The sequence below is a fragment of the Grampus griseus genome (genome assembly GCF_964374135.1).
Source record: "Grampus griseus genome assembly, chromosome: 15".
In the NCBI taxonomy this organism is placed as follows: domain Eukaryota; kingdom Metazoa; phylum Chordata; class Mammalia; order Artiodactyla; family Delphinidae; genus Grampus; species Grampus griseus.
In genome coordinates, this window is record NC_139009.1 from 20,704,725 (window position 1) to 20,770,055 (window position 65,331).

The window sequence follows — 65,331 nt, forward strand, 5'->3', positions numbered from 1 at the left end:
TCCTTTCTCTTTAACCCTATGGGTTTATGGTTGTTTTACTTCTTTACTGTTATTATAGTGGGGATTTAGGAAGGAAAGGATAAAACATATTCAATCTTTCATGTTTACCCAAGCTCTCCTTTAATCAAGTCGGCAACATATAGTCTAGGAAAATGATATTATTTTTTCACCAAAAAATATATATACATATGAAGTTTATTTCTGGCCAACCTCAGAAAATTTAGGTGTTTATCAGACATGATCCCAGTAAGTATCTTCAGGCAAGCCATTGGATTTTTGTCTCCCAGAAGGGACACTTTAAAAAGGTTGTCACACTGTTTCCAGTCTGACAGCCGGAATTTCTGAGCTGCCTGGGCTGTAGGCCAGAGTTCACAGGGGTCTGACAAACCAATGGTTTTACACAGGGCTGGGGGAGCCGGGCAGCTGCTAACAGTGTTAAGCTGGTGACTTGCAGAGGGGTTGGGGGCCCATGTTTGTCTTTGAGCAGCCTCCCAGTAGTCACTATAATCAGGACCCAGAAATGCCTTTTCATTACTGACATCATAATCATCCCCTTACATAAAAGCATAAAGATAGTGTTGAATGGGCACTGACTCCCATGGGAAACATTCCTGTTCACTCTCATCATTTCTATGGCACCTTGATCTTCAATCCCAAGTGGTCTTTGAAAAAGCAGTGATACTCAAGTCTTCCACACAGAAAACTCCAGGGTCTCAGGAAGCATCTGGGCTGGTGTTTCCTTTTCTTTAGATGCACAGCAAAGCTGGTGGTGGCTTTTCAAACTTTGGCTCACACAAATGTAAATTACATGTGATAACATGCCCTACACGCATATTATTTTTAACAAATCTGTCACTCTTCATCTGACCATGCCAGCTGACCCTGAAATTTTGGATTTTGTTCTGTAATATTATAAAACTATGATCTTGGATCTCCCCCTGCCCAACCCACTCCCCCAACCCTCCAACACACACACACACACGCACACGCACACGCACACACACGAAAACCCTGGGCTGCATAAACCAGGACTTTCTTTTTATTGATGGTACATGACAAGGTAGAGCTCCCTGAGCCCCTCCCCTCCTTCAGGGAGTCTGGGATGGAAACTGTGGCATGAACAGGAGATTCACATTGTGTTGGGGGATAGGACTGGGGCAAGGACTCCCCAGCAGCTGAGACCCTCTCTCTCCCTCTTGTTCTCTCTCCACTGGTGGTCCAGGGGACTTTCACTCCTTGGATGCCATGTGGACCATAAGGTCGACCACCCTGTTGCTATAGGCAAATTCACTGTCATAACCAGGAAATGAACTTGACAAAGCAGTCATTGAGGGCAATGCCAGCCCCAGCATTGAAAGTGGCTGTTGGGAATTCCCTGGCGGTCTAGTGGTTAGGACTCCTCGCTTCCACTACAGGGGGCCCAGGTTCAATCCCTGATTGGGGAACTAAGACCCCACAAACCACAGGGCGTGGCCAAAAAAGAAAAAAAGAAAAAAAAAGTGGGTGTAACTGTTAAAATCCAGGAGAAAACCTGGTCTTCAGCACAACCAATGGGTCACAATGACCCAATACTCCCTTTGTGTGTGCAGATCTGGATTGTGTAAACTGTTTCAAAAACCTATATAGGGGCTTCCCTGGTGGCGCAGTGGTTGAGAGTCCGCCTGCCAATTCAGGGGACACGGGTTAGTGCCCGGGTCCAGGAGGATCCCACATGCCGCGGAGCGGCTGGGCCCGTGAGCCATGGCCGCTGAGCCTGCGTGTCCGGAGCTTGTGCTCCGCAACGGGAGAGGCCACAACAGTGAAAGGCCCGCGTACTGCAAAAAAAAAAAAAAAAAAAAAAAAAAACTTATATAATTGTGCTTAGACCTCTAACAGGTGGAGCAGCCCTTAGAGCTTTCTGAAAGACCATCTCCCAGGTTATAATCCTCACACTGGCTTGAATAAAATTCTTCCATTTCTTTCTTAGATCAACTATTGATTAATTTTTTTGGTTGACATTAGCATGGCATAGTGGGCAGGATATCAGTGATACCCACCAGAGGACACCTAGAATCTACACCGAACTGGCACTCAGTACCAGCACAGGCCCATTGAGCCCCACCAGCCTCTCAGTACTCCTCAGGTGTTCTGGTGAATTCTCCTCATATCTGGATCTCATTGTTTTTAAGTGATCATTCTAAAAATGTTATTCAAGCTGTTTTTACTTAAGACTTGGAGTCTTAAGGGGTACCAGTACATGTCCTAAGTAGGGACCTAGGGGAATCTGGGCCGTAGGCTTAGGAAAAATACAGGTGGCTGGGTTTTTGTTAAATTTGGCTTATGTTGAAAAAAAAGGTCAGTGTATGATCTGAACAAACCATTTGCTAGCGAAATGAGAGACAATTATTCATGTCCTAAGAACAAGGGACATTTGCTTCTCTGGCCACAAGGGGTCCTCAGGTGACTGAGAACCCAGCAGAAGTATCTGAGGATCAATCCTCGTGACTGCGGTGGCCCTTCAGAGGAGCCCCACTACAACCGTTAAGTAAATACTGGTACATCAGTCCTTTGATATCCTTGAGGTGACCACCCAATTCTTTGAGGAATTAAAACCAGCTGTTTTAATTCCTCAGTCAGCTGACAGCCCTGACTATAAGACCTCTCCCTATTCCCCAAGGAGGAGTGCACAGTTCTTGAGGCACTAGCCTGCTATGTTAAGCCACCCTTTCTTTCTCTTCCAAAACCATGTCTCCGTATCTCATTTCAGCATCAGTGTACAGGGAGCCAATATTTTGGCATCAGTATTGTCAAAATTAGTTTGTAAAAGATCTGTATATAATCGACCTAAAGGAAATTAGGTGCTTATATAAATACTCTGAAACATAAATGAAACTAACCCAAATGAATTTCAGGATCACATGATTTAGGATTAATTTTTAATGAATGAAAACAAGTTTAAGTTTGTTGGTTTAATTAATACAGACATGTCTTTAGAGTCATCAACATTAAGTATAATACTTTTATTGTACCTAAGTTTACTAGAAGTCAAATAAGATCTTATTATTCCTGTTACAAAATTTGTCTGCAAGAAAAATAACTTGATATGATGAAATTTTTAAGTTAAATGTAAGTGAGATAAGAGGTTTTTAGGTGAACTCTTTAGGAATAATTATGTTTTATTGTGTTTCTACTCAAAAATAGTTTCCACTGAACTGGGTAAGAAATTAGAGAGTTTTAATGGAAAACCTGATGGCTTCATAAAACTGTCAACAGAAGATTAAGATCAAGAATTAGTCACATAGGACTGAGTGAACTGATGGATATGGTTGTAATTTGGCAAGGGGAGGGGTGCCTGAAATATCTCTGGTTTTTAATCTGTGTTTTCCAGATATAAAGAAACCCTTCCCCTCAAGCTAAGTATGACTTACAGAAATTTAATGAATTATAACTTTGTAAGTAGAATTGAAACATTTATCTTTCCTCTACCTGCTCCTTCCAGAAACTAGAAATTCTTAGGTTCCCAAAAGCCTTATCAGGTGAATATGAAGACCACCTCCTGCTGGTTGCAGGAATTTCAAGATATTTCGGGACCTTGAGAAGAGAGGAATCCACCCACATCTATAGATATCTCTGGCAGAATCTGATGGCAAGCCCTTGATGTGGCTTTCCTAGCCTTGAGAGGCCTTTTTTGTTGTTGTTGTTGTTGTTGTTTGCGGTACACGGGCCTCTCACTGTTGTGGCCTCTCCTGTTGCAGAGCACAGGCTCCGGACGCGCAGGCTCAGCGGCCATGGCTCACGGGCCGGGGCACGAACCCGTGTCCTCTGCATCAGCAGGCGGACTCTCAACCACTGTGCCACCGGGGAAGCCCCATGCTGTTCCCTTTTAAGTATATCTTTTATAATAGCGAAAGCTGGATTTCTTTCCTTATTGCCAAATGTATAAATCTATGACTTTGTTTTCCTTCCATATATTCATAAATATTGAGATGAGTGATACTCTTGGACTTATTTTTACCACGTTATTCAGCATTTTTATTTAGAAAAATCCCCTCCCCCCCTCCACCTATGCTTGGAATAATCAGGGGTTTTTTGTTCCATTTGATTTTTTGCTTTAACGGTATGGGAGTGATATATCATATTTCTTTTATTCTATTAGTTATCTTTAAATGTATAACTCATACCTTAATTTTTCTATTATCCAGTGTTGGTCTACATCCTGTTCTCTAAAAAACAGAAAAGAGAATCTTAGTTCAATTAGCTTAGAGAATCTTAGCTCTTGGATTTTAGTTCCAAATTATATTAATTGTTTGAAAAATAATCCCTGCTTATTTAGATGTAACAATAAATGTTATTGGTTAATTTGGTCATCATTCTCTCTAACAGTTGACGTCTGTTGACTTTATGTTCCCTTGTATATCTGAAAATGTCTTTATTTCATGCTCCATTTGTATTATGTTTTGATTAAGTGTAAAATTCTGGGTTGGTAAACATGTTTCTCGGACAATAAATCCAAAGAGTTTATTGCTCGGGAGCTAGAACCTCTGCCAATGGCTTAGTGAACACACAGGAATGGTTGGAAGGATTATTCTCTAACTGGCAAAAATAGTTAAATGGACCAAAGACCCCACCCACCCACCACCACCAGCCCTGCCATGAAGTCATCTGTTTTCTGCTTTGTCAGATGACGGGGAGCCAAGGCTGGCTGTTGGGACTGGAGGGTGATAGCCCTTTTGCTTCTCACAGGAAGGGGAACAGCCAGAAATGGCTTCTCAGAGGACATGACCGCTTTAGGAAAATAGAAAATGCATGGAGGCCTTGGAATTCTGGGACCATTGGTGGTGGGAAGTGGGAAAGAAACCCATTCCCTGCCTGAAAGCTGGGAAGGAAGCCTAGCACTACAGTGTTTTTAGCGGATTGCAACACATCAGTAGATCATACATGAAGTTGTGTATTTCCTACTAACAAGAACATTATCCTCCATAACCACAACAGAAGCATCAAAGTCAGGAAGTTAATGTTACTTCCATCTAATACTCAGATCCTATTTAATTTTCAGCTATGGTCCCAATAATTACAAGCCAGTTATTTTATAGAATGTCTCTCAATTTTATTTTGTCTGATGTTTTCTTATGATTAGATTCAGGTTATACATTTCTGACAAGAGAATCACAGAAGTAATTACATGTTCTTCCCTTTGCATCTTATCAGGTGATGCATGACTGATTTATCCCATTACAGATGATGTTTATTTTGATCACTTAAGATGGTGTCTGCCAGGCTTCTCCACTACAGTTGTTTTTCCCTTGTAATTAAGTATTTTGTGCAGAGAGAAGTATTTGAAACTATATAAATATACCATACCTTATCTAATTTCCAACTTACTACTTTTATCAGTATGAATTCATGATTTCCTTTTTTCATTCAATAGCTTATACTCCATTACTATTATTTTAATGCTCAGAATGTTCCAGATTTGGCTAGTGAGAGTCCCTTCAAGCTAACTTCTGTGTCCTTTGATATGATCTTATCTTTCCTTGATAAGTTCTTTGCTTTCTGGTACAAGATGTTCCAGGCCTATCTTGTACTTTGGTCCCAGCCCTAGAATCAACTATTTCTCCAAGAAGCCTTGGGTTTTTGTTGTTGTTTTAGTGGAAAGTGGTATTTAGAATCCAAGATCTAGGCACAAAACACTTATTGCTATCACACTTCTGCTCCCAAACCCTCAGTGGACAGAGCTACTTCCCTCCCTGTTTATTTCTATATTTACGTAGATCTGTTGAAAACCATGAACACATGCGAATATCCCTTTCTCCGATCCACCACCAGAGTTCATTCTTGCTTTCTCCCTTTCCATGCATGTAACACCCTTCTCCACTAGTGAGAAACGTGGCTCAGGTTATTCCTAATATACTTATTTGATTAATCTCTCAGCATGCAGTCAAAGCCCCAACACTCTCACATATATGCCCTCCTCATCCTACTCTGGCTCTGAGACTGTAATGGGCTGGCCCCTGTGTGGACGTCTTCATCTCCCCACCACTGGCTGCCTCTATGGCAAGTGACCCCCTCACCCTACTTGGACTGCCACCTGATGACAGATCTTCCTCCTGTATAGATGCCCTCCTCACTGCACTCGCACTCTAACAGCCCAGGGTGAGCTGCTTGCATGTGTTGCTCGCACCTGTAGATGCCTTCTTCATTCTTTTTTTTTTGGCCGCACAGCATGTAGGATCTTAGTTCCCCGACTAGGGATCGAACCCGCATCCCCTGCCTTGGAAGCACGGAATCTAAACCTCTGGACTGCCAGGGAAGTCCCGCCGCCTTCACACACACACACACTGGCTCGGACAAGCCATGCTGAGCCACCTACCTTGTGGATGCACTCCTCATGCTGACACCCCACGTCAAGCTGCCCCCCCTCTTAGGCTCCCACCTCACTCACTCCAGCTGACAACCCGCACGTCTTTTCTCCTGTGAGGGCTCCTTTCTCTTTCTCCAACCCCACACCAGGCTCCCGACCCCCATGGACACTCTCCTCATCCAGCTTGGGCTCTGGCATTCAAGCTGGGCCACTCCTGTGCATGGCCTCCCTCCTTTCACTTGTGCTCTGACACCTAGCCCCCAGCATGAGTGCCTACCTTGCTCTGCTCCACATAATGGCTTAAGGACTGAATTATTCAAGGAGGGAAGGAAAAAGGAGAGCTCCAGAAATATTAGCTATACCCACAGACACTTTTTCATGAAATGTTTTAGTAACACAACGCAATATATCAGTATACTGGGTCATGCTGTGAAATACATTCTTACTGTGGGTCTCAAGAAAGGTTTGAAGGCCACTGACTTAGAAAGATTCTAGAACGATGGTACAGTAGCACCCCATTTAGTACATCGTTGTTCTCTGGACTGCTATCTCAGGAGAGACCCTGTCACCTGTGTGAGCACCCTATCAAAAAGGACACTGCTTCCAGGCAAGAGATGTGACTTTGGTGGGCTAATGGGAGTCACAGACCCGGGTTCTAGCTCTGCTTCAACCCTTCACTAGGCAAGCAATCCAGTTACCTTATACATTAAATATGCAGATGATATGGAACGTACTTCTCTCCCGAAGTATAAAATTAGGTAGCACATGAAAAGTGCTTTGAAAACTACAATAATTATCACAATAACTGGCATTTAAGGAATGCATCAGTCCTTTACACACAATATAATTTTGAATCTTTAACTGTGACATTCACACCTAATAGATGAAGTAACTGAAGTCAGTATTTGAACCCAGGTCTGTCCATTGGACTCCACCCTCAATCATTAAATGGTACTTTTAAAACTCTGCATGAAGATAAAAGTTACTGCGTTAGAGACAAAGGAACATCTATGTTCTGTTACAGAGTTTGAATTATATGGAGAATGAATGTTTTTTACCATTCCCCTTAAATATAATTCTTGTAAGTTCTGAGTCCTGTAGGGTCTCCCCTTTTTCTATGTAAATATAGCCAAAATGCAAGAATTTGAGACAAAAAGGGGCAACTCAAAGGCCAACGGTGGCACCTGGTGCAGAGTCCCTGGGTGGCACAGTCATTTCCTTAGCTCCAAGATGGCAGTCAAGGTAAGGCCCTTGAATGAAGTGGGTGATGGATAAGTATGTTGAAGAATGAATAAATGAGAGCCCGGCTAGGTCTACAACTCTAGCAGCTGGCTGGGGTGGGGATGTGGGCTGAGCAGTGGCCCTCAGCCCCAAGGTGGGGGGCTGTCAAGAGGAGGGCAGACCTCAGGGCAGAGTCAACCTGGCATTTTCTGGGACTGGCCATGGATGTGTGTGGGACTAAGTCTCTGCTGAGGGGCCTGGAGAGCTTTCCCAGAGCTGCTTCTGGGCAGTTGGATGGGGCCAAGCAGAGCTAGAGACCAGGTGTGGGTGGACAGGAGCAAAGTGTTCTTCACAAGACCATTAAAATCCACCTCGAATGTTCTATTTTTAAAAGCCAAACAGCAGCATTCTTCCTCCTGCCCCAAAGGGAACATTCCCAGAGCAGCAGTGACTGTACTGGTCGAGGACATGGTGGGTGGGACAGGGAACAGACTGAGCCACAGGGGAAGAGAAGCAGCAGAGGGAAAGTGTGCATCTTCCACCCCATAAGCACAATGCTACCCCCTGTAGACACATCAGCCACAGAGACCAGAAACCTCACCAAGCCATCACTGGTCCCCTGTGCCTCTCTCCTCAGCAGAGGAAGACCTGTGCATGGGAAGAGGGGCTCTTTATCTTTGCCAGGGATAGCACTAAGGTGGACAAGAGCAGGTGCAGACAGTACAGAAGCCCAAATTCTAGCCCAATAGCAGTTTTTACTCCCTAGGAACAAAGAAATGTGGGGAAGAAACTCCAAAAGGAAACAGCATGAATGACCAAATGCCACTAGGGTGGCGTGGCTCAGGAGTCAGGCGGATGGCACGCTCCACAGTGGACCTGGTCATGCCCTAGTTTCTTAAATTAACACTTTCCCCGTCTCCAAGTACCCAGTACAGAGGTGGGGGGTGGGGCAGCGAGGAAAAGGGAAAGCTTCCCTACTCTACACAAGAGAGATGAATATACCTGTATGCTCCGAGACACCTCTCAGGGACACCAAAACCTCCCTCTCAAGAATGGAGGTAGACAGATAATGAGAGGGGCCTGGGTATCACAGACAACCTGAAAGCAGTGCCACAGGGGCCCTCTGTGGCTGACAGAACGTGTGCTCCAAGGGGACTGCGAGGGAAGCAACAGCTGGCCGACGCAGCTGAGTTTTACGGGGAGATGGTCAATCTTGACAAAGTGGGTCCAGCACTGCTATTTCTATTCACTTCAAAGGAGCCTGATGATGCGGAATTAGAAGCCATTATCCTTTTGTCAGAGGATTCACCTCTATCCCTTTCTCTGGCAAAATCCTACCCTCTGCAAGCCTGGTTCTCTAGAGAACAGACTGGCAAGGAACAAGGAAAAACCCTGTCCTACTCTCACACCTCCCGTGACATGACAGCTTCTACTGCAGCACAAACTCCCAAGAACAAGGCCCTGTGGTGCGGGCGAGGTCATCCAGTCCTTGACCACCCCTGAGGATCACCAAGGAACTCATTCCTGTGTCACAGGGTGGTCTCTGGGGCTGGGTCCCGAGTCCAGATCACAGTGAGGTCTCCTGAACGATGAAGGTGGGGCTGATCCCCTGGTGGGCTGGGCCTTCCTCAGGCACATCCACGGCCTCCTTGTCTCTGCTGCCCCTCAGCATCCCGTTGCTCACCTTCTCCGGAAACACAGCCGTGTCCACAGAGAGATCCTGGGGAACACAGAGCAAAGGGAGTGGGTGGGGTGAACGTGAGGCAAAGGGAGGTGAAGGAACCTCCCCTTTCTCTTGCAGCAAAGGTGACCCTGCTTTGATCCTGGCTAGAAAGGAGGCCAACGAGGAGCAGGCCCGGGGATGAGCACGGGGCTGGGAGGATGGAGACGAAAGGCCAGCAGCTGCGGCCTCTCGGGGCCGAGACCCTTCTGCCCACCAAGCCCCCGCTCCCCTGTGGGAAGGAGCCAGGCAGCTGCTGCGGGACAGTCCAGCTCAGGCCGATCAGCAGAGAAAGGGGGGCTGGGAGGAGAAAGAAAAGGGAGGCACAGGAACCCAGGAGGCCCGGCAGTAGCCTGAGAGGGAAGGGAGGGGCGATCTGACAACAGACGTGCTACCTGGCTGTGGGTTCTGCAGTGAAGTCGCTTCTGACAGGACATGGGCAGGAGGGCAACGAGTTTCGGCAACACTGGGTAAATGGTCCGAGGGTTCAGGGTCCGGCCCCGCATTCCGCCTGAAGACAAAGCGCTCCTGAGGCTCCTACTGTGTAACCAGGTCACTCCCGCAGCCCCCTGCTCACCCCCTTCTCTCAGGACTCTAAACCCCCAGTCCCCGCCCACCTCCTTGAGCTCCACCAAGAAGCGTGACTGTTCCAGGCACCCAGGAGCCCAGGATTCCCTGAGCTCCAGACTCCAGACCCCTGAGTGCCCTCCCTCAGCTGGTCCTTGTTTCCCTGTGCCCCCATGCCACAGCCCCTCACCACTGAGCAGACTGACAGCCAGGCCCACCACAATGACCGTGGTGGAGTTGTGAGCGCTGTACCATAAATACGACAGGGAATAGAGCCGCTGTAGCCCTGTGGGTCTGGGGAGAGCAGAGGGTGAGGACAATTAGCAATTCAGTGACAGGCATTCCACAGGCACCTGGCTCCACCCTCCTACACGGTCCTAGAATCCTGGGACCCAACACCCGACAGCTGGCCCAAGTCCTCTGGTGGCCATCCCTTAGCAAGGCCCCTGGAAAACCCCTCAGAAATGAGCTGTTCTCCGCAAGGAGAAAGAGAGTGAGCTCTGACTCACTTGGAGATAGTAGTCGAGGGCATCAGTGTGGCCATGGTGACAGCAGTCAGATTGCTGGGCAGGGAAAAGCTGGACCCATTAGAGGGAGTGGGCGCTCTGCCAGAGCCCAGGCTGCTCACTGTGCTCCCAATGCCGATCCAGAAGGCCATGATCAGTCCAGCCAACAGGCCCACGATGGCACCCTGCCCAGAGAAACGGCACACTCTCTTGTCTCAATGCCAGCCCCACCAAACCTTCGCGTAAGTTCCCAGCAGTCACGGCGAGAGCCCTGCCAAGTCGTTCCCCAGGTCCACCCCCGCACATGACCGTGGAGCCAGATGGGTCACTCACAGGAGGATTGGCACAAGGAAAGAACATCCCAAGGCAGAAGAGTCCGAGCAGCGGGCCCCCAACCATACCGAAGATGCTGATTGCTGCCTGCGGAGGACAGGGTTGAGACAAAGCAAAGAACACTCAGGCTCAGAGATCCCCAGTCTCACCAGCGTGGCACCGCTACCACCACTGCCTCAGAGCCCTACCTGTCAGATCTGTCCATCTGTTCTACCTGGAATCATCAGAACGCAGGATTCCAGAGGGCAGAAATGGTTAAGGGAATGTGCTCGGGCTTCTCCTGAGGCCGATCCTTAGATATCTCTCAGCCAACAATGACCCTGGGGCTTCTGGCTACTTGAGACTCTGTTCACAGCTAAAGGGAGCTCATCAAAGGGGAATCTCTGACACCTGCCCCTATGTCATTCCTTTCACAATAGCTGTCTTCTTCAATTTCTGGTTTCAATCAGCTCCTTTTCTCCCTTAAAAATTGCTTTCTTCCCTCCATAGTCATTACCTGCAGCACAGGTCCCATCTGGGAGGAAATATAGGCCATTCCCAGACAAAGCAGCCCATAGCCAAAGGCTGGGGAAAAAGAAAGGAGGAAACAAGCAGATGTGAGTTAACACAATAAAACAGGGAAAAGCAGAGCAAAGCTCCTTCCCCAGCCCAACTACTACCTCTGTGTCCCTGGAAACAGGGCACATTACCTCAGGCCCCACCTCCAGGTCTCTCCCACCCCGTCCTCACTCTTATGTGACTCAGAGACCTCCCCAGGAAATTCCCTGACATGTAAACAAGGTTGGTGCTTCATTGGGCAAGTGCTGAGCCCAGGCTAAAACTGGTGCTTCAAAGCAGATGGACAACAGTTCTTAGGGTGTGTCTTAGAAAGAACAAGGCTGAAGAGATGAGGAAGCATAATCCCACCGATGATTCTGGAAAGCATGGTGGCCCGGACTTCAGAGAAATGAGGGAACCAGGGTCGAATCAAGTCTTCCATTGTAACAGTTGCCAGTGAATTGAAAGCAGAGGATATGGTGCTGAAAGAAGAAAGAGAAAGACAAGTCCAGAAGCTGAGAAACGCAAAACAAGGGACCCCACTGAGGGACTAGCACCCTGAAGGCAGGCAAGGACGTGTGCAGCCCAAACACCATCCTGACAGTTGGCAGAAGAGGAAGAGGCCTGGGAGGCAGGGACACCTGGCCTTCTCTGAGTGGGGTACAGGTTTGGTTCAAGTAGATCAATTCCTGGTATCATAAAAGAATCCTTCACCAAAAAGGGGACTCTCCCAGGAGAGGATACACTCTGTCCCACACAGATGAGCTGCCCCTTGTCATTCACACATGAACGAACACAATGAGAGACTCAGAGGGACCCCCGCTCCACCCATCACCTTGTGCCAAGGAGGGAACAGCTGTGTCAAGCCTGATGGAAAAGGTCAGAGTGTACCTTAGGGAGCCACTGAAGAGGCAGGCAACAAAGAGCCCAGGCAGGCCTGGCAGGCCTCTCAGGAGATCCATCACGAAGTACAGGACGAACTGCAGGCGGAGCAGAAACGCACAGCTCCCCTCAGAGAAGCCGCCCCAGGGCACGCCGCCCGCCCCTGCTTGTGTCAGGCAGCGTCTGGAGACTGCGCGCTAGCAAGGGGGCCAGGCACTGAGGGCGAGCCCACAGTAAGTGGAGAGAAAGCAGGCTCTGGAGAGAGAAGGACGCAGCCCACAGCCCAGCTCTGCCCCAGCGAGTGGTGTGGCTTGAGCATGCTGGCCGCCCCGCTGTGCGTCCTTCTCTCCTCTGTAAAATGAGGCTGTCGGGAGGCTCCCCACAGAGCAGGTGGTGCAGAGCGGTGAGTCAGTGAAGGTAGGTCCCCGCCTCAGTAGGGTGGGCACTGTGATTAGCTGGGGGCTGGGATCCTCACATGCTGGATTGCAGATTTCCAGAACAAGAAGGACCTTCCATCCATTTCCCACCCAGGGTGGGAGTCCCTCCTGCAGCCACCCAGACACTCCCCTTGGGGGGGTCCAGGAGGGGCGTCAGGGAGGCCTTCTCACCTGGTCAGGGGCTGCTTGAGTCTGCTGGGTGCTCATGGGATACTCCTGGTAGTAGGCGAACATGACCAGGCCAATGAGGCAGCCCATGCAGAGGACCACCTGCTGGCAAGGGAAGACGGCGTAGCAGGAGCTGCAAAAGAGGCCAGTGCCAAGCAGGGAGACGGTGCTAGCAGGCACGTCCCCAAGCCCCAGAAAGCAACTCCACGTCCTGCCCAATGGGTGCGCATGCGCTCCAGCATCCTGTCCCATCCCACCTGCCTCAGTGGAGCCGGGGCCCACACTTCCCCCAGCCTGTGCTCCCCGGTCTTCCTGGCCCTGCACTCACAGCACTGCAGCCTTCTCCGTGCGGGAACTGAGGTAGCGCTGCACCTGAGCCTGGTTCACTCCATACAAGGAGAGCATCATGAAGACACCCCCGAAGGCCAACGTCCAGAAAGTGTGCCGCACAAAAGGGTCCGGATCCAGCCTGCCAGAGACACCAACATGTCACTGTTGCCCCAGAGACTCAGCCTTCCCCGCCCTCCTACAACAGGGGGCAGGGCAGAGAGATGGCTGCCAGGGCGAAGCTGGACTCAAGACAGGGCAGCAGGTTGGGTGGGGAGGGGGTGGCTCCATCCCTCCAACCATAGCCTCATCCCAGGTGCTAAAAACATCCTGACACTCAACCACCGGCCAGAACGCTGTGCTCACCCATCTCCACAGTGCCAGCCTCCCACTGGCCTCAGTGCTGCACTTCAACTTCCACAGCTTGCCCTCTGCTTACTACAGCCCTAAGCGCAGGCTCTAGATGGGCTCAGCTGTCAGGCACTATAGACCCCAGCCGGGGAAGGGGTGTACTTACTCGATTCCAGAGATAAGGCCATGCTGGGAAGCCACATCCCACACGTGCCCCAAACCGCCCACCTTGGCCGACCCCACAATGATAACCACCAGCTGCCCTAGGAACATCACCAGGGTCTGGAACACATCTGTCCAGATGACTGCCTTCAGTCCACCCTGCAGGGAAAAGACAGCACACCTGCCACAGCTGTCTACGAAGCCACACCACCAGCGAGGGCACCAGACAGCCGCCAGCGGTGTATAGCTGCTGAGATTCTGCCGACGTCACTCCCAGCCCACCCCCACCTTCATCACCCACCCCCCACCATAAGCCCATCCCATCTCCTACATCCCATTTCACAGCACCCTAGAAGGTCATGCCCTCTCCTCACCTATATTCTTATCTCATCTACCACCCACCTATTGATCTTATGCCATCTTTTCCCTTTCCTCCCATCTCCCTCCCAATTTCACCTCTTCTCCCTCCCCTAAGACTAACTGCGCTTACCAGAGCAGTGTAGACGGTACAGACAATGCCTAGGGTCAGCACTGACAGCCAGAGATCAAAGCCAGTCACTGTAAACAGATAAAAGTCACATTCCTGTCTCCCGAGGAGGGTTTCCCAGCAGAGAAGCCAGAGAAGCCTTGGTAAGATATGAAGCATTTAGTCATTAAGGATGCTATAAATCATTTACCACAACGGAAAAAAAAAGTTTGCAAAGCTCCACCAAAAGGTGTTGATTAACCAATTCAGATGGGGCCTGGTAATGTTTGATTAGCTTTCCACCTCTAGTAGAGACCAGCCAAGGGCCCAGGCAGTGAAATAATACCCTGGTCAAGGTTGGATTCTTTTCCGCACACTCTCCTCTACCTGCCCCTCCCAAAGGTTCTTCCCAGCCTGCTGTGGCTGGGAGTCAGGGGCTGTGACTCCTCACCTGCATTGAGGGCCAGTGATGGTGCATAGAGGACAACCCCCATGTAGATTACCTGTCGGGTATGGAAAAGAGAATGTGAGGGGAAGAGGAGATGAGGGTGGGCAGAGAGAGGAGGAAAGATGGACCTCAGCTCCAATATCCCAATGGCCTCCCTTCACCTAGGCTCACCCCCCTCTCCCTTCTTCCAAAGTTTGGCTTGCTGCCACCATAGTATCTGCGCCAGAACTGGAAGGAATGGGAAGCAGGATGCCTCTGGGGGCTAGCAGGAATTTCAATCTTGCTAGTCTGAGAGCAAGGAAGGCTCCAGCTGCCTCAGCAAGCCTAAGTCCAGTTCCCCCTACCATGCATCAGGCTCAATTTCTATCCTCATTCCACTTACCATCTGGAAGATGAAGGTCACGGTCCCACAAACCCGCACAGCTTTATTGAACCGGAGCTCCAGGTACTAGGTAGGAGTAGATTTTTTTTTTTATAAAAAGGTTTTTCTCTCCACTCCACCCCCAACAATTCACACAAAACTTCCCTCAAGAAACCTAGGAGCAGAGGAAATATCCAACTCGTATCCACTCTGGGCCCCACTCAGCACAGCACCCTTCTTCTCCCCCAACTCCCACCCCGCCCAACTTCAACCAGAGAGAACTTATAAACACACAATGTATTCCCTGTCACTCTCATCAGGCAAAGGAGATCCAGGGGCCCAGATCCCTAGGTGCCCTGTTCCTCCTCTCCACCCCTGACTCTGGGGGTCCTATGTGCTCCTCCCTACCTACCTCGTAGGCACTGGTGAGATGCAGGCGGTAGAAGATTGGGATGAAGACATGTGCTGGGATCAGCAGCCCCAGGAAATAGGAGCAGCCCAGGAACCAATACTGTGTCCCAAATCGGTAGATCTCGGACGGCACACCCAGGATGGCCACGGCTGACTGGAAGGTGGCCAGCAAGGACAGCGCCACAGGAAAGCAGCCCATTTTGCGGTCCGCCAACAGCAACTGGCCGATGGTATGTCGCCCCCAGCCACGATAGGCATGGTAGAGCCCAATGGCAAGGGAGAGGACCAGCAGCAGGACAAAGACCACATAGTCCACCAGGGAGAAGGTGGATGTGACCATGTTGGTGTCTGAGGCTGGGGGGAGGGGAGCGGAGGTGCTCACCGCCACACGCATACCCTCTCTGTGTCTGTGACCTGCAGCCACTTGCTGCTCCTGGGCTCTGGGCTGCCCCTTGGCTGGGCAGTGGCAGGCAAGTGGCTACAATCTGACTCCCAGCCACCGTCTCACCGTCCTCCTCCACCACCAAGTGACATTGTCCAGGTGAGCTGCAAAGAAAGCGGCTCTTAGTCAGGCCTACCCTGCCTTCATGGCCACCCACCCTTGGGCCTGTGCATCCCACACCCATCAGATTTGGGCCAGCCAGCTCTGTGGCAGCCCTTGAAGGTGTGGAGATACTGATATGGGTTTGGTAGGGCAGAGAGGGGAGGGAGGAAGCAGCAGACTGAGATGGCCAGGAGACAACTACTTGGCCAAGTCCTTTTTGGGTGTGCACAGCTGTGAAACTTAAGAACCTTCTTAGGTCTCCACCCTAGCAGTGAAAGAAAAATCAACTCTAGCCCATGGTTCTTCTCAGAATTCCCTGCCCCCACCTGCAGGCACAGACCCAGTCATTACAATGTACTAAGCCAGCAGAGCCCAGCCTGGCGCCACAAGCCAGCCGGGAGGAAGAAACAGAGACGAATGACAGCATGGCCTCCTCCACTCTCCCAGCCTCAGTACCTGCACCCCCGTGACCCTCAGTGTCACCGTCCGAACAGCAGCCCTTCTCAACACTGATCACCGGGGAGGCCACCTCCACGGCAGCGCCAAATTCCATTTCAGGCAACCCCAGGCCAACCACTCTGTTCTCCCAACACTACTTAATAAGGCCGGCCACCCACCTCTCAGCTCCTCCACCTATGACACCACAGTCAGTAGGAGATCCAGGAAGAGTGGTGCCTTTCAAAAGTGAGACAGGGGCCTCCCTGGTGGCGCAGTGGTTGAGAGTCCGCCTGCCGATGCAGGGGACACGGGTTCGTGCCCCGGTCCGGGAGGATCCCACGTGCCGCGGAGCGGCTGGGCCCGTGAGCCATGGCCGCTAGGCCTGCGCATCCGGAGCCTGTGCTCCACAGCGGGAGGGGCGGCGGCAGTGAGAGGCCCACGTACCGCAAAACAAAACAACAACAACAACAACAACAACAAAAGTGAGACGGCAACATGCTGGAGCCAGGGTTTCACAGTTACAATTACAGGGGCACTTTGGAAACAAGCAAAGCAGCCAGGGAGCTGCGGGCAAGAGAAAGTCAGGGAACGTGGTCCTTCCCTCGGGCGCAGACACCCACCTCAAGAAGCAATCCCTGCTCTGAATCAAAGCTGCCTGGAGAAGCTGTGTGTCTGCAGCTGGGCAGAGGCTGAGGATCTGGTCTGTAAGTGGCTGAGGTGAGGTGAGGAACTGGGAGTAGAGGGAAGCTCAGCAGCTATTTGTTCTGGACCCTTCAGGGAACCAATCGCTGTGGACCAAATGGCCCTATCACCCTACAGCCCCCAAACTCCAGCTCGGCCCTAGAGGCTCCAGAATGGGGAGCAGGGAGCTCACATTCAATAGCATTCTTAGATGGATTAGGCTTTCACTGTAAGTCATACTTGGCACTGTGTGCAAGGGGGAACTAGAAAAGAGTTGCTGAGAGATGGGAAAGTTGCTTTTCTAACTCCTGCACAAGAAATACTAATCCTCAAAGAATATACCTACATTATCCTCAGAACAAGGACCAAATCACAGCATGTCAAAACTTAAAGGAATCTTAAGAGATCACTATTGCAACCCCCTCATTTACCAACAAACACACTGAGGCCCATGAATTTAGATAACCTAATACGATGTTAGTTAACATTTTTTGAACACCTGTCATATAATCCAGCAGTGTGTTATGTACTTTATAAACGTTAACAATAATAAATAAGTAACCATACCTACCACTTTCAAAACACCATGTCTCAGGTTCTGTACTTTATATGACACTCTCTAGTTCCCTAGGGTTATACAGCATGATATAAAACAAGGGAGAAAAAACAATGCTGTCAGTAGGTATGACAGCTAATTCACCAGGAGCCCCTCCTTCACTGCTCCCAGAACAAGGGCTGGAGCAGAGTGTTAATTGCTGTCAGTCACTCCTGAAGCAAAGATTAAATTTCAACTAATCTAGAGAGAGATGAATATAAACTATGTCTTTTGTCCTTGTCCACTAGGAGAAAGATCAGCCTAGCTGTCTTCGGCTCTCCTACACTGCGTTCTTGGACAGATGTTGCCTGGCTGGCGAGATATGACCTCATGCAAACCAGTCCTGCACTCTGAACCTCCTGGAGCCAATGGAGAGGAAATCAGAGTTGGCAACTCTTGAATCACATGTTCTACTGAGTCACAAATGTTAGTCCCCAGAACAATGTTCCCAACAGGCCAGTCGGGTTGAACCTAAAGAGGCCCTGGGCCCTTGTGCATTGCAACACCTTGAGTTTTCTCACTCCTCTTTGGCAAGTTTTTATTACTGTGAAAGTGGTGACGGGAACTACCAGAGACTAAGGGGAGAAAAGATGCCTGCTGTGTGCACATAACACTGTGTAGAGGTAAAGCGTTAATGATACGGCTAGGCAGGTGGTTGGAGAAAGGAAAAAGGTCCAAGTATAGACAGGAAAACAGATGTACAGAAATGGAGACCCTCTACTGCTGGGGTAAGCTGGCAGGGTTCCTGTGGATTCTACTTGCATGAGATACAGAGAACTCTCTTGAATGGCTGAAGAGAGAGCCAGGCAAGACAGGAAAAACCTGACCCAGAAACAAAGGCTTCATTAGACATGATTCTAAGAACAGGATAGTGGCCTTCTGAAACTGCTACAGTGGGGACTTCCCTGGTGGTCCAGTGGTAAGACTCTGTGCTTCCACTGCAGGGGGCATGGGTTGGATCCCAGGTCGGGGAACTAAGATCCCACATGCCGTGTGGCGTGGCCAAACAACCACAACAGCAACACAGCAACAACCGTACACTGATCTAAACCCCATGGATTTGCATAAGAGGGGAGCCAAAAGTAAGAGATAACTTGTTTCACTAAAACTCTAACACACAGGGCACAAACAGCGGGCTGTGGGACTCTTTTAAAAAGTCCAAGATACACACAGACAAGAAAAAGAATCATCCTTCACCACCCTAACTCCACTCTCACTTTGGTCACAAAGTGAATTGCTTTGACTCCTGCAAAAGGCAAAGGTGCCACTGAAGGATAAACCTTCCCAAAAAGATGCCTTCAAAATCCATCTTTGTGGACTTCCCTGGCGGCGCAGTGGTTAAGAATCCGCCTGCCAATGAGGGGATGCGGGTTCGAGCCCTAGGCCAATAAGATCCCACGTGCCACGGAGCCACGAAGCCCGTGCACCACAACTACTGAGCCTGTGCTCTAGAGCCCACGAGCCACAACTACCGAGCCCACGCGCCACAACTACTGAAGCCCGTGTGCCTACAGCCCGTGCTCCGCAATAAGAGAAGCCACTGCAATGAGAGGCCCCTGCTCTCCGCCACTAGAGAAAGCCTGCGCGCAGCAACAAATACCCAATGCAGCCAAAAGTAAATAAAATAAAATAAATTAATTTTAAAAAATTGCATAGCTCCCAAGGAAATTACTAAAAAAAAAAAATCTGTCTTTGTGCCTGGAATTCCTCAAGCTCTGAAAGGCTTTAGGGGCTCTCATTAAAATGCTAGTAACTACTAATGCCTTAGAAAATGTGCCAGCCCTCTGAAGGTAAATCCTTTCAGGAGATTCCAGACACCTGGGGGTAGGTGGAAGGGAAGCCAGGCTACTGAAGACGAGCTTTGGTTAGCTTTGATGAGCTTCTTCTAACCCTAACCAAAGCCAACACTCAGTCCCTCCCGGCACGGGGCTCGCTTGGCGCCCTTCGGTCAGGGCGCCGGGCCACCACGGGACAGCGCTCGTCTTTCCCTTACCTCCGTGGCCCAGCCAAGGCTAAGACGGTCCCGTGGTTCTTCCCGAAATCTGAATCGCTCCCTTTTTCTGGGAAGGCAAAGAAATGAGGAGTTAGGGAAGCATCTATCCCGCCCCTACCTCCTCGCCAGAACACAGGACGCCACGTGGTTTCAGGACTGAGCTGAAGGAGACAGGGTGCTCCGGCTCGTCCCTTCCCGACAGGGTTTGCCCTTCGCCCTTCGCTCCTCCATCACCCTTACCCTCTTTATTTCCTGGCTTCTCTCCTTCCCTCCACACGCGAGGCGGCAGGACTACTACCACCTCGTCGCCGGCACCTCCGATCTTCCCGGGCCCCCACTCTAGGGGCCGGCCCATTCCGCCCTTCACCTCTCCGCTCCTCCCCTCCCCTCCCCTGCTCGTCCCTTCCCACCCTGACGCCACTCTCCCGAGCCTCTGTGCTCCGGCCCACCCCCTGTCGGCCCGCCCCAGTCCGGCCCACCTGCCGGGTCTCCACACGTGGGTCCGGCAGCCGCCTGAGAGCCGGCCCCGCAGCGCCAAACCGGGTGACAGCGGGGTCCCGCCCCCTGCCCGCCCACGTCGCCGCGCCGCCATGTTTACTGAGGGCAAATGGATTAACCCCCAGCCGCTACGGATACGCGACTCCGGCTCCAAGCGCAAGGAACACGGGGCTGAGGGAGCAGTGACGGGGAGGCCTTCGCTTAAGGGGGAAAAGGAGAAGGGGGTGGTCAGTTCCCCGCGAACGAGGACTGGGGCACATAGAGAAGAGCGCTGACCTCCGCGACTACCAGCGTCCCCTAGCCCTCCCCGGACCGACGGGCCCAACGGACTAGCCTGGCAGACTAGGCCACGCCCCGGCGAGGGCGTGACACGGTGGGAGGCGGGGCCACACGCGCAAGTCTCGCGATCAGCCAAGAAGGACAGAGGGAGCGGAAAATGGCCCTTCGCGGGCTCGACAGTCCTTTGACCGTGGTGCCCTGGGCTGCAGCCCTACTCCTCGTTCTGAGCGTGGAAAGGGCTTTGGCGCTACCCGAGGTACTGAAGCAAATTAAAGGTTGGGTTGAAACAGAGTTGCTTGCCGGCCCTCGGCTCTCCCCACTCCTCTGCTTCCGCGCAGCCCCGATTTCGTCCCTGGGGCCTCCCTAGACGTAGCCCATACAGCTCCCACTCCGAGTACTCAGGCCGCTGTCTCGCAGCGCCTTCTCCTTGCCGACGTCCAAAGACCTTCTAAATTTGACCTCCTTGCACCTTAAAATCGTTGAATAACTTTAAGTCGTTCTTTCTACAAACGAGACCTCTGGCCATTCTGCAAGCTTAACAGCGTACGAATGCCGTATATCGTGCGTTGGCAGGACTGTACTTTCTGTAATGCTTGATGAGTTCTTTGTGTACCTGCAGTCCTTTTACACCCGCCAAATCGGGGCTGGCAGATTGAGAAGTCATTGGAGAGGGCATAATATGTATGTCCGAATAGTGATTCTCAAAGATGAGGTCCTTCCCTGGACAAGATCTGGTACAGAAATTCTCTGGTGCGCTGTTTTGGCGCCTGGTTCCAAGGGAAAGAAATGCGTCTTCTAGTAAACCTGACATAAAGGTAGGACACGTCCATGCCCTGTGTTAGAGGATTTCTGGAGAGTGTACTGGCAGTTAACTTTTGATCCTTGTTTGTTTCTTGGCTTTTCTTTCTGGAGTCCTAACAGTTTTCTTTCTTCTGCAGATATGCATCCAGTGTCCAGGGAGTGTGCAAAATTTGTCAGAAGTGGCTCTTTATTGTAAGCAGACATCAGACCTAATGCTGCACGCCCGCTGCTGCCTGAATAGGAAGGGCACCATCCTGGGGTGAGGGAGGAGAAGACATCCCTGGATACTGGAAAAGAGTTCCCAAACCAAATTCTTCAAGGCTTGCCTGATTGGCTTTTGAGATAAATATTCGTGCCTGTTTTGGAGGCATCTAAACCATGAGTCTCAGACTTTTTAATCTGTTATAGCATTTTTGGCTAAGTAAACAACCCTGTGGTTCTGCCTGGTTGAAATGCATAAAAGTCATAATTTTTAGCATTTTTTTAAGCTTGTTTCTTTTGTTTATTGTCAACTCTTTGGCTTATTTACTGTGTGTCTGCATGAAATGACTCCTTTGGCCTGAAGGACACTATGGAATATGGTTTTCTTCCCCTTCTCATTAATTCATGTTTGTCTTTGATGCAAATTTCTCTTCTTGTCCCCTTATGCAGATTAGTCTCTGCATTGTTTTCCTCTTACACTCTTGAGAATCCACCTCTTATGGCTTCAACCATTATGCAGGTGTCTCCCAAAACTAGATCTCTTTTAGTTTCCTTTGACCTCTCTCCAAGCTCCAGATACATGTGGGTACCTCTAGGTTCCTGTTAAACATTTCCTCTTTCAGAGCACCCTCACTTCAGACTCAAAATGTCTCATGTCTTGCTTCCATTCTTCTCTTTCCCTCATCTGCCTAAATACTTCTTTATATTAAACTTTATGAAAACCAATTTTTTTCCCTTATTACTCTCTGGCTTTAAAATTAGACTTATAATTGTCTGTTGTCCTAGGATAAAGTTCAAACCAGAAACTACCATAGACTGGCCCAACCCACCTTTTCAGCATTACTTTCAATTATTTGTCCACCCAAACCCTTCATGAGGGTCTGGCAGCAGCCAGACTCTCCTACCTCCAAAAGCATTCCGCCTTTCTTTCTTTGTTCAAACCTCTCTCTTTGCCTAAAATTGCCTTCCTCCACCAAATTAAAACATATCTGTCCTTTAATTCCAACATCTTTTGTGAATGTTCCCTACTACTAAAAACCAGAGTAATTTCTTTTTATTTTTTATTTCCTCTAATTCTTAGTGTCTGTACCACTCAAATTAATTTTATATACTGTTCATATTTTAATTTAATGTTGTTTTTATTTTTGGTGATGGTCTTGTTCCCCTACTACATTGTAAGCCACTTGCAAGCTAAGATACTGAATGTTATTTTTAATTCTCCGAAATTTTGCAGTTAGTAGGCACTCAGTAAATATTTGTAGAATAAAGGAACAGACAGCAATAGATACTGAATAAAAAATAGTGTGGCATGGACCTTAATATCCAGTAGTTTACATCCATCCAATCTGTGGTAGGAAATGCACTTGGAAAAAACTTTCATTTATGTGACTTGAATTTTTTTCCCATATGATGGCCTTTTGTGGATCTGAGAATCATAATATTACAATGTGAGTGAGTTTCACTAATCCTGACAAGAAACAAATTTCTTTCAATATATGCACAGATGCATAGATATACTGATAAGAACGGTACTGTCCGGTGGAACTTTCTGCCACAATGAAAATGTTCTGTATCGGTACCTTCCAATACAGTAGCCACTAACCACCTTAGTGGTTACTGAACACTTGAAATGTGGCTAGTGCAAATGAAAGACTGAATTTTTTAAATTTAAATTAAGTAGCTGCATGTTGCTAGTGGTGACTTAATTGGACAATGCAGGATTAAAACATCTACCAGAGTACCTAGGTTGTGGCCCCGACACAGCTGTGTTCAATTAATATTAGCTGATAAGCGGGTTGTATTAGCTTACCTTGGATGAAGGGGAGAGACACACAGTTTTGCTGATTACCTATTTCCTCAGGCTGGATCTCCAGAACTGCTCTCTGAAGGACCCCGGTCCATACTTTCCTCAGGCGCGTACTGCTATCATCATGTAAGTCGTTAATTATCCTTCCCAAAAGGTGATTATGGCAAAGGGTTGATGGGAAAGTCTTTGAGGATGGACTCCTAAAAGGATGTTTAAATATTGTCTACATTTGGACAACTCAGAATGAGAACTGGATTACCAGTCCAGAAACACACTGGATTACCAGTCACACACATTCATGTGTGAATGGAAGTAAGGTGCTTTCCTAGAGCACAGTGCTAACAGTGTGTGCTTTGCAGAGACCTGCAGGCAAACTCCCTCCAGGGTGACTTGGCCAACACCTTCCGTGGCTTTACCCAGCTCCAGACTCTGTGAGTAAGAGGTGTGGGGTGTGGGAGAGAACCAAAGAGAGGCAGTGCTGTGAACTCAGCAACTTCAGGCTGCATATTATGACTGCCTGTGTTGTGTTCAGGATACTGCCACAAGATGTCAACTGTCCTGGAGGTATTAATGCTTGGAAAACTATCACTTCTTATATAAACAACCAAACCTGCCAAGAACAAAGGAACCTTTGCAACAGCACTGGGGACCCAGGTATGTTGTCTCACCTCCACCCCTCCAGAAACTGCCCTTCCTCTCTTGTATTCTCCGATTTAGATCAGAAAGACAGTAAAGTTGCTTAAGTGCCTTTTGTTTGGGTTTCTGAAGCTTTAACCCCTCGGAGAGAAAAGGTCTTAACCTTTTGTTAATATTTTTAAAATAATTTTATGATGATGATGACAATGTTCTGATTATCTGTAATCTTTCCTCGCTACCTTTGACCTAGAAACAGTTGAGAGAATCTAAGTTGAAGGAGATATTTGGGAAACATACCTAATGAAATCCAGTGATGTTCTCTGTTTTTCTCTGGCTCCCAGAAATGTGTCCTGAGAATGGATCTTGTGCACCTGATGGTCCAGGTCGCTTGCAGTGTGTTTGTGCTGAAGGCTTCCATGGCTACAAGTGTATGCGCCAGGTGAGGAATTAGGTCTTCTAATTAGGGATAAGAGAAATGCATAGAGTAAGTACCTCTCTGAAAGAAGAGCCATAAGACCAGGAGCTGATGCAAATCACCTAGAGAAGGAAACTATAAGAGAATTGCCCTGGGTGAGGGGACAGGTATGCTAGGAAAGAACTGGGTGTTAGGTTGTAAGCCCTTGGTGTAACCCTGTGTGAAGTTTTTTTGGTCTGTTATTCACAGGGCTCCTTCTCACTGCTCATGTTCTTTGGTATTCTGGGATCCACCACATTATCCATCTCCACCCTCCTTTGGGGGACTCAACGTCGAAAAGCCAAGGCTTCATGAACCACATAGGTCTTCCTACTGACTAAAGATCATCCCCATCATAGTCCAGCCAGGGAGATTTGCTTCCTAGACATCATTGGTCAGCGGATCCTCCCTCCCAAGGCAGAGGCCGCCGTCGGAAGGAGGGTGGAAATTTGCACAACCCTGGGTGTTGTAGACCCAGTCCAGGAGTGGACTAGTACCGGTTCCCATTTGTGCTGTTGACCATAATAAACAGTTTTTCTTTTTTTCTTTTTCGTCTCTTGGTTGGCGTGGTAAAGGATGCTTTGGGAGAGCGGGCTTTCTCAGGTATCCCATCGCTTCGCGCAGGGTAGAGTAGAGGAGGTGACCCAACCCTTTCGCTGCCCTGGCCCCGCCCCTCACGTTCCTAGCCCCGCCCCTCACGCCGCCAGCTGCCCGCGCCGCCGCAGTTTGCCGCCGCCTAGAGCGCTTGGGCTCCTGCGCGGTCCACGCCGCCCTTGATCCAGACACCGGCGCGGCTAGCCACGTGGACCGAATCCGGGCGCGCCGTCCTCACGTGGTTCTAGCATCCGCTGGGGCTTGCTGCGTTTCCCGCTTCTCTGTAATCACCCCGGCTTCTGAGCTCCGCTCCCATGGCGGCCCTGGTGTTGGAGGACGGGTCGGTCCTGCGGGGCCAGCCCTTTGGGGCCGCTGTGTCGACTGCCGGGGAAGTGGGTAAGCAAGTCCGGGCTGGCTGCCGACCTCATCCCACTCTCTGCTGCCCCTCTCTGCCCAGCCTGCCCTGCCCAGACCCCGCCATTTTCCCGCCTGCACACCCCCTCCCCCGCCATTCCCCAGCCCGGCCCCTTTTATCCCTGACGGTCAGGGCAGCCTGCACTGGGGCATTATCCTCGCTCGGGGCAGTGCTCCGAAGAGTGCCCTGCCTAAGCCCCAGCTCTGCCTCTTTCTTGCAGTGTTTCAAACCGGTATGGTCGGCTACCCCGAGGCCCTCACTGACCCTTCCTACAAAGCACAGATCTTAGTGCTGACATATCCTCTGATTGGTAACTACGGCATTCCCCCAGATGAAGTGGATGAGTTCGGACTCAGCAAGGTAGCCACATCCAATGCTTTCTCTACATTCCTTTTCAAATCAGTAATTGTTAACTGTTAGTGAAGACACTGACATTCCGCTAGGCATTCTGGAGAAAGCAGGTACACACTAAAGTGATAGACAAGCACTCTGCAGGGTTTGTTAGGTAACACCTTGAGAAGCACAGAGTGCTGGAGGCGAAGGCGAAGAGTCTGGGCTCTAGTAAGGAACCAGTGAAAATTTTTTAGCAGCAGAGTGATGTGATGGGAGCAGTGCTTTAAGAGTGCGTAAATTAATGGGAAAGAGACTGGAAACTAGGGTCACACCCTTCTCAGTGATGGTGGGTCACAGTTCACCTACCAGACCAATGAAGTTGATTGTCATCTAAACCTGCTTTCCTTACCTTGCCTCATTCTTTACCACTTTTCAGTAGAGTTCTTACAGTATGTAGATAAGAAACTCAGTTTCCTTCTCAGTGAGGTTTCTCCTATTCCTCCTCGTCTGGAATTTGGAAACTAAGTTGCCCTCTGAGAGTTCAAGTAATAAAAAAAAAAAAAAATCAACACAAGTTAATTTTAGAGCAGCCATAGCCTCCGGTGCAGTATTCCTCAAAACTCACTTTGTCCTAATTCTAGGGTTACTGAGCCTTTAATTCTTAATATGCTTTCCCTGTCACCCTGACACTTGGAAAAGGAAACTCTAAGAAAGAGAAGTGCTTGGTATTCCTGGAAGAACCATTCCTCATCACATAAATTCACTGCATTCTGTATAAATTCACTGCATTCTAGCTTATAATGCACTATCTTGGTTAATTGACCTAAGTCTTCAGCTTTGTCAACTCTAGATACATGTCAAAGTTGAGTTTATACACTTGCAAAATTGAGGCCCTGACAGCCAAGGTGAGTAAGGCCTCCTGGAGCCACCAGCCCACCACGGATGCTTCTGCAGCACATATGCTATAAATGCACTTGTCCATGTGCAGACACCTAGCCATGGAGGGTTCTGCCAAACTAGCCTTCAGATCCCATTCATCTTTCTTTAAACCTTCCACCACTAAGCAGATGTAGTTTAAATATGCCACTTTCTCCTAGATAAACAATCTGTTTCTCTACTTAGTTATTATAAACTTATCTATCGAGTAGCAAATTTACATTACCTTTTTTCTTTTAATTTTTTTAAAAATTTATTTTATTTTCGACTGTGTTGGGTCTTCGTTGTTGCATGCAGGCTTTCTCTAGTTGCGGCGAGCGGGGGCTACTCTTCATTGCGGTGCACAGGCTTCTCATTGTGGTGGCTTCTCTTGTTGCGGAGCACGGGCTCTAGGCGCTCGGGCTTCAGTAGTTGTGGCTCACGGGCTTAGTTGCTCCGCGACATGTGGGATCTTCCCAGACCAGGGATCGAATCCTTGTCCCCTGCATTGGCAGGCGGATTCTTAACCACTGCGCCACCAGGGAAGCCGTACATTACCTTTTTTTTTAATGATAATCCCTTACGAAGTGGGGGGTGGGGGTGGGGTGGGGGTATAATGCCTAGTATTGCACCCTGAAGCTTTGTTTTTATTTAGTAAGGTATTGTGCCGCTGCCTATTCTACACTATGTTTTTATCACACCCTGTGATTATGATATTGTTTTATCTACGTTACTTTATTATTTTTTGGTTCCGTAGGTAGCAAATTAACATTCTGAAAACAGGACCTTGTCTTTTTTTATGCTCGTGCTCCTCCCCCAGCATCTGTTATAGTGCCTGGCACCAGGTGGGCCCTCAGTAAACGCTGACTACTATCATGTGTCAGGTACCTTGCTCTTGAGTTCATAGTTCGCTGATGAAGACATCTGGACACATTTGTAATACAATGGAAATAGCAAGTCAAGTAGAAACAAAGTGAACTTAGGTGAGCTCTAAGGAGGAGACACAAGCTGCAGTGGGTGAGAATGGGGGTGACTTCATGGAAAAGGGGATAGAAGAAAAGGAAGGGAAAAGGAAAATGTCATTTCAATTACTAATCAGGCACCCCAGGCCCACGTGTTCAGTGTTTCATGCGGGGGACAGCATTGCTGATAAAAGGCAAAAGCATGAGGTGCTTGGCATGTTAAAGGAACGACAGGTCATTGAGTGTGGCTGGAGTACAGGGTCCATGGCCCTGCAGGAAGGTGTGTGGCCCTTGGCTCCTCACAGTCTCCTCCTCCCATCGACAGTGGTTTGAATCCTCGGGGATCCACGTGGCAGGACTGGTGGTAGGAGAGTGCTGCCCCACACCCAGCCACTGGAGTGCCACCTGTACCCTGCATGAGTGGCTGCAACAGCGTGGCATACCCGGCCTACAAGGTATGGTGCAAGCACAGGGGTGTCTGAGTGGAGCACAGATACCCAGATGGAAAGAATCAAGGACTCTGTGGACTCTTGGGACTTGAGTCCAAGATTGTGATACAGTGTACCTGATTCCAAAGCTTTAGACTGGGGGCTGGAGCTGGGGGAAGGAACTGAGCTCTCACTCAGATGGAAAATTTCAAACATGCAAAAGGAGAGAATAGGATAATGAACCCCCAGCTTCATCAACTCAGGGCTAAACTTATTTCATCACCACTACTACAACTCCCAGATTATTTTGAAGCAAATCTCAGACATAATATCATTTCACCCACAGAGAGTTCAATAGCTGTGAAAAAAAAACCCTTGTAAAAACATGATCACAGTAACATTACGGTAACCTTTTAAAAATTAACAGTTAATTCCTTAATATCAAATATACAAGGAATGTTTCAAATTTCTCCAACTTTCTGATTTTTTAAAAACTTTGTTTATTTGAATCTGGGTCTGCGCAAGGTCTGTACATTGCACTTGGTTGATAATCTTTACTCTTTGGGCCTTGTAACCTATTTGACACAAACCGTTGATTTTCCTTTAGAATACCCCACAGTCTGCATTTTATTGATTACATTCCTGTATTGTCATTTAGCGTGTTCTTTTGTTCCTTGGTATTATTTTCTGTAAACAGATCTGGAGTGGTGGTTCAATTCATATGTGATATTTGGGGGCAAGAGTACTTCATGGTAGGGTACTTCCAGCAGGATAGCCCGGGATTTTTGATGCCCATGGAACAGTCACAGTGTGTGACTCAGGCTCTGAAATGGAAGTCTGACGTCATGCGTGACTGCGTTGGGGGAGTGATCTCTCAGAGTCTGCTGTTTGGGCAGGAGTGGACACTCGGGAGCTGACTAAGAAGTTGCGAGAGCAAGGGTCTCTGCTGGGAAAGCTGGTCCAGGATGGGACGGAGCCTTCAACCCTGCCGTTCTTGGACCCCAATGCCCGCGCCCTGGTGCCGGAGGTCTCCATTAAGGTACAGAGGTAGAGTGGGAGAGTATCCCAGACTAAGCACAGTAGTTATATTCTGCCCATACTGAGGGGTGAACACTTGAGGGAGAACCAGAAGAGGCCTCCAAGGTAGGGATTGTTGTGTGTGCACATTATACCTACTAATCACAGCTGTCAACCATCGCCCTTTATTCCTCAGGTCCCACGGGTATTCAATTCAGGGGGCACCCCTCGGATCCTTGCTTTGGACTGTGGCCTCAAGTATAATCAGATCCGATGCTTGTGCCAGCGTGGGGCAGAGGTCACTGTGGTACCCTGGGACCACACATTAGACAGTCAGGGTGAGTAGCTTAGGTCTGTACAAGGTGACAGACAAACAGCATGGGTGGAAGGTCTGGCCCTCGGTCCAGTTGCTGAAAGTCAACATGAGCTGCAGGGAAGAAGGTGGAGATAAGGGCTTTTGCTCTAGTGGTGTTTCTCTCTAGTTGAACCACGGGTTTTGACATCATCTTTTCTGCCCACTCCAGAGTATGAGGGTCTCTTTCTGAGTAATGGCCCTGGCGACCCCGCCTCCTATCCCAGCGTGGTATCCACACTGAGCCGTGTCTTATCTGAACCGAACCCCCGACCTGTCTTTGGGATCTGCCTGGGACACCAGCTGTTGGCCTTAGCCATTGGGGCCAAGACTTACAAGATGAGGTGGGACTTGTGGGGAGAGGAAGTGCCCACACCTCTGACATGATGAGGTGTGGGGAGTCTTGGGACTGGGAGTAGAGTTGGTGTTCATTAGTGTTGAAATAGGAGTGCGGGTTGTTGAGAATCGTGAGATCAGCAAGAGCTGGGTTTGGTACAGTAGTGAAGGGAGGGTGAAAGGGGCCTGTGACTCAGTACGTTTCCATCTCCAGATATGGGAACCGAGGCCATAACCAGCCATGCTTGCTGGTGGGCTCTGGGCGCTGCTTTCTAACATCCCAGAACCATGGGTTTGCTGTGGAAACAGACTCACTGCCAGCAGGCTGGCTTCCTCTTTTCACCAACGCCAACGATCACTCCAACGAAGGCATTGTACATGAGAGCCTGCCCTTCTTCAGGTGAGCCTGGGTGGTTCTGGCATGATGACTGGATCTGTACGGCTTTGAAGCCCACTGGGACTTGAAGATCAAAAAGTAAAGTGCAGCAGTGGCCCCCGTCACCTTTCCCACTACCTACCTCCAAGGCTGCCGATGATGCTGGCAATTTTCGTGATCCACTCTCTTCAACAGTGTCCAGTTTCACCCAGAGCACCACGCTGGCCCTTCAGATATGGAACTTCTTTTTGATATATTTCTGGACACTGTGAAAGAAGCCACCACCAGGAACCCTGGGGGCCAGACAGGTAAGCACTTGAGTAGAACTGGGTTGTGGATCTAAGAATGGGCTCCAGGAGAGGCATAAGATGGACCTGTCTCGGGAAACTGATAGGTGTTTGGGAGGTTAGGCGGGAGGGCTGGAAGGCAGTCAGGCCAAGATGATTCATGTATGCTTTTTCTATTCAAAGGAACCCAGAATCACAAGTCCTGGCTTCTTCTGGTCCTGCCTCTGCCACTCGTTAGAGGCATGACTTGTTCTTGATTCTTCTGTAAAGTGAGGGGTTAATCTAGATGACCTCTCGGTCTCATTCAGCTCTAACACTCTATGACTTTCTTTGCCTCCATAGTTCGAGAGCGGCTGGCTGAGCGCCTCTGTCTCCGTGGGATTCCCACCCCAGGCTCTGGGCTTCCACCACCACGAAAGGTTCTGATTCTGGGCTCAGGGGGCCTCTCCATTGGCCAAGCTGGAGAGTTTGACTACTCAGGCTCTCAGGTAAAGCACGTGCGTCCCTGACCCTCTGGGTGTGTGGCCCTCAGGAGCAGACAGGGCTGAGGCATGAGCATTAGTTGTAGGGAGGAAGTGACCCAGGAGATCTGGGGAATGTGCAGAAAGGTGAGGTGGTGAGGAACAGAAGTGGGTTTTTAGGGACTGAGAGTCCAGGGAGGGGAGAAGAGGAAGAGAAATACTGGTCTAAGACTGAAAATCTTGCTTCTGCATTCGAGGCCGATATGCCCTTTTTGTCCCCCTAGGCGATCAAGGCCCTGAAGGAGGAGAACATCCAGACGTTGCTGATCAACCCCAACATTGCCACCGTGCAGACCTCCCAGGGGCTGGCTGACAAGGTCTATTTCCTCCCAATAACGCCTCACTACGTAACCCAGGTATGACTCGGGTGAGGCTAGACTGAGGAGGGGACCCACGTGGGCAGGGGGATCCTGTGTCACTCTGGGTTTTTTCAACTTCTCTTTTTTCTTTCTTTTTTTTTTTTTTGCGGTACGCGGGCCTCTCACTGTTGTGGCCTCTCCTGTTGCGGAGCACAGGCTCCGGACGCGCAGGCTCAGCGGCCATGGCTCACGGGCCCAGCCGCTCCGCGGCATCTGGGATCTTCCCGCACCGGGGCACGAACCCGCGTCCCCTGCATCGGCAGGCGGACTCTCAACCACTGCGCCACCAGGGAAGCCCTTTCCAACTTCTTAGATCCACTCCCTAACCCCAGGGTCTTAATGACTATTATTCCTCTCTCCTCCCTCAGGTGATACGTAATGAGCGCCCAGATGGCGTGTTACTGACTTTTGGGGGCCAAACAGCTCTGAACTGTGGTGTGGAGCTGACCAAGGCTGGGGTGCTCGCTCGGTATGGGGTCCGGGTCCTGGGCACACCCGTGGAGACCATTGAGCTGACTGAGGATCGGCGCGCCTTCGCCTCCAGGATGGCCGAGATCGGAGAGCACGTGGCCCCCAGTGAGGCAGCAAACTCTCTTGAGCAGGTTCGGGGCATGGTTGGGGTGGACAGGTGTTGTTTCCTTGACGTCGTATTCTCTCCGGGTCCAGGAGCCCTCCGCGCAGCGCGCAGTCAAGGCCTGATCCGTTTGTCCGTCTCTGCTCGTTGCAGGCCCAGGCAGCTGCCGAGAGACTGGGGTACCCCGTGCTGGTGCGCGCAGCCTTTGCCCTGGGGGGCCTGGGCTCTGGCTTTGCCTCTAACAAAGAGGAGCTCTCTGCTCTCGTGGCCCCAGCTTTTGCCCATACCAGCCAAGTGCTGGTAGACAAGTCCCTGAAAGGATGGAAGGAGATTGAGTATGAGGTGGTGAGAGACACCTATGGCAACTGTGTCACGGTGAGTGACGGAGGAGGGGCATAGCATCAGGCAGTATGAGCCCTTGTAAGAGCCGGGGTCCAGCTGATATCTTTGAGAGTTCGATGTCCCTCAGACCCAGGATGGGTGCGTCTCCAGAGGCAACAGGACCCTGGGATGCAGCCTTCTGCCTCTCCTGACTCCCTTTGGCAGTGACCACTCTGGGACTCTCCCTTCACAGGTGTGTAACATGGAGAACCTAGATCCACTGGGCATCCACACTGGGGAGTCCATAGTGGTGGCTCCAAGCCAGACGCTGAATGACAGGGAGTACCAGCTACTGCGGCAGACGGCCATCAAGGTGACTCAGCACCTTGGAATTGTTGGGGAGTGCAACGTGCAGTATGCCTTGAATCCTGAGTCTGAGCAGGTGAGAATCTAGGCCGTGGGGCTGATACTGTAGCTGTTGGACTGCCTTCCATAATTTTGGGGCCTCTAGGCCAAGAGGCCCTTTAACCCTACAGACCCTGGAGTAGAAGCTGGGATTATCTTCGGTAGGGTCGGAGGATGCTGCTTTATTTTCCTGCCTTTCTGAGACCTTTCCTAGGCAGGCCTTCTAAGCCAGTTATCTGGTAACTCTTTCTCTGTTCTCTCTCTTTGCAGTATTACATCATTGAAGTGAATGCCAGGCTCTCTCGCAGCTCCGCCCTGGCCAGTAAGGCCACAGGCTATCCACTGGCGTACGTGGCAGCCAAGCTGGCTTTGGGCATCCCTCTACCTGAACTCAGGTACAAGGGTTGGGGAGAGATCAGGGAGGAAAGGTGGTGGGGAGCTTAAAAAAACATGTATGGGACAGGGAACGTGGAAAGGACGTTGGCCTGGATGTGTGGGATGGAGAGAACTATCTGGAAGCTCACCATTTACATCTCCTGCTCTGTCCTCTGGCACCCTCACCCGATGGCTCCCAGGAACTCGGTGACAGGGGGAACAGCAGCCTTTGAACCCAGTCTGGATTATTGTGTGGTGAAGATTCCTCGCTGGGACCTCAGCAAGTTCCTCCGTGTCAGCACAAAGATTGGGAGCTGCATGAAGAGTGTCGGTGAGAGACACACCCCAGGAGCCCCCTCCCCAGATCACCTCATGGGGTCCCACATGTCCCAAGCATCTAGAATGTCATAGAGTCAGTTCCCTGGCATGATCTTTCAGCTCCTATATGAGCAGCTTCTTGGGAACACGGTTTCTCAGAACTAATATTTCCAACTAAGATAGCAGTCCTCCTCAGGGGCGGGAATCAAAGACATCTGGAAATCTGTCCGAATACACATGCTACCTCCACTCCCCAGATGGCATGTCAAAAATCTTGGGATGGGGTGATAGCCATTGGACTGTCTCATTTCTCTCATGTTACGAATGAGTAAGCAGGTCCCACAGAAGACAAGTGTGTGCCTGAGTAAAGGGCGGAGCCAAGAACTGAAAACTAGATCAGTTGCTAGTTGCTTATGTTCCTCTGTTTACAGTATGTTGCCTGTCATGGGTGAGACCAGTTCCATGAAACTCCACGCACAGCACTTCATGGCATTTTGCCCATGGCCTCGTCACTAGGCTGTTAATACAGTGACAGTTTGTTCTCCACGCTTGTTTAAATACTGATTGCTTCAGGGAAACGACGACTGCTGTTTTCCTATGAACACTTCTAAGGCCAAGTCAGCGCAGTGGCAGCCACGCTGAGCGTGTCTCCTTCTCTGGGCACTTCCTGCCATGGGCACTAAATGAAATGTTGTTTAATACAATGTCTAAGATCAGAGCAGGACATCAGACACCTTTTCATAAAAACAGGGACACTTAGTAATGAATAGTGAATGGGCATGATGGTCAGCCTCCAAGCAGTGGAGAGCGTGCTGGGATTGAGTTAGTATGCTTCCTTATACTGACCCTTTAAATTGCCTTGGTTTGTCCTGCAAAGCATTTCCATTAAAACAAGCATGTGCATGTACCAAAGTGCCACCAGCTAAGGGTAAGAGCATTTTGCTGTGTTCCAGATTTTCCATTAAGAGCAATAGTAGCCTTTAAACACGTAAGTCTAAGCTCAGATATGATCTCAGAATGTTTAGAAATCTTACAGGACTGCCAAGTTGTTCCTTCTGGAGATGAATTTCTGTTAACGTAAAAATTATAATAAACATGGGAATGAAGCCATAAAGTGTGGCTAAAAGAAGTGGATTGAAAATAGGACAATCAAAAATTGATTCCTAGATGAGACATTTAAGTATCTTACATCTATTTGAGTGTTCTTGGAGTGTGATCTGCCATGGTCACTTTTTGTAACTTTTATTATACAAGTAAGATACATGAATCATTGAGAAATTAGAAAAGATAGTTTAACCAAAGAAGAGTCATCACCTGTAATCTTGTCATACAGAGATTAATTTGGGGATATGTGTGATTCCAGGATTTTTCTAGGCCTGCATGTATTAGTGCATTGGGTTTTTCTTTTACCCAGAATAAAAACTTTTATAATATAACCACATTACAAAGGAATTGAGCAAAATCACTCATCCACTTACTTAACATTACTGGTACCATCTTGACGTTTTAAAAATTTTTTTAAAGAAACAAATGTTAGGATTGTAAACAGAAAAATACATTTGGTAAGGAATATTTGAAGACCCTAGGGTAAATTGTCAGAGGACATGAACAGAACTTTATAGAATGGGAAATCAATAAGCAGGGCTGGGGGATGGGGGAAGTTCCCTCTTTTTAGTAGTTATAAATCTAGTTAAAATGAGATAATAATTTTTGCTTATTAGCAAAAACTTTTAAATGATTACACACACTTCTTAGAAGATTGGTTAAATTTATACTTTGTATTGTAAAGCGCAGACTTCTATAAAGCCACTAATACTTATCAAGGGCCAGAAGATTTATCTTACCTATTGCCCATGCACTTCTGGAAATGTATCCTAAGGAGATAACCTAAAGCACGGAAAACATCACAGCCTCACTTAGAATGATGAACACGTCAAAACTAAATGTCTTACAGTAAGTGAGCAGTTACATTATGGTAAATCATACAGGAGTTAAACGGCTGGTAATAAAGTGACATAGAATGTGGGAACAAGCTTACCATGAGGGAAAAAGCAGGATAGAAGTTATGTGTGTACTATAATCATGTATAAAACATATTTGAAAAAAGTCCAGGAGGAAGTACTCTAAAGTGATAGCTGTAAATGTGATTAGCTCTGGATGGATTTATAGAGTGATGGGATCATCTTCCTGTTCCCAGACTTTTAAAAAGTTTTAAAGGGTAAGCCAGATCCCAAATGGTATCATCACAATATGAATAAAGCAAACCGAATAACTGGATAACCCAACGGGTGGGTGGGGCCTCTGTGATACAAGTGCAACATGTTCCAGTATCCACATGCCCATTGTAGGCATTTTAGTTTCATTTCACTAATAAACACAAAACATGAAAATGGTAGGGAGAAGAGGTGCAAGTGTAAGATTCTCAATGAAACACCATAAATCCCACAACCGTGGGACTTGACTGTAAACTACAGACATTCTGGGGACTTCCCTGGCCATCCAGGGGTTAAGACTCCAAGCTTCCACTGCAGGGGGTGCGGGTTCGATCCCTGGTTGGGCAACTAAGATCCTGCAGGCCACAAGCTGAGGCCAAAAAAAAAAAAACAAAACAACTACAGACATTCTGGGCAGCACGCCCCCAGCTGCCTCTGCCCTCTGGCCCTCAGTGCTCACATGGTATCCCTCCAGGTGAGGTCATGGGCATTGGGCGTTCTTTTGAGGAAGCTTTCCAGAAGGCTCTGCGCATGGTGGATGAGAACTGCGTGGGCTTTGATCACACAGTCAAGCCCGTCAGTGACATGGTAAGCGGCTCCCCTTCCCCTGGCAGTACCCTCGGGACGGACCCTGCTTCTCTCTGTCCCCAGCCCCTGAGCTTGCTGCCAGTAGTACTAGCAGCAGTCACTGGCGGACCTTTGCTGTGTTTTCACTTTGCTGAGAGTTCGGTGACTTCATTTCTCATGTTTCATTATTCTGAGGACGTATCACTAGATTTGTTTCTACAGATGGGGAAGCGGAGGCTTAGCTTGTCTGCCCTCTCCCCGTTAGGAGCTGGAGACTCCAACAGACAAGCGCATCTTTGTGGTGGCAGCTGCCCTGTGGGCTGGCTACTCGGTGGATCGCCTGTACGAACTTACTCGCATCGACCGCTGGTTTTTGCACCGAATGAAGCGGATCGTAGCACACACCCAGCTGCTGGAGCAACACCGTGGACAGTCTCTGCCCCTACCCCTGCTGCAGCAGGCCAAGCGCCTCGGCTTCTCAGACAAGCAGATTGCCCTCGCAGTTCTCAGGTCAGGGATGGCGGGGAGGGCCTCGGGCTGAGAAGTGCCGGGCAGAGAACCTTTGTACCAGCGAGGGGCCCTCGGAGGGGAGGGTGTGGGGAGCTTTGGAGGCCCCTGACCTTCAGCCCTGGGAATTTTCCTCTCTGATCCCTACCTGGGATCTCCGCCCTCTACTTGGTCCATACCCCACTCCCAGGGCCTACGTTTCTGACCCTTCTTCTTCAGCACAGAGCTGGCTGTTCGCAAGCTGCGTCAGGAACTGGGGATCTGCCCAGCGGTGAAGCAGATTGACACAGTTGCAGCTGAATGGCCAGCCCAGACAAATTACTTGTACCTGACATACTGGGGCACCACCCATGACCTCAGCTTTCGAACGCCTCATGTCCTGGTCCTGGGCTCTGGCGTCTACCGTATCGGCTCCAGCGTCGAGTTTGACTGGTGTGCTGTGGGCTGCATCCAGCAGCTCCGAAAGGTCCAAGAGCTAGTCTTTCCTATGGTTTTCTCTGCTGTTCTAATCAGCTTTGGCAGCTGCCTTCCACCCACACTCAACCCTGGCGCTTTCTAGTCATTGCTGCACCTTAACATCTATTACAGGGCTTTGGGTTGGGGGGGTCCCCTTAAGCCGTCCTGTGCCTCACATGTGGTTCCTCTCCAGAACTCTGTATCTGCTTTTCCGATAGCTTCATTGCTGGTCTGACTTCCCTCCCAAGGCAGCCGTCCTGTACAGCAGTTTCAGAGACAGCTGAGGCGGTGCTCTCTGGAGTACTGCTTTGGCTTTACTCTCTCGGTGCTCTTCTTCCCATCTGATTGCTGAATGTCATTCCCCTCGCTGTCGCAGATGGGGTATAAAACCATCATGGTGAACTACAACCCAGAAACAGTCAGCACCGACTATGACATGTGTGACCGACTCTACTTCGATGAGATCTCTTTTGAGGTGAGACGGGTGAAGGCTGCCCGTTAACCTGGGAGGCCAGTCAAGTAGGAGTAGCTGACGGACCTAAGACTCTTTAGAACTTGTGGGGTTTGAGGGTGAAGGCTGAAGAGCAGTGAACAAGAAGACTCAGACCCCTGACCCTGCCCGCTGCCGCCACCTGTTTCTCCTCCTGCACCGTAGGTGGTGATGGACATCTATGAGCTAGAGAACCCCGAAGGCGTGATCCTGTCCATGGGCGGGCAGCTGCCCAACAACATGGCCATGGCTTTGCATCGGCAGCAGTGCCGGGTGCTGGGCACCTCCCCTGAAGCCATCGACTCGGCTGAGAACCGTTTTAAGTTCTCCCGGCTCCTGGACACCATTGGTATCAGCCAGCCTCAGTGGAGGGAGCTCAGTGACCTAGAGGTGGGCTGGGGCCTGGTGGGGTCTGGAGGCTGGATGACATCACGGGTGAGTGTGAGCAACCCAGCTAAGCTCCCTTTGCCCTTAGTCTGCCCGCCAGTTCTGCCAGACCGTGGGGTACCCCTGTGTCGTGCGCCCCTCCTATGTGCTAAGTGGTGCTGCTATGAACGTGGCTTACACCGATGGGGACCTGGAGCGCTTCCTGAGCAGTGCGGCAGCTGTCTCCAAGGAGCACCCCGTGGTCATCTCCAAGTTCATCCAGGAGGCCAAGGTGGGAGGCTGCAGACAGGTCTCTGCAGGCAGGCTCCCAGCCTCAGAGGCGACTCCCCTCTCTGGTCCTACAGAAGTTTGTAGGCACAGGGGGCTGGATAGGACGGGTTGTGCCAGGGCTCTTAAAGGAAGGGAAGCTTCCTGCGGGGGCGAGCGGGAGAAGAAGATGGCCCTTGCTCTACATCACATTGCCCTGCACGCCGCCCACCCCCCACCACCCACTAGGAGATTGATGTGGACGCTGTGGCCTGTGATGGTGTGGTGGCAGCCATCGCCATCTCCGAGCACGTGGAGAACGCAGGTGTGCATTCAGGTGATGCCACACTGGTGACCCCGCCGCAGGACATCACTGCCAAAACCCTGGAGCGGATCAAAGCCATCGTGCACGCCGTGGGCCAGGAGCTGCAGGTCACAGGACCCTTCAATCTGCAGCTCATTGCCAAGGTAGTAAGAGGGGGCAAAAGGCAGGGACCAGAGGTCCGTGGTGCCTCCTTGTTCTGTGCCGGCCCTGGCGCCAGGGAGCCCTCATCGGAGGAGGAAAGCCTGAGGGGCAGGGTCACAGCTCGAGCCCACAGTATTGTCAGGGTTTCTAATAGTCACCCTGCCCCCTGTCCCGGGTTGATGACCCACAGAACGATGAGTGGGGGGAAGAGCCAAGGTCCCTGGGATGGTGTCACAAGCCCACCTGTGGAAGGCCCGACCAGTCCCTCTCTGCCCAGGACGACCAGCTGAAAGTCATTGAATGCAACGTGCGTGTCTCCCGCTCCTTCCCCTTCGTCTCCAAGACCCTGGGTGTGGACCTAGTAGCCTTGGCCACGCGGGTCATCATGGGGGAAGAAGTGGAGCCTGTGGGGCTCATGACTGGCTCTGGAGTCGTGGGGGTAAAGGTAAGGAGGATTGAAGCCCGAGGTTATCAGTCAGCGGGGAGGCAAATAGTGGAGGGAGTTCATCTCCTGCACAAGCTATATGTCAGTCGGCATATAAACCAAGCACCTCCTGTGGGCAAGGCCTTCCTGGGCCGTCAGGGCAATAAGATGGTCTTTGTCTCTTAGGAGCTTCCACTCTAGTGATGGGAGGCAAGAGAAGTCGGGTCCAAAAACAGCTTGTTTCTAGAACAGTGTGTGATAAACCTGCATAATAGAGATAAAAACAAAATGCTAAAGGAGGTGCGACTTCCAGAGAGGGTGGTGACCCTCAAGAAGGCTCAAGAAAAGAAGTGGTATTTGGAATGAGCCTTGGAGGACGGTCAGGATGTGAGATTTGAGATTGGCCAAGCTTGTTGAGGAGGTGTTCCGAGGCCAGGGAGTAGCCTCGTGGAGACCGAGGGGAGCCCGAGCATGTTTGGGAAGCAGCTGATGATTGGTGGGTTCACGTGGAGCCGCACAGGGAAGGCTCACCCCGCTGTCTGGAGGAGGCCGAGAGAGGGGATTGAGGCCCCCCCACTGGTGCAGGATATGGGCCTATCACGCCTGGGCCTCACTCACCTCCTGCTCTCTCAGGTGCCCCAGTTCTCGTTCTCCCGCCTGGCGGGTGCTGATGTGGTGCTGGGTGTGGAGATGACCAGTACCGGGGAAGTGGCTGGCTTCGGGGAGAGCCGCTGTGAGGCCTACCTCAAGGCCATGCTAAGCACTGGCTTTAAGATCCCCAAGAAGAACATCTTGCTGACCATTGGCAGCTATAAGGTACAGAATCCGGGGGGTGCCTGAAGATGGGGGGACAGATGGCCTTGGCTCCCTGGGCCAGGGCTGACCTTGAAGTGGAAGACGGGAGAAACACAGCCTCATCCTCCTTCTTGGTTCAGAACAAAAGTGAGCTGCTCCCAACTGTGCGACTGCTGGAGAGCCTGGGCTACAGCCTCTACGCCAGCCTGGGCACTGCTGACTTCTATACAGAGCACGGTGTCAAGGTATGGGCTGCTCCTGCCCTACCCCACGCTGCCCACTCTCCAAGGGTGTGAGAGCACCCAGGAATTCTCTCCCTGTTCGCCTGCTTTTCTTGTCATTGTATAAATTATATATTCCACGTAGAGCAGTAGAACATACAGAGAAGCAAAGAGAAAAAAAGAATTCCCTCATGACCTCCCCACCATTGTTAACATTTTGGCATGTTTCCTTCCAGAATTTTATCTTTCTGCGTGAAGTGTGGGCTCATACCGCAGAGTCCTTGGTAACCATAGTGTAGATGCCTTTCTTGTCAAGAAAAATGCTTTGCCTGTAGCTAAGAGAGGTAGCCTGGTCCCCATCCTCCTCATGGGCTCCCGGACCACCTCTCCTCCCTTCCGGTTGGCCTTCCTGGCCCCTGCCAGGCTCGGGTTGGCCCCGACCTTGTCTCTGGGCCACAGGTAACGGCTGTGGACTGGCACTTTGAAGAAGCAGTGGATGGAGAGTGTCCACCACAGCGAAGTATCCTGGAGCAGCTCGCTGAGAAGAACTTCGAGCTAGTGATTAACCTGTCCATGCGCGGGGCCGGGGGCCGGCGTCTCTCTTCCTTTGTCACCAAGGGCTACCGCACCCGGCGCCTGGCCGCTGACTTCTCCGTGCCCCTCATCATCGATATCAAGTGCACCAAACTGTTTGTGGAGGTAACTGACACCTGGGTGCCGGGAAGGGGGCAGCCAGCGTCAGTGGGGGAAGAGGGAGAAGTGAGCGTGCCCTGGGGCTGGGAAATCTCAGTACGAAACAGCTATGCTAGTGATCAAGTTTTGTGGCTGCAGAGAGAGCAGGTGGGTATAGAGAGGCCGAAGCCTGGTTTATGGGAAAACCCAATCCCTCTCTGCACCTCCCAGGCTGCCCTTAAGTCAAAGCTGACCGTGGTTCCCACTTTGCAGGCCCTAGGACAGATTGGGCCAGCCCCTCCTTTGAAGGTGCATGTTGACTGCATGACCTCCCAGAAGCTCGTGCGGCTACCTGGTAAGTGCATCTCTTGAGAGAACCTGGTTTCTGGACACTGGTAGAAGCTTGCATGGACCCTGGGTGCAGCACAGGATGGCCGTGGGGCCCACTCTGCCCTGGAGTGTACAGAGTGGGGAGGGCCCAGAATCTGCCTCACCCTAAGCTCTTTTACTCCTCCATCCACGATGCCCTTGACAAACCTCACCACCTCTCACTTGTATCGGTCGCTGCTTATTTTCCTGCCACCCCAGTTCACCTCCTTGATGCCCTGCGTGTCTCGGAATCTTCCTCTAATCTGCTGCCTCCGTGTTCTCCCAGGATTGATTGATGTCCACGTGCACCTGCGGGAACCAGGGGGGACACACAAGGAGGACTTCGCTTCAGGCACAGCGGCTGCCCTGGCCGGGGGCATCACCATGGTGTGCGCCATGCCTAATACCCGGCCCCCCATCATCGATGCCCCTGCTCTGGCCCTGGCACAGAAGGTGAGCCCTTGTTCTCCTGCTTCCTGGTGACCCCCATGCCCCCACCAGCCTCCCCCACCTCCCTGAACCCTGCTCCCTCTGCCCCTCCCCAGGGGCCCAGACCATGCATGGGTGCCACGCTGGCACCGGTGCTGAGGGGCCTAATCTCAACTGTACCCTCTCCAGCTGGCAGAGGCCGGCGCCCGCTGTGACTATGCCTTATTCCTCGGAGCTTCGTCGGAAAACGCAGGGACCCTGGGTGCTGTGGCTGGGTCTGCTGCAGGGCTGAAGCTCTACCTCAACGAGACCTTCTCCGAGCTGCGGCTGGACAGTGTGGCCCAGTGGATGGAGGTAGGGGTGGGCAGGTGGGAGGAGGCAGCCAACCAGTACCTCCTGGCTTAGGGCCCCACACAGTGGGCTGGCAGCAGTGAGTCAGGTGCTCTGTGAGGGCTTGGGCTCTGCACGGTCCCGGAATGTTCTTCCTGCCCCCAGCACTTCGAGACGTGGCCGTCCCACCTCCCCATTGTGGCCCACGCAGAGCGTCAGAGTGTGGCCGCCGTCCTCATGGTGGCCCAGCTGACCCAGCGCTCGGTACACATCTGTCACGTGGCGCGGAAGGAAGAGGTGAGAGCCCAGCAGAGGTGCCCCTGTTGCTTTCCCAGTAACTCCAGGTGATCAGGGTAGTCCTTGGGGGCAGGAGAGGGGCAGGGCACGAGCAGGGGAGCCTGGAGCCTGTACCCAGCACATCTGCCCCATGACTTTCCGAGAGGGGAGGTGGGCTGCGGGGACTTTGCAGGGTGGGGCCTGGAGGGAGGCCTCCTCGAGGTCTCCCTGCTCTCCCCCAGATCCTGCTGATTAAAGCCGCAAAGGCACGGGGGCTGCCGGTGACCTGTGAGGTGGCGCCCCACCATCTGTTCCTGAGCCGCGATGACCTGGAGCGTCTGGGGCCCGGGAAGGGGGAGGTTCGGCCTGAGCTTGGCTCCCGGCAGGATGTGGAAGCCCTATGGGAGAACATGGCCGTCATCGACTGCTTTGCCTCCGACCATGGTGAGAGGGCCCAGGCCGAACCCCCTCTGCCCGGGCGGGCTCGTGCCCCATCCTCACGGGCAAGGACCTTGGGTTCCGTGAAGATTGGGCCTTGATCTGGGTAGGATCCCAGCCTCTAATACAGTTCCTGGTCTGTCATAGGTGCTTGATAAATATTTACTAAAAGAACGAATGAGTAAACTGTAAATGAGAGAATGTGGGTGAAAGGGGTGGGCCCCCAAAGATGACAGCAGTCCCAGTTTCCCTACCTTCTGATTCCCAGAAAAAATTAGCATCGGGGTTGGTAGTGAGGCACCATCTTGGTGGCGTGCGTGACCTCTCGTGTGTGGAGGCGATCGGTTCCGAGGGTCATGCTCTCTTCTCCCAGCCCCCCACGCCGTGGATGAGAAGTGTGGGCCCCAGCCACCCCCCGGCTTCCCGGGGTTGGAGACCATGCTGCCCCTACTGCTGACGGCAGTGAGCGAGGGCCGGCTCAGCCTGGATGACCTGCTGCAGCGACTGCACCACAACCCCCGGCGCATCTTCCACCTGCCGCCCCAGGAGGACACCTATGTGGAGGTGTGGGGTTGAAGGCCGGGGGGCGGGGGCTCCCCAGCCCTGGGAGCCGTTCCACGCCGCAGCCCGTGCCTGGCGTAACCCGTGACTCTGACAGGTGGATCTGGAGCATGAATGGACGGTCCCCAACCACATGCCCTTCTCCAAGGCCCACTGGACACCCTTTGAAGGGCAGAAGGTGAAGGGCACCGTCCGCCGTGTGGTCCTGCGAGGAGAGGTTGCCTATATTGACGGGCAGGTATGTGTGTGGCCCATGCTCAGGCCGGTCGTGACCCGCTCGTGCTATATTCTCCTCCCACCCCAGCACATCTCTGTGGTCCCACTACCCGTCCAACTGCCCTGGGTGCGGGTGGTGCAGGTCCCCAGGGCATTTTTTTCTTCTCGCTGGCTTCCACCCCTTTAGGACCCCAGTCTGGCTCACTTGCCCGCCCCTGCCTTCTGTCCGCAGGTGCTGGTGCCGCCGGGCTACGGACAGGATGTACGCAAGTGGCCACAGGGGGCTGTTCCCCAGCTCACGCCCTCGGCCCCCGCCGCCAGTGAGCTAAACACGGTATGCGCGCTGCTTCGGGCTGGGGGGCGGGGTTGGGGGTACAGTCAGGCGTCCGGCTGGCAGCATTGGTGGTTCGGGGCAGTGGAACGTTCGTCACTTAACACTTAATATCCTCACCACCTACCCCCTCTACTGCAAAACATAGAATTAACTCAGTTTAGGAGTCTTCCCACAGGAAACACACCCCATTATTAACCCAAGCAGAGAGACGTCTTGGAGAGGCCAGTGGGCCCGCGCCTGTTGAGGGCAGCCCAGTGGGAGGCGGGGCTGAGGGGACATGATGGAGGTAGAATCCTAGCGGACAGGGAGCAGTTTGGCTTTTCTTGAGGGATTGAATTTGAGGAGGGTCAGGTCAGTACCCAGTGTTGTCTCTCCAGACCCCAGAGAGGCCCCGCCGGGGCATCCCAGCGCTTCCCGATGGCCGCTTCCACCTGCCGCCCCGAATCCACCGAGCCTCTGACCCAGGTTTGCCAGGTAAGAGGAAGGTCCTATGACGTGGAGGGTGGGGCCACCTGGACTTAGAGACGTGTCCAGATGGGCTCCTCTCCCCCGCAGTGTCCCAGGTGGGCTGAGGTTGGGGGCTTTGTGGCCTAGGAACTGTCCCAGCGCCCCCCAGCACCTCACCTCTGTCCACTTACCTTGTCCTTCCTGCTGCCCTCATCTGACCTGCTGTGCCCGCCTTTGCCTAAATCAGCCCGCCCAGCTTGAGGGAGGCATCCCACAGCTTCTTCTCACAGGCCCTTTTTTGTTGTGGGCAGCTGTGTTCCTCCGCCTGGGAGCTGGGATCCCATGGGGCAGCAGAGCGTGGGGTAAATCCAGGTTGTTGGTTGGTGTGAGCCTGGCCGTTCTCCCTGCCTAGGAGCCTTTTGCCAACTGGGAGGGTTCCGGGAGGGCACCACTGATCACACACAACAGCCCCTGTGGGAAATCACGTGTCCGTGCCCAGAGCTGCCGGTCCTTCCTGCCCTCACCTAACCTGCTGTAGCTACTGTGGTGTGAGTTGGTTTAACACAGACACTGTGGTCTGGAGTCCTGGGGAAGCGGGGGCTCTTCACACACCTCAGCCACAGGCTTACATCTGTCCTGTTGCCCTCTTTGTAGCTGAGGAGCCAAAGGAGAAGACCTCCCGGAAGGCAGCTGAGCCAGGTGAGAGATGCCCCGGAACACGCGCTCACCTTGGGGACCTCTCTGATCTGGCCTGGGTAGGAGGAACCCTCTGACCAGCCTCTTCCGCCCCGTCCCTCACTCTGCAGAGCTGATGGGAACCCTTGACGGCACCTGCTACCCTCCACCACCAATACCTAGACAGGCGTCGCCCCAGAACCTGGGGACCCCTGGCCTGCTGCACCCCCAGACCTCACCCCTGCTGCACTCATTGGTGGGCCAACATATCCTGTCTGTCCAGCAGTTCACCAAGGATCAGGTGCCTGGGGGAGGGAGGAGGGGAACACCCAGAGCTTTGAGGACCTGGAGAGTCGGGGCTAGGGCCCCTGGGGGCCACCGCCTTTCCAGCTGACTTGGGATCTTTCTTAGATGTCTCACCTGTTCAACGTGGCACACACGCTGCGCATGATGGTGCAGAAGGAGCGGAGCCTCGACATCCTCAAGGTCAGGGTCAGGACTGTGGGCTGGGGATCCAGGCCCGTGTCCGCAGGGCTGTGCGGTGGTCAGAGGGGTCTCCCTCCCCTGCCATAGGTCCCCTCGTGTGAGTCCACACCCTCCATAGGTAAGCCCTACTCTGGGAGGTCCTGCTCCTCTAGGCCGCCCCCACGCTTGCCCTCCTCCGATCGGTATTCAGCTGACTTGCGGGGCCCTGAGCACCAGCACACAGGCCCGCTGATCTGGTCACGTTATTGGTGCTGGTGTATTCGTGGGAGTGAAGTCTAGGGTATTTCCTTCTCTCCCAGAGAATGAATGTCTCGTTCAGACTCTTAACAATGGCTTTTTGGAGGCAGACCTTTAGCTCAGAGTGACACTATGGTGGAAATGTCAAGGCTACAACAGGTCATGGGAAGGTTTGGGGGACAGGGTTCTAGCACCCCTCTTGCGTAAGTTGGGGAGGCAGGCATCAGCCCACGCGCTCCCCAAGGTGAACACGTGTGTGCACACATGACTCCTGCCTCCCCCAGGGGAAGGTGATGGCCTCCATGTTCTACGAGGTGAGCACGCGGACCAGCAGCTCCTTTGCAGCGGCCATGGCCCGGCTGGGGGGCGCCGTGCTCAGCTTCTCAGAAGCCACGTCCTCCGTCCAGAAGGGTGAATCCCTGGCTGACTCGGTGCAGACCATGAGCTGCTACGCCGACGTCGTGGTGCTGCGGCACCCCCAGCCCGGAGCGGTGGAGGTGAGGCCGGCCTGTGTGCCGGGGCAGGATTGATTTGGCTGGACCCAGGGACACGAGGGCCCTCCTGCCCACACTTCCTGTGACTGCAGGTCTCAGTCGGGCCAGATGGGTGCGGGGACCCCAGGAGGAGTGGGACTGCGGCAGGGAGTAGGGGTCCCTGAGACGCAGAAGACAGGATTCTCCTTCCTCGTCCCCGTGTTCACAGCTGGCAGCCAAGCACTGCCGGAGGCCAGTGATCAATGCCGGGGATGGGGTCGGAGAGCATCCCACCCAGGCCTTGCTGGACATCTTCACCATCCGGGAGGAGCTTGGGACGGTCAACGGCATGACGGTGAGGGTGGCGGCAGGGGTTGGAGGCCTGCCTGGTGATGGTCTGGAGAGGGGGACAGTGGGGAGGTGGTTTCTGCATTTCAGCGCGTGTTGCGCGCATTCTGAGGTCTACGTTCTGGTTCTGAGGCCGAGAGCTTTAAAATGGGGGTGCGGGTGTGCTCAGTCTGGGGGCCCTCTTGGTGACCGGCTTCCTCCCCAGATCACAATGGTTGGGGACCTGAAGCACGGACGCACGGTGCATTCACTGGCCTGCCTGCTCACCCAGTATCGCGTCAGCCTGCGCTACGTGGCGCCTCCCAGCCTGCGCATGCCCCCCGACGTGCGGGCTTTCGTGGCGTCCCGCGGCACCAAGCAGGTCAGGCCCTGGGAGCCCGTGGGGGACCTGGGCTGGGCGGTCAGTGCCGGCACCACACTCACCCTGGCTGGGCCTCACCCTCCAGGAGGAATTTGAGAGCATCGAGGAGGCGCTGCCCGACACCGACGTGCTCTACATGACTCGCATCCAGAAGGAGCGCTTTGGGTCTAGCCAGGAGTATGAAGCTGTGAGCACGAGGGCTGAGGAGAAGCCAGGGCTGGAGCTGCTGGGCATCCAGACTGGCAGCCGGGAAAGCTGGGTCCCTCGCTTGCGACAACTGAGTGCGAGGACGGGGGGTGGAACCCAGGCTCGTGGGCTCGCAGCCGCCCCTGCCCGGCCGTGCTCACGGGGCCCCTCTCTGCCTCGCAGTGCTTCGGCCAGTTCATCCTCACTCCCCACATCATGACCCGGGCCAAGAAGAAGATGGTGGTGATGCACCCCATGCCCCGAGTCAATGAGATAAGGTGACGTGGCGTGAAAATTGAGGATACGCTTGGGGGCGGGGTCTGGCTCTGGGAGTGCACTCAGTCCGTTCAGGCTGTCGTGGGCACATGGTAACCCTTCCTTCTCTTGCAGTGTGGAGGTGGACTCGGACCCCCGAGCCGCCTACTTCCGGCAGGCGGAGAATGGCATGTACATCCGCATGGCTCTGTTAGCCACTGTGCTCGGCCGCTTCTAGGGCCCGACCCCTCAGCCTCTTCTCAGGCCCAGCTGCTGGGCATGGAATCCGGTGCCCTCCACGGAGGCAGCACACTTAGTAGATGTTCTCGGGCATCCAGATAGGTCATGTGCTCATACGCACACACATGTGGACCACGCTTCAGACGCTGGACTGGACTGGAGCTGTCTAGCATGGGGGTGGGGCCTCTGATGCTGGGGCCCAGTCGGCCCCGTCTCCCTTATTGCACCTGAAATCTGTACTGTTACTTTTCCACTGACTTAGTAAAACAGCTGAGCTGCCTCTGGTTCTTGCTTCCTTGCATGTATCCTGGCTTCAGCAGAGGATGTTAAGTGTAATAGGCAGAGCTTTCTTCTAGAAAACGAGAATAGTTTCCCAAATACGAGAGCAGCCTTGCCGGGCAGGCTCATGTTCTGGCCAGGGGAGCAGCCAGTCCCCCATTTTCAGAGTGGTGGCTCTTTGGGGTTCTGGGCGGGAACATGCCATTCTACTGGTGCTCTCCGTGGCCCACACTACACTGATAGGTGTCCAGCCCTCCTTCCTCAATTCAGGTGCATGAGTCGTGGTGAAGGGAGGGCTGAGCATCTGCGTTCTGCTAGCGGTGTTCATTATCCCGTAGGCCTTTTCTCTCCTCTGGTTAATCCTCTCCTCAGTGGCTGAGGTGGCCACTGCATCCTCAAAACCTCGCTCGGAGTTCTCCGGCTGCCGGTACTGGGAGGAGCCCCTCCTACCTACTATCCCTGGGAGCCCGCCTCACTGGACTTCTCAGCCTGGACTAGGGTAAGGGGGGCTGAGGAGCACTTCTGCTTGGGAACCCTGGGCTGGGAGCTGAGGTGGAGTAGCTCAGGTATCTGCACGCTAGCGCTTCTGTGGATCCTTCAAAGTGTGTGAGCTCTTGCATTTCATGAACTTGAGCAGCGTTACATTTCTGGATCCAGCAGGCTAACTTACACCCTCTGGGTACAAAGCACCATGTGCAGTGGGAGTATAAGGATGAACAAGGTAATTCTCATCCTCAACTTGAGGCCTCTTAGGTGGTGAGACATCCAGCGACTTCTACAGATTGAATTGGCACACGATGGTCCAAACTGCTCCAACATCATTCAGGAAGAACCTGCTTTGTGCAAAGAGCTATTAGCAAGTTGCAGGGATGGGAAAAGGAGATGGAACTCGTTTTTTGAAAACTTAGCACGAGCAGGAACTTTCCACATATATTTAATCCTATGCCAAACGTCCAACCGTTTTACAGACGCGACACACTCAGAAGATTACCAGGTGGCTTAACCAAAGTCACATCGCTAGGATTCACATATCAGGACTGCTTGACTTCAAACTCACCTTTCTGTTAAAAAGGAAGAAGTTATTTCAGGCTTTAAGGGCATTCAGAATCAGTGGGAGAGACAAGCCACACAAATCTGAACCACCAGAGAACAAGTCTCAGGTGTGTGTGGGGAGCTGGTTCTCAGAAGAGACCAGCACGGGTCTCCTGGTGTCACAAGGATCCCGGGGTTGGGGTTTGGGCTGGTTCCTGAGGAAGGGGCGAGCTGTGCCAGGTGGCTGGGAGGAGGGCGCAGAATCTTGCCGTCCAGCTTGAACATAGGAGTGGTAGTTCTGTGTCTGCAGCACAGTGAGGACGTACACCTAGACCCAGCAGGACCTTTCTGCTCCATATTGTCAGGCATATTGTTAGGGTTGAGAGTCTGATGAGCCAGACCAAGAGGTTTGGATGTAGATTCCAACAGAAATAGGAGCTTATAACCGCAGGCACTGTTTGAAGAAGGGTGGGACTAGGTATAACATCGTCTGCTCGTCTGGGTCGCTGAGCTGTCTCCAATCCCCCTAATGTTAGTCCTTCCCAGGCTTTTCAAACCCCTGACCCTGACGAGTTCTCCCTCAGGTACCTGGAGGACCTGGTTGGTTGGAAAGGAGAGCATCATTTCTAGAACGCTGCTACTCCTTTCTAGGACTTCAGTTACCCTTTTTATGCTATTCAAACAAATCAGAGATTATTTTCCCAAGTACTAGGAATCTGTCACACACAGATTCCCACAGAACTCAGGGAGGCTTGTCCACAGCGGAAGCGGCGTTTGCTGCCAAGAGGCACACACATGCCACTCAGCTGCTAAGTGGTGGGAGGTGTCCCTGCCCTGACCCTTTCTTTGGCTCTGCTAATTGTAACACAGCTCTAAGTTGAATAAACTTCTTTCTCCTACAACCAGAAAGGAGATCTTATGACACTGGGAAGTAAAAAGAGACTCAGCAAGAAATGAAAACAGACCTTTAAAGAAAACACCCATGTGTGAGACTGTCCCACATTCATTAAGAAACACCCTCCTGTGCTCCATGGGATTATCGTTAACCACATAAAGTTAATAAAGTTTCCTGGTCTCCCTTCCTCCTGGGATACTTAAGAGATGTGATCTATTTTTTTTAAGTTAACATGGCTCTAATTATGTGCCAAGCACTGTTCTAGCACTTTACAACTATTAACATTCTTTTTTTTTTTTTTTTTTTTTTTTTGCGGTACGTGGGCCTTTCACTGCTGTGGCCTCTCCCGTTGTGGAGCACAGGCTCCGGACGCGCAGGCTCAGCGGCCATGGCTCACGGGCCCAGCCGCTCCGCGGCACGTGGGATCTTCCCGGACCGGGGCACGAACCCGCATCCCCTGCATCGGCAGGCAGACCCCCAACCACTGCGCCACCAGGGAAGCCCTTAACATTCGTTTTTACCTACTCTTGGATGAACTCTTTAAATATATTCCCCTGTGAAAAGAGGTCTGACCTAATGTATTTGCTTATTTCCTTGCAAAATAATTTCCCCCAACTCTTCACTGCCTATATCCTAGTGAAGAAGAAAATCCCTTCAAGACAGGTATTCCGCTTGGAGCTTGAGCACCCTCATCCTATTCCTGCCACTTGTCGCAATGACCTGCAACCGTGGGCCAGTAAGTCAGTGCACCTTAGGGCTTTAAGTTGAAAGGGTAGAGTTGGAAGTTGCCAGTGTAGCATCGGTAGGCATGTGTAATTCTGTGACGATATCCTGTAGACTGTGGGGGACCTTGCTGGTGATGGTGCGGGGTCGAGAATGAGTGCCAGAAGAGCTGGGGGTAGCAGCCATCCCACCATTAGGGAAGCCAGGTAGGATGTTGTTGCACTAGAAGCAGATGATGGCTGAAGAGAAGAGACGAGAATGGATGTTATAAAACACTAAGGATAGGAGAGTGAAGGGTGGCTCTGTGGGGTGGGCTCTTGAGGAGAACGGGGATGGGTACAGACCAGCTTGGGGTGGGAAAGGATGAATTGTTTGGGCAGGATACTGTTCAGCTGCTGTGGGACATCTCTATGGAAATGTCAATAACAAAGCTGGGGAATTGAAACAAGTGCAACAGAGGTAAATGCTATTTATATGTGATAACGTTACGTGCCCTGAGAACAGAGACGGTATTCACTGATGTATCCCAAGCACCTAGAAAAGTATTGAGCACAGAGTCGGTGCTTAATAAGCACCTGTTGACCGAATCATCAACGTAAAGGTAATGAAAGCTCTTTAAATTTGTGCCTCTGTATTATTCACCGAGAGAATGGGAGCAAAAGCTGTCAGCTAAAACCTGAACGTCAGAAAGGGTTGGAGAAGAGTTCAGAAGAAAGCCCTCAAAGAGGCCCAGAATCTCAGATATGTGAGATATGGGGAGAGGTGTGGACAGGATCAGATCCTGCAGGAGGCCACAGAGAATGCAGTCTGAGGCACAGACCCGGTCTGATGCTTTGTGCGTGGGAAGGTGGCACCATGTTCACGGGCTTCGTGAGGTATTGGCTGAGAAGCTGAGGGTTGTTTGCCGAGGAAAAAAGAGGTGTAGGGATTAGAACCTGAAAGTCAAGAAAAGGCTGGGAAAGCTGTGATGGATCCTCAGGAGATTCATAAAAGGGTCACCAAGCAGGGCTCAAAGGGGAAGCTAGACGTCGTGAGTTTGTGGTAGGGTTAGGCAGGCAATGCCCAGGCAGGGCCACGGCACCTCACCCACCTTGGAGGATCCTCTCTACAAATAGCAATTACTTCCTCCTTGACAGACTCCTGATCAGCTACCACCAAAGGGTGGTGCAGGTTTGCCCTGGGGAGTTAGCCCGGAAGGCACTGGCTTGCTGGCCCATGGCTGGGGGCCTGGGGACTAAGATGGCACCTAATGGGCCTGTATTGACCCCACGCCCGTTCCTTCCCCATCTTTGCATCCGTTCATTCCTTCACCAGCGGGCGTTCCTGAGAGTCTGCTAAGTGCCAGGCTGCGAGCTTGGTGCTGGGGAGGCAAACATGAGGAAAGCAGCGCCTTCCCTCAGGGGCCATAAGCAACCTGCAGGGCAACCTCACCCACTTGCGGTGCCTCCCAGAGGTCTTGTGTGACTGGGTCCTGATGTGAACCCTGCTCTGGTGCAGCAGGTGGGCGAGGTGGACCAGAGCCGGGAGGTGAGCTCTGGGCAGACTCCACGGTCAGGGAAAAGGCAAGTTTGCTGTTGTAACGTCTGAAACCTGTGTATTTTGGTAAGCTTTAGCTGTCTTTTAGTTCCTGGATTCGGTTCCCTTTTGTTTCTCCCTAGGCTTTTTGTCTACCGTCCTTTGAAAATTTATAGCCTATCTTGGTTGAGCCAAAGGGAACGAGAGAATGGAAATGGATGTTCAGACTGTTTGGGTCAGAGAGAAAGTCAGGCAGTAAACCCTGCCACCAGGTGCCATGGGCACAGCACCAAACAGGATAGGAAAACTCAAAAGGGGTGCACCTGGAGACCCACCTAGGCAGAGCTTTCCTGTTCTATTCTGGGAAGATTTTAAGAATGGAAACTATTCTGTATCAGGAGGCTGCAGCCTTCCCTAGGATCATAGCTCTAGGCTAGGATGGGGGAGGCTGTGGATGGCTGCACTTTTCTTCTCTCCAGTAATGAGGCTTCTACTTAGGAATTGACCATGAAATCTTCTAGAAATGTAATAGGGAAGAACAAATCTGACTCCACATTGGAGCTAGCTTTTTTTTAATTTGTTTTGTTTTATTTGTTGTTGTTGTTTTTACTTTTAACCTTTGTAGGCTATTAGGTTTGCTACAAGTTAAGAATGTTGCCTACAGCCTGAAATATACAGGAGAGCCCCAGAGCTCTGACCTTTAAAGGTATAACACTTTTCCATTCATATAGAGATTAAAAAGTTGCAGAACAGAGAATAACATTTGTCTTGTTGGAGGTTTGTGGGAACATTGTGACCAGACCTACCTAAACAGCTGCAAGAACAAAGCATTCAGGCACCAAAAAGTTTGCAGCAAACAACCACACCTCCTCTCCGTTTAGTATAAAAGAAGCCTGAGGGACTTCCCTGGTGACCCAGTGGTTAAGAATCCGCCTTCCAGTACAGAGAGTTTGATCCCTGGTCAGGGAACTAAGATCCCATATCCTGCATGCCGCGAAGTGCAGCCAAATAAGTAAAGAAAGAAAGAAGAAAGCCTGATTTCTAACTCCGTTAAGATGGTTCTTTGGGACACCAGTCCACCATCTTCTCAGTATGCTGGCTTTCCAAATAAAGTCACTATTCCTTGACCCAACAACTCATCTCTTGATTTTATTGGCCTGTTGTGCAGTGAGCAGTATCAGCTTGGTAACAGAGGGAGTGGGATTTCTGGCTCAGGAGGAGAGGCTGGGAACAGCTCATGAGCGGGCTGTGATGTGCCCTTCCCCGGGTGGCTACCACGGCCTCTGCATTGGTGCTCGGTACAGAGGGTCAGCCCAGACAGGAGGAGACCTGCCCTCTGAGTGAGCGTCGCCCAGGCCTGGGGCTGCTTCCGGGGGCTTCAGGATGCTGTAGCCAGAGAGCAGCAGAGGGAGGGTGGGGAATGGGGCGCAGGAGTGGGGTGCAGGCTCTGGCAACCTCCCCACACTCCCCACCCACTTTCCCTCATCAGTCCTGGCAACAGGGCCTACTTTGTGGGATCATTTGTGATCGTGGCTGCACGTGCAGCCTCAGGCTCTGCCCCACAGGCACCTGGGAACTGCCCAGCACCCTTTGGAAGGTGTTGACCAGGTGCTGATGGGATGGCCAGGGGGCTCAGAGCAGGGACAGGGAGGCCCAGGGAACTCAGAGTTGGGGAGGAAGAGTCCTTCTAGTATAAAAGAAACTCTAGGGAATTCCCTACCAGTCCAGTGGTGAGGACTTTCACAGCCAGGGCCCAGGCTCAATCCCTGGTAAGGGAACTAAGATCCCACAAGCCAAGTAACCAGGCCAATCAGTCAGTCAATCAATCAATAAACTCCCTAAGTACAGTTCTCCACAGAGGTGGGGGAATCTGCCAGGAATAGGGGCAGGGGTCTTCCCAGCCTGACTCAGGGTCCTGTGATTCCCTCCAGTCTTCCAGCTGCCTGGGCTGCTACCAAGGCACAGGCCTCATGGGGTCGCTGCTCCCCCTCTGATAGCATGGCTCAAGGCAGCCAGGATGGGCCCACCGCTTAGGGAAGTCCCCGAAGGGGCGGCAGAGTCACTGGAGGGAGAACACCGCTTTATCACCCTGAGCTTGCTCTTGACCACAGACAGGCTGCTACCCTGGTCTGCCGGGTCCTCAGCCCTCGCCCCTCAAACAGGAAAGCAGGGCCCCCCACCCATGACCAGCTGACCCAGCGGCCCCCCAGGTGAGCAGCTCCCTGAGGAGGGCAGGGCCTGCCCAGCTGCCCAGCTTTTCCCCTTCAGCACCTGCCCTGTCTCTGCAGCACGAGGCCCTCCAATCCACAGCCTCCCATTCTGGCTTTTCCGTCTGACTCCTTGGTCTCTCTCAAGCGCTCCTACAACTGCACTGAGCCCTCCCTCCTGTCCACCTCATCTTCCTCTGGCTTTCCCTTTTTTCTGGTACATCTCCACCTCGGGAGCAGCCCTCTCCCCTCTCCTCCCCTGGTTAACCAGCTGTGTAAAGAGCTGCCAGGGCTGGGCTGATGGATGGGCCCTTCCCCCGCTCTGCTCTTCCTCAGGCCTCCCCTTGTCCCCACGCCTCCCTTCTGGCCCTTTCTCCTCACCTCTGCCTCCACCACTCATTTTTACCATCAAGGAAGGACACTAAGGGGAAAGGGCCTTCTGGATAAGCAAGTGGAGAGGTGGGTCAGGGAGATAATAGGGGTGTGCAGGCAGCTCCTGCAGATAAGGCTTTCCTGGACTCCCTGGGGAATGCCCTATAAATGGGGGAGAATGCTCCCGATCCTTCTGTACTTCCCTGTCCCTGACAGAGCAACGCCTGGAGTGGGGTGGAAAAGCAGGGTGGTGTTGAAAAGGGCTGGGGACTTAGTGCAGCCAGAACTGAATTTGGATCTCAACTCTGACGGTTATTAGCTGCATGATCTGGGGCAGGTAAGCCTCAGTTTCTCCATCTGTAAAGCACAGATAATACTGTCTGCCTCACAGCGCCTGGCACCAAGTGTAAGCTCAATAAATGTTGGTTCCTGTCCCTGCTGTCAGGGTGCTGGGTCACCCTTTTCCCTGAAATCCCTCATAGATTCCACCCAAAAGGTAACCCTTTCCTACATGCCCTCTATATACCAGGCACACTTCTACCCACAACGTCATGTAACCCCTCTGTTTATAATTAGGAAAGCTGGAACGCAGAGGGGTTACCAGTGACCAGAGTATTAGCAGAGGGCCGAGGCAGAAGCAAGGAGCCTGAGCGCAGAGCCCCAGGATGGGCTAGCCAGCAGCAGCAGGTTGCTGGGAAGGAGCCGAGAAGAGTTTTGCTGAGAAACTCAACTGTGCAAGTGCCTCCCAGGGCCTGGGTGGCAGTGAGAGCCCAGGCTCTGCACCTGACCCTGTCACTTGCTGGGTGACCTTGGGGAAGTCCTTTTCCCTCTCTGAGGCTCGGCTTCCTCTTCATTTTGCAGGGGTATGGGACAGAGATGGACTGCGTGCGTTGTGAGGTCTCTTCCTGCCCTGAACGTTCTGTTCCCTCTCCTGCAAAGGGCTCCAGCCTTGTGCGTGTAGGGCAGGGCTGCAGCTTAAGGCTGTTCATAGAGTAAAAATCTAGTCCTCGTTTTCCCCACTCTCTATTTCCTCACTCTTCCCCACCCCCATCCTGTCACTTGGGGCCTGTAATCAATGAGTCGTAAAATGAGAAAGTAGCAGGAACTAGCAAAGCATGGACAGCAGCTGGGGCAGCCTTGGTGCCCAGTGTGAGGGACTGCTAGCCCTTTGCCCGCGCCCAGCCTCCCGTGCTAGACTCAGGCCAGCAGCGACTCACCCATCCTGGTCGAGGGGCCCCCAGCTGAAGATCAGAATGGGAAGGCCTATTTTCAACCGGTCCAAAGACCACACCGTAAAACAAGTAATGAAATCTACGTGTATTAACGTGGAAAGACGCACCCAGGATGTATGGCTGAATCATAAAAGCAGGTTACATGTTATCACCTATAATGTAATCCTCTTATGTTATTACGAAGAAGTCTTTGTACATACAAGAAAATATGGGCAGAGAGACTGTGAATACCAGTTCTCTCTGGGAGTAAAAGTATAGGGGAATCATTCACTTTCTACTTTATACACTTTCCTTTGATAGGTTTTTATTTATTTATTTTTATTTTTGGCCACACTGCACAGCTTGTGGGATCTTAGTTCCCCAGCCAGGGATCGAACACATGCCCCTGGCAGTGGAAGCACAGAGTCCTAACCACTGGACTGCCAGGGAATTCCCTCCTTTGATAGGTTTTTAAAGCGAACATATATTGCCTTTATAATTTAAAAAAATCAACACAATTTAATAATAAAGATATTTCCATTTTGGGGGAGAATCCTTGCAGAAATATGCATGAGCTAATGAAAATGCTCCGGGTCTTTGCTTCAGGCTGGAGTTATATCAACCTATGATGGGAAGGCCGGTGGACTCCTGCACTATATCCAAAACAAAAGCACAAAGGGCTTGTTTTTTTAAGAGAAAATGAACAATCCCTTAAAGAGATTTGTAAGGTCAAATCTGTCGAAATATATGATTCAACGTATATGAGGCAAAGGGAGGATAATTGTAAAACAGGTCCTTGGTGTCCACAGCTCAAACCTGGACTTGGGGTTGGCTGCTGTGAGGCAGGGCTGGGGCAGTCGGGACGGAGGGCTGCTCCCCAGCACCTCACACAGCTTGAGAACAAAGCCAAATCAGCACCGTGGTCCAACCCCTCTCTCCCAAATGGCTGCAGCTTCCTGCCAACAAGCCCAAGGCCACCCTGGCCTGTGGGAGCCTTTCAGAATGACTCCAGTATCCCTCAGCTCTTTGCCATCCAGCTTTCTCCTATAACCAATCCCAGAATGAATGGGCATCTCCCTGAGCCAAGGACCCAGGCTCAAGCACACTGCCAAGTAGGGGAAGGCAGTAAAGGGACTGGCGGGTTTCAGCCTACATCAGAATGGATATTTGAGGGTGGAGAGGATGGAGAGGGTGGGAAGGGGGTAGGGGGGCTGTGCAAGGTCACTCTGGCTGAGGGATTCTATCCGTTCCCAGGTGACCGGTTCTGTGTCCCCCTCCTGAGGAGTCAGCACAGGGGCTGAAAGGTGCAGTTAGATACAAGTTTATTGGCAGAGCTGCGGCGGAGTCCTCCCTCTCTCTGGGAGAGCCGAGGGCACAGCACCAACAGAGGGATGGCCAGACAGACCCCCAAACAGACACATGGATGGTGCAGACTCATAGAGACCATAGCACAGCCACACAGGCACAGAGACACACAGGCCACAGCACCAAGACACACACACATACACACACACACAAAACCATAAGGCTAGAACACACGGACAACGTGCAGGCTTTGGGGCTCCTGCATAGACAGAGAGAGAGCCACATGGGGAGGGGGCCCCTGCTGCCCTCCCCCAGGCTTAGGCACACCAACAGCACAAAGACAGGCAGATCCTCCAGCCAGCCAGCCAGCCAGCCTGCCACACAGACAAATGAACTGCACGGAAAGGAGGCTGGGGGCTCCCCCGAGCACGGGGAGCAGGGACCACAGGACTTCTACACACTCCGACTGCCCTGACTTCCCTGTTCAGCCTGACCCTGGCTCCACTCCCCACACACACTTTGGTCTTGCCCACTGGAGCTGGGGGGTTGGCAGGTGGAAGCGGGCAGAGAGGAAGGGTACGGACCCAGCTCCGTCCCTTCTCCGTGAGCAGGGAGGCAGTTGCTGAGAGTCCAGGGCTGAGCCTGGGCCTGGCAGTGGGGTGAGGGTGCGGCCGTGGCTCAGGCTTGGGGGGGCTCCCTGCAGCGCAGGCACTGGGCCATCTCAGGCTGGTACTGCTCGACCTGCAGGGTAGAGCTGGAGAATCCAAACCGGGAGCGGAGCCGGGATGTGGCTTCAGCCAGGACGGCTTCAGAGTCAGCCGTGGAGTCTGCGGGGGAGTGATAAGAGGCAGCAGGTTTCCAGGGGAATTGGGAACCAGCCAGGGGCCCAGATAAGGATGGGTGAAGGGGACCCAGGGGTTTGCATGGCATGAAAGCCAAGATTGAATGGGAAGCTTTATTTTCTCTATATATTGTATGAACAGTGTAAAACTGTCAAAAAGATCAGACAGACTCATCCCTAATCGACTAGGCTAACACACTAGACCGTCATTTTTCTATTCTCTTCTGCTCTTTGAGTATCAGTATACAGCTGTGTATTTCAGCAGCCATACCACCCGCTTTTCCACGACATTCCAGATGTTAAATATTCTGTTCTCATTGTCCCTCTAGAGTTACCATCAAATATCCTACAAAGTATAATATTTTTGGCATCCAAATTGCATGTCTCTGATTGCTTCTTGCATCTGGAAGAAACTCAAAAATTCTTTGTCAGCTTGTGAGTCACCATATATATTTTAAATAGTTGAACCATAATGTAGCTAAAATTTTATATTCCGCTTTCTCTCTTAGCATTATACCATAAACATTTTCCCTAGTTGCCCTACAGTCTTCATAATCATCAATTTTTAAAAGTTACATGATACTCCACTGAGTGGAGGAGCCGTAATTTACCTAACTGTGCCCCATCACGAGACCTGTAGGTACCAGTGACCTTTTAAAGGGTTGCTGGTTCCCAGTACTACTTCAGAGAGAGTGAAACCTCCCCGAGAGAAAGAGAGAGAGAGAGAGAGAGAGAGAGAGAGAGAAGGAAAGAGAGATACAAAAGACAGAGAGATGGAAACATTCGCAGTTAATTCAGACCATCTTTCTATGTTTGGATGGTGGTACGGGAAGGGAGAAATGTTTCTGGAAAGTAACTGGCTGGGGTCAGTGTGGACTCACCAATCGCCAGGTGTGCGGAGGCAACATGGTAAGTAAGCGTAAGGGACCACAGGTGCAGCTCGTGGGTTGCCCGAACTCCTGGCACTGACAACAGGGTATCCCGCACAGGTTCAAACCCCACACTTCGGGGGGTACCTGCAAGCAACACCCACCGTGTCTTATTGCCAGGGCCATTCCTGCCCAGAGGCCAGGACCCCACCTCCCCCATCCTGTACCACTCACCCTGTTGATCCCCACAGTTTACCCCATCCCTGAACCCTCCTTCCACCAATAGGCCTTCTCCCCACACTTTCTCCAGAGAAAACAGAGGCGCCTAGTCCTGGGGTGAGGTCAGAGAGGGCCCCGGGGGGTGGGGAGCAGTGGCGTCTGACTCACCTTCCATGAGGACGCGGAGAACATCTCGGAGGGTGGGAGCGGTGGATCCAAGGGCACAGATGGAGAAGAGAAAGGTGCTGATGGGGTCAGCTGCCTTGTACTGAGGCTGTAGAGAAAGAGAGCTCTAAGCCTGGGAATCAGGGACCTTTCAGAGGAAGACCTAGGGGCATCCTGGACATACAGGACCTGAGAGGCCCCTGAGAACCCTGCTGGGGTGAAAGGACTATAACCCTGGGCCAGGAGTCCTGGGGAGCTGGGAGATGGAGTGGGGTGGGTGGGGGTCCAGGGAAGGAGGGGCTGGGGGGTGGAATTGGGGGAGGAAGGCTGGGGCAGGCTTGCACAGATGGTACCTTGAAGTAGATGAGGATGGAGGCGGCCAGCACCCCAAGGCTCTGCAGAAGGTCCCCCAGCACGTGCACAAAGGCCGCCCGGACGCTGGTGTTCCCCAGGGGCAGGGGCTCCCCGGGCCCCTCCTCCAGCGGTGCATACTCTGCCCCCCTGGACCCGTGGCTGTGGTGGGGCCCAGCCTGGTGCAGCACAAAGGCCATTCTGAGGGGGAAGCAGAGCAGCTCAGCCCAGGTGACCTGCTTCCAGGCTCCTCTGCCCACTTCCACACCTCCTCCTCTCACCTCCCCAGGAGCCCTCTCTCCATCTATTTTCTCCCTATTTTCCCAGTCCCAGGAAAGAGACAATACGGTCCAAGAGAGACAAGTAATGCAGCCTGGGGGCAAGAATACGTGGTGCCAGAGGCGTGGATTCAGATCCTGGCCCTGCTACTAAAGTAGCTATGTGCCCTGGGCAAGTCCCCTGGTCACCTCTTGGGGTCTATCTGATTAACTGTATACCAGAAGCGATGCTACCTACCTCATGGGGTGGTTGTGAGCTTTAAATGAGACAGTGCTGATGACAGCCCCCAGCAGGGTGGCCAGTACACAGCAGGCCTTTAACAAAGGTCTTTTGACTCTGAATTTTAGGTCTCTACCCCAGCCCCTTCTCAGGCATCCCTAGAGCAGAGAGATGAGAACAGCATGTGCGTGCTGCGAGTCTGTCCGGGAGAGGAGAGCCTGCTCTCCCATCCTGGAGGAGGAGCCCTCGCCCTGAATCCCACAGGTGCCCGCTCCACACTGGAACGTACAGCAGATTGGCACAGACTGCGACGCTGGCGGTCAGCAGCATGGCACCCCCCTCGATGTGGTAGTCGCTGTGCAGCAGGCGGATGAAGGCCAGGTACAGGAGGATGCCAGTGACCATCCAGAGGGAGACCACAGAGGCCAAAGCCCCCAGAGTCTCTGCAGGGGAAGACAAGCTATCAGAGGGCTGCCCAGGACCCTGAGAGGTACCTTCCGGCAAGACTGGGTGGGTCATCAGACCATGCAGGGGCCTTACCTGAGCGGTGCCAGCCAAAGGTCATGGTGCGGGTGGCTGGACGGGTAGAGAGCCAGAGGGAGAAGAGGCTGCCCATCATGCTGCCCACATCTGCCAACAGGTGGGCTGCATCAGTCATAATGGCCAGGCTGTGCGCCAAATACCCACCTGTAAGGGTAAAGCGATATATGGTCTGGTCCATTTAGAAAATATCATGCGGTGTGTGTAGAGGCATGGAAAAGAGACGGGGGGACACACACCAAAATGTGAACAGCAGTTTTTCTCTGGTAATGGGATTACACGTGGGTTTTTGGGTTTTTTTTCTTTTCACTCATTCACATTTTCACAGTTTTCACAGTTTCACAGTTTTTCTACAATAACATTTTTTTGACCACGCCACGCAGCTTGTGGGATCTTAGTTCCCCGACCAGGGATTGAACCTGCGCCCTCAGCAGTGAAAGCGCGGAGTCCTAACCACTAGGGAATTCCCCACAATAACGTATTTTAATAAGAAGAAAATAGGGCTTTTACAAGACCAGTTCATACTGATGAGCCAGCCCTGAATTCCCTTGGTGCTGTCCCTCGCCCTCTCCCACTTCCTGAGTCCTGGGCACCCACCTCCCCTGTCCCAGCCATCCCCACCTTCTCTGCATCTCCACCCAGGAACACTCCTGGGACTCCGGGCGGGAAGTGGCTTAGGCAGGCGTCCGGAGGATGGTGTTGGAGGGACTGCTTTCCGACTTACCGACTACTTCCCCGGCCATGAAGACGCAGCACACAGCACAGGCGGCACACAGCTGCCTCTGTGCCTGCAGCCTCTCAGGGGTGAGACCTGGCTGTGGCAGAGGGTCCCTGTGGCAGTGGTGGAAGGACATCTCCACGGGTTTGGGCTCCTCGGGGAGGGGCTCAGAGGGCTCTGTGAAGAGACTGAGGCAGGCAGCCCAGTTCAAGTTGGGGCCTGGTTCAAGGGCTAACCTGCTTCTCACTCCCAGTCCTGGATCCCCCAGACTGGCTTCATCAGATGTCCCACCTCTCTATCCTTTCCCAAGGCCTTGTGGACAGAGGGCCACAGGAGAGATGGGGCTAAATGGACAACTCAGATTCCAGCCTCCCTTTTCCTTTCACGTACAGAGCCATAGAATCTCAGAGCTCACATGGAAAGCACCTTAGAGACGTCTGGTCTACCACTTATTAAAGAATTAGAAGTATGAGGTTCAAAGGGGGAAAGGACTTATGGAGGCCACACAGCTAGTTGGTGGTTGAGCTGAGATTAAACTTCAACCAAATCAATTCATTATGATAGGCACCACGAAGAATACAAGTGGGATAGGATATCCTTTCTGACCTCTGGGAGCCTCTGGTGAACAAGACAAATGTGTACCTAAATACTGTGAGATGTAGCAAAAGGTAGCTATTGCCTTAGAGCAATTAAAGCACTATCAGGGCTCCGAGTGACATACTGACTCTAATGAGGAAATCAGGGACACAACTGAAGGAGGCCCCTGAGAAGGGCCTGGAAGGATGGGAAGGATTTTGATAAAGAGGAGGTGCACGTGCCCGGCGAAGGCAATAGGAAGGGGAAGTGGTGTGAAAGTGTGGGGTGAGGCTCAGCACATGGTCCTGGCCTTAGTGCCTCCCTGCTGGACCTACCTCCTGGTGCCTCCACTCCCAGGTCCTTCACCTTCCCTCTCCAAGACATTCAGCTAGACGTGGCCCTTTAAGAGGAGAGCAGAATGCTGGGACCCAAAAAGTCTGAAGTTCCTGGCACAGAGAGCTAATGGCCAGATTCCAGAGCTGGGTTGTCATGGGGAGGAGAGAGCGCAGACTGATGTGGCTGGGATTGGTGGCAGGAGGAGTGCTGGGTTTGGAGTCTGCCACATGTTAGCTGGACCTCAGTGTGACCATAAGCACCCAGCAGAGGCCACTTTAACTGCACAGTGCAGTAAGCCTCCCTGGACAAATGAATGGGGCTGGAGGCCTCACCTGGGGATGCCACAGGCTGAGCTCAGGCTAACAGAGTTTTCAGTCCCTTCTGGCTTAATTCTCACCCCCATTACTACCCAACCTGAACCCCAGGGAGAAGAGAACCTTCCACAGCATAAAGGACCTAAATAGAAAAGTACAGTTCTAGAAATACTTGTGGAAGTGTCACAAGAATACGCTTGAGAGAAAATGAAGGCTCCAGATAGAAATGTGATCACAGCAGTAAAGTGGGGAAGGGCGCCTGGGGCCTTCTGGCTGAGGACAGCTCTGCCCAATGGGCGAATTCAGCTGTGAGGGAGATGGGGGCACATTTGGTGCTTCTAGGGAAAATTCAAGTGCTGGCAGGTAGATTAACTTCTTGGAATCCCCTTCCAAAACTTAGAATCTGGGTGTGTATGATTCCAGGTGTGTTTCCAGAGGAGACGGGAGATGAGGGTGGCTTTGAGATCCATCCTCATTCCTCAATGAGACTACCAAGCAGCGTACACGTACTGAAGCTCAATCTAGTGGGAGAGACAGAAGTGTCGCAAATGACTGACTATGCAAGGAGAAGCTGGGGCCAGGAGGGTTATGAACAAAGGACTTTGGAGCACAGGGGAAGGACTGACCAACTCTAAAGGGGATGAGGAAACCTTCACAGAGGAGGAGATGTTTAAGAGAAGACCTAGGTAGAGAAAGGAGCTCCAGACACATGGAATGACAATGACAAGATATGCAGCTTGGAGCTTAAGTGTGAGGAACCAGGGGAAGGGCTGAGGAGGAAAGTGATGGGCTCAAAGTAACATAAAGGGAGATACACTGATTGATTTAATCTTTCCTGATCTGTGAGATGGATGACCTTGACGATGGACTAGTCTGGGAGGAAGAGAAGAGAGGAGATGGAGGGGTCCAGTACAGACAAGGCCAGAGGCTCCCTGTGCAGAATCTTAGAGACAGGCAGGCAGGTAGGGAAGAGCCTCTTCCAGAAAATACTGCAGGATTTGGTGACTAATGGTCATATGAGAATGAAAACAAGCTGGGAGTCAGAGATGCGGGTCTGAAGAGTAAACAGAGGGTGAGTGGCTTTGAGGCAGTGGGCAAGATGCCTTTCCTGGCCCCGTAAGACACAGCGCGGCCAGGCATCAAGGTAGTCACCCATCAACAGGCTGCTCCCTTTTGTTTTGCATTAACTGGGCACTAAAGAAGCCTCATTGTTGGTGTGTAGGGGTGCGGGGAGCTACCTGCTGTGTGCAGAGAAGGAAAGACAACTTGCTCTCCCTGGCCCTCTGAAACCCCCGACAAACAACAAATAATACTGAGTAGGGTAGAAGGAAGACTGGCCTGAAGCAGAGTCGAAAGGTACATTAAGAGATGCCAGGGCCACAGCTGCCCCCGTCTGCAGTCCTCCGCGGGAGAGATTCCGACGGAAGTCTTCCCTCCCTTCTGCTCATCCACTCCCCCATCCACCCAGGTTTACGGCCCCCATCCAGGGAAAGAGCGAGAAACCCACAGAGGCACCACACCCGAGACAAAGGGAGAGGGGTTGGGAGGAAAAAGGAAAGATAGGGAGAGATGAGGAAAGAGAAAAAGCCGGAGACCCTGTCAAATTCCCGAGATAAACGAACGGTGGGCAAACAGACAAAATGGCCAGCGGAGGTGGCCAGGGAGGGCCTGGCGCGGCCGCTCGGAGGGACAAGGCGGTCGGCGGGCGCCGGGCGCGGGAGGCCGGCGGGACGCGGAGGCGGTTCTCCGGCCGCCCCCGGCCCGCTGTCCCGACCGCTCCGAGCGCCTCATTTCACACCTCGCCGCCCCCGGCCCCGTCTGTGCGTAGCCGGGAATACCCCCGCCGCCCAGACCGCACCTGCTCCTTCCTTACCGCCCCCTCGCTTCCCAGCGGCCGCCCGCCCCACAGGAGCCCGGAAGACCCGCTGCGGAGCCCGGGCCCATCGTCGGCCCGGGTGCCCACAGCTGGCCACTCTGGAGGGGGCGCCCCGAGCCCGGGAGCGCGGAGGGTAGGGCCGGGGGCCTGGGCGGCGAGGGGCTCCTACGACCCCGGAGCAATGCGTACATCGGGGCACCTGGCGCGGACTCCGGCCAGACGGAGGGGCAGTCGCTCGCGGGGAAGTCAGACGCGGCGGGGGCGGCGGAGGGGTCGGGAAGCTTGGGGGGCGGGCCGAGGAGCAGTTTCCCGGGACCGGGAGAAAGAAGGTAGCCAGGAGGAGGCATGTCGGGCTGTTGAGCGGCGGGGGTCGGGGCTGGCTGGGCGGGCCGGAGGGGACAGAACGCAGCGCCACAAAGCCGAGGGGGTCGCGGTGCGCTGGGCCGGCTGGCCGAGAGAGACAACGAAGTGGACGGAAGTCGGAAGGGTGGCGCCCCCCCCCCAGCCGAGGGCCGACCCAGGTCAATCCTACCTCTTCAAACGCAGGCCGCCACCAGCGCCGCCGCGGTCTCGGGGGCTCACCAGGCGAGTGGTCTCAGAGCCCCCCGTGGCGGGAGAGGGCTCCATTTCCCCGCGGCCCCGACCGTCTAGGCCGCACCGAGGTAGGAGAGGCGTGGCCAACCCCGCGCCAAGTCCGAGCGGCCAGTCGACCCCTAGACTCCCCGCAGGGCCTCGGGGCCACCACAATGAAGGGAACTGCGGCGACTGTGGCGCCGGCAGTCCGAACTGCAGATCCCGCGGCTGCTGGAGCCCCGCCCCGCGTGGGGCGAGCTCCCCAAGCCCCGCCTCCAGGCTCCCCAGCCTCTCCCCCCACGCCGAAGCCCCGCACCCGGAGCCCCGTCCCCGTAGGCATAGCCCTATTTCCCGGTGCTGGAGCCAGGTGGGGCGGTGGGAGCTCTCTGCGCCCCCGCCGGGTTCTAGAGAACGCCTAATCTCCATAGCCCACCCCTAGGCAGACCAGCCCCGCCCCTACCTAAGCCCTGCCTACCAGTTTCCAGCCAAGCTCCTCAAGCCTAGGGACCTTCCAACCAATCTTCAACCAAGGGACACCGCCTCGTGCAGGTCCGCGCCAGGGCATCCCACCCCCTCTCCTCACCACCCGTCACCTCGTGGCCCCAGCCTCCCCACACGAAGGCAGAAACAGGTGTGGAGGAGAGAACCAGAAAGAGAATGTGGGGTAAGCAGTGTGACAAATCCGGGAGAACTCCAGGGACTCTGGCCAGAAACCCCTCTGTGGCGGATGTGGGGTCGGAATTCGCGAGCCAAGTCTGC

At 52.5% G+C, this 65,331-nt stretch overlaps 4 protein-coding genes across 6 annotated transcripts; 2 read left to right on the top strand and 2 right to left on the bottom strand.

The window, feature by feature from the left end:
* Positions 1-5,081: 5,081 nt before the first annotated feature.
* SLC5A6 (solute carrier family 5 member 6) lies at positions 5,082-19,898 on the bottom strand. Its single transcript, XM_082671719.1, has 17 exons — positions 19,729-19,898; positions 19,489-19,555; positions 15,239-15,783; positions 14,848-14,913; positions 14,469-14,520; positions 14,042-14,109; positions 13,556-13,710; positions 13,040-13,180; positions 12,715-12,844; positions 12,116-12,204; positions 11,594-11,706; positions 11,184-11,251; positions 10,688-10,774; positions 10,358-10,539; positions 10,039-10,142; positions 9,677-9,792; positions 5,082-9,281 (listed from the first exon to the last, which is right to left on the bottom strand). Exons 3-17 carry the CDS (start codon positions 15,629-15,631, stop codon positions 9,129-9,131), a joined length of 1,917 nt encoding a protein of 638 aa, XP_082527845.1. The 5' UTR covers positions 15,632-15,783; positions 19,489-19,555; positions 19,729-19,898; the 3' UTR covers positions 5,082-9,128.
* Positions 19,899-20,114: 216 nt separating this feature from the next.
* On the top strand, positions 20,115-24,710 carry ATRAID (all-trans retinoic acid induced differentiation factor). 2 transcript variants are annotated; one of them, XM_082671881.1, is made up of 7 exons: positions 20,115-20,521; positions 21,204-21,325; positions 23,129-23,200; positions 23,434-23,505; positions 23,607-23,728; positions 24,052-24,149; positions 24,375-24,710. In XM_082671881.1, exons 1-7 carry the CDS (start codon positions 20,423-20,425, stop codon positions 24,477-24,479), a joined length of 690 nt encoding a protein of 229 aa, XP_082528007.1. In that variant the 5' UTR covers positions 20,115-20,422; the 3' UTR covers positions 24,480-24,710. The 2 variants fall into 2 exon arrangements, with proteins under 2 accessions (XP_082528007.1, XP_082528008.1); XM_082671882.1 differs by having other exon boundaries at positions 20,396-20,521; positions 21,204-21,258.
* A 150-nt stretch (positions 24,711-24,860) lies between these two features.
* CAD (carbamoyl-phosphate synthetase 2, aspartate transcarbamylase, and dihydroorotase) lies at positions 24,861-47,515 on the top strand. 2 transcript variants are annotated; one of them, XM_082671883.1, is made up of 45 exons: positions 24,861-25,154; positions 25,394-25,533; positions 27,709-27,838; positions 28,708-28,850; positions 29,025-29,166; positions 29,353-29,524; positions 29,731-29,916; positions 30,088-30,200; positions 30,522-30,667; positions 30,925-31,056; positions 31,428-31,661; positions 31,787-32,008; positions 32,208-32,396; positions 32,630-32,754; positions 32,935-33,065; positions 35,741-35,853; positions 36,098-36,342; positions 36,559-36,805; positions 37,172-37,270; positions 37,451-37,675; positions 37,761-37,943; positions 38,168-38,386; positions 38,662-38,829; positions 39,442-39,624; positions 39,744-39,848; positions 40,284-40,523; positions 40,770-40,851; positions 41,152-41,318; positions 41,484-41,648; positions 41,790-41,921; positions 42,143-42,344; positions 42,712-42,902; positions 42,997-43,137; positions 43,348-43,449; positions 43,827-43,923; positions 44,208-44,258; positions 44,551-44,595; positions 44,703-44,872; positions 44,983-45,057; positions 45,579-45,791; positions 45,997-46,122; positions 46,321-46,476; positions 46,562-46,663; positions 46,846-46,940; positions 47,053-47,515. In XM_082671883.1, exons 1-45 carry the CDS (start codon positions 25,073-25,075, stop codon positions 47,153-47,155), a joined length of 6,729 nt encoding a protein of 2,242 aa, XP_082528009.1. In that variant the 5' UTR covers positions 24,861-25,072; the 3' UTR covers positions 47,156-47,515. The 2 variants fall into 2 exon arrangements, with proteins under 2 accessions (XP_082528009.1, XP_082528010.1); XM_082671884.1 differs by lacking the exon at positions 44,208-44,258.
* A 9,802-nt stretch (positions 47,516-57,317) lies between these two features.
* On the bottom strand, positions 57,318-64,626 carry SLC30A3 (solute carrier family 30 member 3; the record flags this gene model as incomplete). Its single annotated transcript, XM_082672862.1, has 8 exons — positions 57,318-57,523; positions 58,419-58,553; positions 58,794-58,899; positions 59,144-59,342; positions 59,929-60,082; positions 60,180-60,326; positions 60,904-61,085; positions 64,532-64,626. 8 exons carry the CDS (start codon positions 64,624-64,626, stop codon positions 57,375-57,377), a joined length of 1,167 nt encoding a protein of 388 aa, XP_082528988.1. The 3' UTR covers positions 57,318-57,374.
* Between the last annotated feature and the right edge of the window lie 705 nt (positions 64,627-65,331).

Excerpts from the sequence above, each read along its gene's own strand:
- SLC5A6 (XM_082671719.1), bottom strand. The coding sequence starts at position 15,631 with ATGCGTGTGGCGGTGAGCACCTCCGCTCCCCTCCCCCCAGCCTCAGAC. Across the intron at positions 14,521-14,847 it reads TGACCTTCATCTTCCAGATG|GTAATCTACATGGGGGTTGT; the intron begins GTAAGTGGAATG and ends CATACCCGACAG. Across the intron at positions 9,282-9,676 it reads ACTGCAGAACCCACAGCCAG|GATCTCTCTGTGGACACGGC; the intron begins GTAGCACGTCTG and ends TGTGTTCCCCAG.
- ATRAID (XM_082671881.1), top strand. The coding sequence starts at position 20,423 with ATGGCCCTTCGCGGGCTCGACAGTCCTTTGACCGTGGTGCCCTGGGCT. Across the intron at positions 23,201-23,433 it reads GCGCGTACTGCTATCATCAT|AGACCTGCAGGCAAACTCCC; the intron begins GTAAGTCGTTAA and ends TGTGCTTTGCAG. Across the intron at positions 23,729-24,051 it reads CAACAGCACTGGGGACCCAG|AAATGTGTCCTGAGAATGGA; the intron begins GTATGTTGTCTC and ends TCTGGCTCCCAG.
- CAD (XM_082671883.1), top strand. The coding sequence starts at position 25,073 with ATGGCGGCCCTGGTGTTGGAGGACGGGTCGGTCCTGCGGGGCCAGCCC. Across the intron at positions 29,167-29,352 it reads CCACACATTAGACAGTCAGG|AGTATGAGGGTCTCTTTCTG; the intron begins GTGAGTAGCTTA and ends TGCCCACTCCAG. Across the intron at positions 43,924-44,207 it reads CTCTGACCCAGGTTTGCCAG|CTGTGTTCCTCCGCCTGGGA; the intron begins GTAAGAGGAAGG and ends TGTTGTGGGCAG.